This window comes from Malus sylvestris, chromosome 13, assembly GCF_916048215.2.
Source record: "Malus sylvestris chromosome 13, drMalSylv7.2, whole genome shotgun sequence".
NCBI lineage: Eukaryota > Viridiplantae > Streptophyta > Magnoliopsida > Rosales > Rosaceae > Malus > Malus sylvestris.
In genome coordinates, this window is record NC_062272.1 from 8523964 (window position 1) to 8593539 (window position 69576).

A 69576-nucleotide genomic window follows, 5' to 3' on the forward strand; every position below is an offset into this window, starting at 1 on the left:
TGTTTGCTGGGTAAGGTTGCCGGAACGCCACCACTGCTGGTGGCCGTGTTCTGGGTAGATTTTGGTCGGGAGAAGCACGGGTTCGATCTGGAACCCTATATTGAACAAAAAAAATTCGATTTCTCAATGTTTGGGTATGAAAAACCATGGGGATTTCGAATCGAAATCCTTGAAAACCTAATGAAATTCAACGGGAATTTCAATGAACATTGTCGGAGACGATGAATTTGTCCAAAAAGGCATAACTTTAGGTTGTGGTTTGCCACAGAGGTCGGCGTTGTTGCCATGACTCGGCTACAGGTGAGTGAAGGTTTTCTGAGAACGACGCCATGAATGACGTTGTGTTGGTTTTCATGGAGAGGGAGAGCTACTGGCTCTCGGCTGATGGCTTGGCTTGGCTCGACTCAGCCACACAGGCTGCGAGCTTGGGCGAATATAGGTCGTGGGTTCGAAGAACCCTGGCTACACCGATTGGTTTTATTTCCCTTTTTTTTTTCACAATGCAATTCAATTTGATGTATATGCAATTTAATTCAATATTTTAATGTATGTACATATATTTGATGCAATTGGCAATATCAATTTCACATAATTCAACAATTATGAATATAATGCATACACAATTTATGTAAAATCTAAAATTCGAAAAACGTAGAGTTAGGTCATGCATTATGGTGAATGTTCATGCTATCACAGCTGCAAAAAATATCGAAATAAAAACCATTGTTTTGGAAGAACCTGTTTGCGTGACGATATGGATGAACTATAAAAGCTTTAACATTAGATTCCTAAGCTCAGCAGTATGAGCATGTTGATAACGTGTTGTAACCTATTTTATCTAACAAGAAGGAGAGGGTCGACGGCAAAGGGAGAGAGAGAGAGAGAGAGAGAGAGAGAGAGAGAGAGAGAGAGAGAGAGAGAGAGAGAGGAGAGATGTGTTTGTAGAATCGTAGGGGAATTGAGTATTGAGGATGCGTTATCCCTCTACGTAGTGCCTTTATTTATAGTAGTAAAATGAGAGAATAAATCCTTCATCCCCATGGAATACAAGTCTATATAGGAAAAAATAACTAGAATCAAATATAACCTATGATTTACACAATCACACTTAAACTAGGAAAGTTCACAACAATCTTGTGATTTTCCACCGGATTTTATTTTAGTCACTCTGGTTCCTAATTTTAATTCCTCATTCTTTGCTTTTTATGAGTTTTCTTCAATGCACATCAAAGTCGCACATCTAAGTTATATAATAAAACAAAAGCCGATAAATCATGTTGTATAATTTAGCAAAAATCTTGTTATGATTTACAACTTAAATGTGCACTTTTAACGTGAAACGAAGAAAACCTCTTACTTTCTGAAACCACCGGGTTGAAATTTCTCTTGAAAAGGAATTTGTCCATAGGAAAAAGACAGAAGCTCGGCCCACTACTATTTTTGGGCCACAAAAGAGTTTGCCGTTTGAGACTCGGGCCTACATCGTTTACATCGTTTAAGTCATCAACTTTGTATTTTGCACTTCCATGCAAAACTAATTAATTAATCATTTAATTACAAAGTTAAACTTAAAACCTAATTAGAACACGGAATCAGAGGGCAAGCAAAACTTGTCTATAGTTTGTCTTGCTAAGCTGTACGGTATTCCGCTCCTTTCCATCGTTGGATTGCTGGCACACCAAAGGACAAAACGGCCTTTCGGAGATCTCAAGGGTCCTCCATTGCCCCGACCCTTTCGATACTTCCCATGTTTCTTCCTTGTTAACTCCTCCTCTTCCATATCCGACCTCCTCACCCCAAAACGCAGCACCCCATTTCTCCACTGAATTCCGATCCCGACCAACAAACTAAAAAGCAGAGAGAAAGAGATGGCGACTCTTCCTTCCTCCCATTGCTGCCACACCTACTCGCCGCCGCTGCCGCCGTCTTCGTCGTCGTCATCAGTTTCGTATTTACCTGTTTATTCATCTGTACACGGACGCCTGCGACGCGTTTCAATTTCTTCGATTCCGAGACGTTTTGTTTCAGCTAAGCTTTTTCTGCAGAATGCTGTCGGCTTGCAAGACGGTAAGCTCCTTCAGCCTTCTAATCTTAATTTGTTTAATTTAGTTGTAAATTTACAGTCTTTTGAATTTGGGTTTTTCCGTCAATGTAGGCCCGGCGGCGCCGGCGGTCAACCCAATTGACAACGAAGCTCCTTTCGAGAAGCTGAAAGATGGGTTGCTTTCAGCTCCGTCTTCGAAGGAATCTAAAGACACGGCCGTGTTTAATGTTAATGAAAGTGAATCTACTGTCAGTATCACGGTGGTTGGAGCCTCCGGGGACCTAGCCAAGAAGAAGATTTTCCCCGCACTTTTCGCACTTTTCTACGAGGATTGCCTCCCGAAGGTGTGGACTATTTGTTCTTTATCTTTCGTTTGATTACTTGATTCTTAGTTTTCGATTGATCGGCGGAAAATGAGTATGTAACTATTTTGTTGCAGCACTTCACTATTTATGGCTATGCTCGGAGTAAGATGACCGATGCCGAGTTGAGAGACATGGTTAGCAAGACGCTTACTTGCCGAATCGACAAGAGGTGCGTCAAAAGCTTGGGCCTTTGTTGTGCAATGTGGTTGATTTGCATATTATGTATTGTTTGCTGAGAAAATTAGAATACACAACTCTAATATCTAAGTGTTGGAGAGACAGAACAAGTAAACAAATTACTATATTACACTCACAAAATATTACAACATATAAACTCTTAAAGAAAGGAGATACACTATACGTAATACATTCTTTCTCCTATTTATAGGCTTGCTAAACCATATTAATCATTGCTAGAATTTTCTAGCTAGTGCATTGATCATGCACTACCACCAACCTAAGAAACCGCCATAATCTTGCGAGAGAATTGTCTAGCATAGTTAATGTGCATGCACTTATCACTTAAATCTCATGCATGTTTGAACTAGAAAAATCTGGTTCCTTTGCACCTGACCAAAATGCATTCTCCAGAAGGCACTGCCTTCTAAGCTTGCTGCTATACTTTCCTACAGTTTTCCATCAGAATTCATGCACCGACTTTGGGCTGGTGTTGATCTTTCAACATTGTTTGAAAAGATGGAAAAGTTATCGCTGGGTGTATAAAGTTTGAAGTTGATTGATGCGTGACGAATTGTTTTGTTGGAACTTCAGGGAGAATTGCGGTGAGAAAATGGACCAATTTCTTCAAAGATGTTTCTATCATTCTGGTCAGTATGATTCACAGGACCATTTCGCAGAGCTGGACAAGAAGCTAAAGGAACATGAGGTAATAATTTGAGCGTGTACTCTGACCTTAGTGATAGAGTGTTGAATACGATTTTATACTCTGCCTTCTTTTCAAGTTTTCTTGGTGCTGTTGTTTGGGGGAACCTTAAGCTCTCTCTGTGTACTTTTAGTCATTGCCCTTTTGAATGATGTTCAAGTAAGCTATCTTCTGGGTCTTGATTCTGCTTCCATTTAGATTGACAAGCAACTGCATGTGTAGGCGGGAAGAGTTCCTAATCGCCTGTTCTATCTGTCTATCCCTCCAAACATATTCATCGATGCTGTTCGCTGTGCTAGCTCATCGGCCTCATCTGGTAATGGCTGGACTAGGGTTATTGTTGAGAAACCCTTCGGCCGAGATTCAGAATCATCTGCTACTTTGACCAGTGCCCTCAAACAGTACCTAGAAGAGGATCAAATCTTCAGGATAGACCACTATCTTGGCAAGGAGCTTGTGGAAAACCTATCAGTTCTCCGCTTCTCCAACCTTATTTTTGAGCCCTTGTGGTCAAGGCAGTACATAAGAAATGTCCAGTTCATATTCTCTGAAGATTTTGGCACTGAAGGACGTGGAGGGTACTTTGACAACTATGGGATAATAAGAGATATAATGCAGAATCACTTGCTTCAGATACTGGCTCTCTTTGCAATGGAAACCCCTGTCAGTTTGGATGCAGAAGACATCAGAAACGAGAAGGTTTTACGAATACCTGAAATGAGGCTGCTTTAGTACTTTGTATTGCTTTCCTCTTTATTCAGGTACTTATAGTGCTTGCTTGGTGCCAGGTTAAAGTTTTACGTTCTATGAGGCCACTACAACTTGAAAATGTGGTCACAGGGCAATACAAGAGTCATGTTAGAGGTGGTATTACGTACCCGGCATACACTGATGACAAGACAGTACCCAAAGACAGCTTGACTCCAACATTTGCTGCAGCTGCTCTCTTCATAGACAACGCAAGATGGGATGGGGTGCCTTTCTTAATGAAGGCTGGGAAAGCATTACATAATAAGAGGTTTGTTCAATTAGAGACAAGGTTCTCATTCTTGTTTGCCAGTCATGGTTTCGCATATACTAAATTCATATTTGCTTCTTTTCTTTTCCAGGGCTGAGATAAGGGTACAGTTTCGGCATGTGCCTGGAAACTTGTATCGAAGTATTGGAACAGATCTTGATCGTGCAACAAATGAGCTTGTTATCCGAGTACAGCCCGACGAAGCTATTGTACTGAAGATAAACAACAAAGTCCCTGGTCTTGGAATGAGGTTGGACAGGAGCAATCTAAATCTTCACTATGCAGCCAGGTTAGGTTTATAAAGTTGAAAGTTTATGTATTAACTGCACGAAGGAATTTAGTCTTGTGTTTGCAATGAATAATCGTAATTGTAAATAGTAATATAATATGCACCAAAGTGTTATCTTTTTTTTTACCCTTCAAACAAATGATGAAATACATTAACCAAATTCGTTTGTTTTGTTGTTTGTAGATATTCAAAGGAGATTCCGGATGCTTATGAGAGGCTTCTGCTGGATGCTATTGAAGGGGAAAGGAGGCTGTTTATCCGGAGTGATGAACTTGATGCAGCTTGGGCACTCTTCACACCCTTATTGAAAGAGATAGAAGAGAAGAAGGTTATTCCCGAATACTATCCTTATGGAAGCAGAGGTCCTGTCGGGGCACACTATCTTGCAGCAAGATACAAAGTCCGGTGGGGTGATGTTGACGTGGAGGTGTGAATTTGAGGAGGCCGGCCTCATTGCCATTGCTACCATAGTCAAACAGGGTAAAGTTTTTGTTTTGTAATTTGTTCACCGTAGATTAGGGTTGTCAACGTAAAGAAAATTGAAGCAATTTCACACCAGATTTCTTCATTTGAGACAATAGATGGAGTATTTTTTTCCTTGTTATTTTCACAGTGGCACATGTTGATATCAATACAATCATGTTATGTAGCACTTTATTAATAATACATTCCAAGTCATTGGCACGACATTCATTTTGTCCGCCAAAATTAACAACATTGCGTGACAGTGTCGCAAGTTCGGACTATGAAATTGTGAAGAGTTAACTGGAAACTTGACTTCAGTTATTGAAATTGAAGGTATTTTCATTGATGAATCGAGTTCGATTTTGCTCACCCCTTTTAACTCCAGTCGAGTCGCCTAGAATCGTAACACAAAGTTTACATGTTCATTTAATTATTGCACTACACAAATGGGATGTCTGAATCAAAAACTCGACGTCCAAATTTGTCGATCGAGAATACACCACCGTTTACAAAGTGTAACCAAGTTGACAGACAATTGCTAACGTTGTCGGGGACCGTCATACATACCTGAATACAAATTCACAAGGAGGATTGGCAGAGTAACAACATTTGGCAACCAAACATAAGAGGACAGACAGATTATTCGATCTAGCAGCCGTATACCTTTGGTGTCATTCGGTCTTTCGATTCTCTCAGTTGTAGCTGTGACAGTAGTTGATCCTGCCTCACCCAAAGATGTCATCCAAAGCATTATGGTCTGTTTAAACTCTTCCTCGTCGCGCAGATACACGAGATGAAGTCCACACTTTTGTACCCTCAAGCTTGGGGGAACACTTCCAATTGAAGCCTCCAGAACGCTACACTCGTTAAACAACTGATCGGATTCCAGTTGAAACCACCCTCGCGGTGTGTTGGATAGCCATATGAATCCTCCCAGCTCATACAACCACTCCAGTTCCTTATTACGCATGGGCAGGACGTTCCAGAAATGACATATAAGGAGGTGGCGGACGGTGGTGGGAAATTCCAGCTGGAACCGCCATTAAACAAGCAGGGCAATCCCAGCCAATGAGAACCGCCATTAAACAGATGTAGTGGCAGCGGCATTGTTGCTGAGTGACCAGTGCCGTGCTGCCCGAACCATTCCAAAATCTCGTCACTTGGAGGGAAGCAAGAATTGTATATCAACGGCAACGTCCTGCAAAAAATATGTGTTAGAGACAGAGAGAGTAACACTTCACGTTGTATAATTGACATGGAATGCAACGTAGTGGTGTACGCGTCCCATTTAAATTGCTCTCCTAGAGAGAGATGAAATGCATCAGGAACCAACCCAAGCATGTTCGGTGTTGGCTCTTAAATGGCACATGAGTTTGTAAGAAAGTCCTGAATCCAAAGTGTTGAGAACAGCAGTAGGATGCTCGATGGCTGAAAAAGGCAACACATAGTTATTATGCCACACAGAGAAAAAAAAATAGTATAGTTGAATTTGTTAAGATTCTCAATCGCATGTTCACTTCATTTGATTGTACCTTTTTAGTCAAACTGGTCCAAATTGACATAACTCCGTATTTTGGTATTTGTTAATAAAAACCAATAAAAGTGATCTCTGAATTTGTCTACTTAAATCATTTCAGTCACTCTGTGATTTTGTTAATATTCTCGTTAAGTAGAGATGTTGGTTTAACAAAAATACCTTTAAAAATATTGTCACGTGATCGTTCATGTGATAATTTAACAAGGATATTGACAGATTTATCTTGAAATGACCAAAATGATTTACGATGAACAAACTCAGAGACTACTTATATCGATTTTCAATTTCAAGGGTCAAAATTTTGACTTTTTGAGCTACTAAAAACAAACCATGTGAATAGAATTTTACACATTGTTTTGTCGTAGTAGTTAAAGACACCGTAAACCCGTAGTAACAATGTACTTATCTCATATAAAACGTTTTCTCGTTTTAAATCACGGATTAGCTCTCGTCATCCAAAAATACAAAAAGATCCATGTGTCTGGATGTTTGTCCGCGAGTCATGCACTATATTTTATTTAAAAAGAGATGCAAACATGATCCACGGGCATGAACATTGGTGTGAAAAAGGAGAGAGGATTATTGTCAGATCCTCCAATCACATCCATTCATTATACATCGTACGATCAATTTTTGTTAGGTATTGTTTATATTCAATTTTAAATAAAAAAAATTTACAATAATTTCTGACCGCACGATATAATGAACGGATATGATTGAAGAATCTCTAGGATCCTTCAGTGTGAAAAAGCTCTCTTAACTTCAAATGGAAGAAATTGATAGGATAATTGATGCTTTTAAAAAGAAAATTAGTGGGACAAAGACAATGGTTTTATCTTTAAACCTACTCATATCTAAAGCGTAAGAAGATTACCATCAACTTTAGAATTTGTGTGACTTTTTTGGGTGATTTGTCAATGCCCATATTTTCAAAGATCGCTTTTGTCTCCTCCATGGCCAACACACGAGAAAACAACACAAGAATGGGACACATTTCTTGTACAACCTACCCATTCATTTCCTTGAACTAAAATCATCTTACGTAACTCATGTGCTTTACTTACCCTAGAAATTATTAATTTTCGTCGAACACAGAATGGGGCTTTATTGTTACGTAGTACTTAGTGTTATAGAGTGGTACGGATGTTTTAGCAGTTAGGTTTGATTTGCACATTTGTTAATCTTTTATTTTCAGTCTTAACAGTTTATTCTCCGTACCACTTACTGTTATATACTGCTAAACAAAAATTGCAAAAGCATACTACATTTATATATAAATATATATACGTTGTGATTTAAATGCATCGAAATATAAATTACGTAGATGGAGGGGATGAGGTATAAGATCTGTTTTCAAATGCACCGGAATGCAACGATATATTGTAAAATTTCCTAAATTATATTTTAGCACAATTTAAACTTTTTGGCAGCAATGATAAAGTAATGAAATTTACTATAGTACTATAACAATAAATTTTTGGGGTTTCAATTATTTGCAATTGAACACCAAGCAAGTTTTCACACTATCTGCTATCATTATAAAGTCACGTCATCTACTCATTATCGGAAATATTTTTCTTCACTATTATCAAGTGACTATCATGTTTATCATCTTATTTATCATTATTAGATGAGTTTAAATTTTAAGATTTGTGTAGTGGATAAACATAAATCTCAATATTTAAACTCATTTAACAATGATAAATAGAATGATGAGCATTACCACCAGTAGCGGATACATAATTCTAACATCGGATGGTCCTAATTATAGTATGATAAGCGCTAGTTGAGCGGCGAGTTAGGACCTAGGACCTAGCCCCTATGCGTCTAGTATATTAGTGAATTTTATGGTATGGGATGAATACTCAATTGATTACGAGTTCGAGTACTTTAGAAATATTTTCTAGAAATTGTATGAATTTATAGTCGTACCCAGTGCACAAGGCTCCCGCTTTAAGCAGGGTCTAGGAGAGGTGAATGTCGGCTAGCCTTACCCCCATTTATGGAGAAGCTGCTCCCAAGTCTCGAACCCGAGACCTATAAAAAGTGTTGGTTAAATAATACACCATTTTTTTATTAATTAAAATGCTAGGTGGCATAACCTAATTGGACAACCATTAAACAAATAGGGAATTGGTCACGTGGAAAATGGAGAGAGAGTCTTTCTTCTTAGTTGGAATCAAGGTTTCAAGAACATCAAAGTCACAGTGGTCGTGTATGTGTTCCTCTTATTTTGAAAGTAGATATTTCTTCTTGATTCAAAACTTCTATTGCACAGCATATGCATAACCATGATGATCTTCTCTCTTCCACCATCTGCTCAAACCATTAAATGGTCTTAGAAGGTCCTCACATATGCTTCTTCGAACTTTTGGGTGGGCCCGAGATGACTCGGGTCCATATATGCATCCACCCCTCATTAGAGTTCTGAGCAAAAATGCACCCATTTAGATCAATTTAGCCTTGGTCTTGGCTGTATCTGCCATTTTTTGAAGATTGAGTTGCCAATTAGTAAAAGGAAATAAGGACAATAATGCCTCATTGAAGAAGGCATGGCCTACTTAATTAGTATTTGCACCAAACACTTTGACCATTTTGGAACCATTGTGTTGAGTTAGGTATTGTCAGTCTGGACTAGTCGGAACTCTGATGTTTCATTCATGCAGACTGAGCGACTGACCGTACATTTGCATTTACTAGCATGCCAAGCCAATCAGTTACTAGTTTTCAGGCACAATAGACGGAGTGATTTTTTGGTCTGAACGCCACCACTCCACACTGCTATGTGTTTTTATTAATTTATTCATTTTATAATACGTAAAATTTCATTACAAAGTTAAGAGGTGCTTACATAAGAAGCATGATCAAAATAGATTGGATCAAGATTACCTGATAAACTCAAGTTGGCCAACTCATTAACAACAAATTTGATCTCGTGATAAATATTTCTGAATTCACATACCCATTTAATGTGTAAACGATCACGGCAAGTGCACTTGCCATAAATTAGGTCTGATATATCCCACTATGTCACGTATTCCAATCGTAACATGTAAATTGGTAGTATAACTGTCACACTCAAAAACTTTTCCGAACAACCTATTATCGTTGCCAAAAATTCAACTAGAAGACGGTGTGACAATGGACTATAAGACTTACAAATCAACAGAATCTACTTGTTGATCTACAGCTGCAAATTACGACATTGTGAGATGTGGCATTACAAGTAGCATGAACTTTACTTGGAAACTTTATAGCTTCAATAATTGAAGTTGAAGATATTTCCATTGACAAATCTGGGCGTGCCAATAAAAATACAACCCCACCTTCAAAACCCTAAACTCAATCAACCCCCAAAGTTTGCACTAAACCCTGAGAGCTTAGGCCTTATCATTACATCACCATCCACAAAGAGGTGCCCACCATTTTTGGGTCCTCAGCACTGATCCCACAAAAGCAGACATGGCAGAGAACAACAAGCATCCGGCACAAATCAAAGACCTACAGATTATGATTGCAAACAAAGAGAAGGATGAAAGCAAGAAGCAGTTAGCACCAAAGAGGAGCTCCACTAAGGACAGGCACAAGAAAGTGGATGGCAGGGGGAGAAGAATAAGGATGCCGGCGCTCTGCGCGGCTAGGGTTTTTCAGCTCACAAGAGAATTGGGTCACAAGTCCGACGGTGAGACAATCCAGTGGCTTTTACAGCAAGCAGAACCGTCAATTGTAGCTGCTACTGGCTCCGGGACCATGCCGGCGTCAGCTCTGGCAGCGGCTGCAGAGTCCTCTGTTTCTGAACAGGGGAACTCTGTTTCCTCTGGATTAATGGGCTTTGGCCATATGGGGAGATCTAATGCAGCAACTGGGATTTGGCCTTTCGTCAGTGGGATTAGGTCAAGTTTTGATCACAATTCTGGTCAGCAAACGTTGAATTTTGCGGGTGAGAACTTGAATTTCATGCATAAGTTTGGTTTCCAAGGATTTGATGCTCCTAGTAATTTGGGATCAGTGAGTTTTCCCACAACTCTGAGTGGAAGCAATCAGCAAGTTCCAGGTCTGGAGCTTGGACTTTCTCAGGATGGTCACATTGGGTTGGTGAATTCTCAAGCTTTGAGTTTGACCCAATTTCTTCAGAACAAGGTGCAGAGGCCTAGGGGTGTTGGTTCCTTCAGTCAGCAGCAGCAGCAGCAGCAACAACAATCGAATACAAACGAATGATTTTCGAGGAACGGAGACAGTAGACAAGTTCAAAATAGCTAAGATACTGGCTTTGCAGGGTTACCCTTCTTTCAACCTTCTTCATTTTATCAGGTACTCTACTTATCTCGTTCTTCCAGGCTACATTTAGCATGTAGGATCTGATACGATTGCCTAATTCGCTAGTTTCAAGGTACGTTGAAGCAAGAAATGAAAGTCTACTTCCGAATTTTGTCCAAGTTGAACGAATTAGACGGATTAGTTATAACTTATAAGGTTCTGCTATCTTACCATTTTATGCATACTGATAGGATAAGTTTCGTTCACGACTAATCCTTTTTATCTCTTCAACTTGAATAAAATTCGGAAATCGAGTATTCACTCAGCGTACTTCGACTTAAAATCTAATCTTAGATACCAAACGTGGCCTCGAGTCTTCCTCGAGTTCTTTATTCGAATTTAGGTTTGAATGTTTAATTTTGTGACATGCAGGATAACTATGGAGAAGAAAATGGCTTGGAGATTGGGTTTGCTTTCTATTTCTTGTTGATTTGTTTAGGTGTGCTATCATTTTTCCAATTTAGAATTATGTGTGCTGCTGGCTTGCATCCAACAACAAAAAGTTGTACAATGCTGAGCAATTATATACTAAATGGATTTCGTGACTTAGATATCATGATCTGGATTTTGTTTTTATAAGGAGCTTTTTCTACATGTATCCCATATAATATCTCATGATGAGCATTATGTACTAAATAGAGAGCTTTTTTACTCTAGACGTTTTCCTTTGATTCTCGCAAAGCGGAGAGCCTCATTGGTTTGGCTCGTCCTTTTTTCTTTCTGCATCTGGATGAGTTTCTAAATACCATGCTGCAGCTTTTTGCAATTTCATTTTGTAAGTTAAAAGAGTTATTTTACTGCAAACTTGGCAATGGTGTTTTTTCTTCTCGACAAATGATAGAATAATTACACTAAATTCATTTAAATTTACGAAGTGAAATTTCGAACTTCAGTGTAGATGGTGGAGCATATTGTTGTAGCCAGCATAGCTAAACCCTAATCTGTAAACTTGGCAATGGTTTGACACTTGCTTGGAAGTTTTGGTGCCTTTTTTAATTGTTACATAATAGGTCTTAGTCTTGGATTTGTTGATAGCCGAAGTGAAGTCAGTAATCAGCATTAGTTTGGAAATTAGTCACAGGATAATAAAACCATTGTTAACAGATCTCCCTAAACATTGTAGTGTTTAGGTTCAATGTTATTTTTCAAACACAATTTTTCGTAACGCAAAGATATCGATCGAGTACATTCGTGTATGATATGTTGGAGTTTTAAAAAACGTGTAATTCAAAAATCAATAAGACGTCTACGAACAATATAAATATTTTCAAAAAATTATGTACATATATGTTTAATACGCAAATTTTCTAACTATATTATGAAACAAATGACCTGTTGTCTTAATAAAAAAACTACGGCCAGGCCGTCAACCAAGTTAGGGTCCGGTTTTCCCTTTTCGGCCCAACACTAATTCAGCCCAAAGAATAAGATGCTAAACGGACCCAAACCCATTTCAGACATTGAGCATAACGTTGCCAAAAGAAAAAGAAAAAAGATCCCTTATTGGCAGCATGACGCTGTTTCTCATGCTCAAATGGAGAAATTTTAGTATAGTTGCTTATTTAGGACAGTTTTCACGCCGAGTAAGGACAGATGAAACTAAAATACAGAGAGTCATATTTTTGTGAAATGTATTCGAGGAGCGTGGTCGGACACTCTTAGCTACTAATGGTTTACAGCACACATTGACGCGTAAAAGTTTCACAAGTACTGACGATACGTTGCAATTGTGGCAGTGAGCTTAATTAATTTGATGGACAAAGTTTAGATGGTCCACTCCAAGTGACTTATTGGACCACCCCAGCTTCCAAATCAAATATTGGGTGTGGTTCCAGCCGCAGCCAGTGCTCAAAAAAGCCTCCAACCAAATTTGGGAGCCATGTAAAACTGTACGGACTATAAAACTAATACCATTCACAATCCATAAAAGGAAATCAATATAATAAATGTTAAGGAGACTCTCTTAAAAGTAAAAAATTGTATGCACTCTTTGTCGTCTTATGTTTTTGACACAATCCAACATTATAAAATATTGTGCCAAAAATATGAGGTGTCAGAAAGTCAATGGAGAGTCCCATTTTTGAGAGAGTCTCCTTAGCATTTCTCAATAACTAGATGCTCGTCAGAATTTTTATGGACTCTCCGCCACCTTTTGTTTTTGACACAATTCTTATGCCAACATTATAAAACATTGTGCAAAAAATATGAGATAGCAGAGAGTCAATAGAGAGTCTTATTTTGAGAGTCTCCTTAGCATTTCTCAATAAATAGATGCTCGTCATTCCTTCTATAATTCTTTGGCTGAAATAAAAAATATGTGACTTAAATGTTATGTATCACTCCATGTTACGAGTATTTTAGTCGTTGGATTTTATTTTTACAACTGTTGAGATTTTATATTTTCACCCTTAGTCATTGATTTCTCGTATTATTCAATGCTAGGTACTAAAAAGGTAGGGTTAAAGAAACAAATTTTATACTTTTTGTCACCTTTATCCACCCCAATAGTATTCTAGTGCACTTGGGGCTCGTTTGGCGGGTTAGATGAGATTGAGTTTTAGCGATAAAATTGGATTGACAGGAACATGTGAGACATGACTAGTAACATATAAAGATAAGTTAGATAACACACTCTATTGTGGAATCATAACTCATCATGTCCAATCTTATCCATCTCACATCTTAACATAATAAAGGACTAGGCTCAAGTTCAATTTAATTGTCACACCCTATCCCAACCATCCTGCCAAACAAACCCTTAAAATTATTGAGTAATTAATGTAGTCCCATCATATAATTTTTTGTTTGTTATATATTAAAGAAAAAGGCTGCAACTATAGAATATAATAAAGCATAAGTCAATGTCATGAGTAGCATCATCATTTGCCTTTCTGCTAATTTGTTTCGTTGTTGGTAAGCACCCGCCCGGAGTCTCGGACTTGTGGAAGATGCATGCAGTGCAAGTGGAGCACTAAGATATGAGAGAGGACCGAAAGGAATTAGGATTTAACTAGTCTGCTGAGTGGGCGTGCACAACCCGGCCAGGGCCAATGCGCGCAGTTGGATGGGCTTTTGTCTTTGTGATGCATGTACGTGTTTATGTCGTGTAAATGTATAGATTATGTAGATGCAAATTTCTTCCTCTTTGATCTTAGATAAAATTATACCTATAAAACAAATAACACCTTAGGTCAAGACCAAGAGCCTCATGCGCCCACGACGAATGAGGGAGGGGAGGACTTTGGCCGAAGAACCTCCGATGCTAAAGTTGGAATTTTGAGGGAAAAAAGTTTAAAGAATTTGGAGAATTTTGCAAGAATGCAGAACTTAGATTTTTAAAGAAAATGAGGTAATATATATCGGGCATGGCTGATCCCTTTTGGAGAGACGGTGACCGGCCCTTTGTGGCATTTTTGGGTGTAATTTGTAGTTAATTAGCCAATTAATAGATTAATTAGGTAATAAATCAATTAATTAGCTAATTAATATAATTTGAAAGGAATGTTTTGGGGGTTACCTTGTGAAGAAGATTTGATGAGGATTGATGAAATAGGTTTTGAATAAATACCTATTTTGGGCACTTTTGACTTAATTGAGAGATGATTGTCCACTGCTTGTGCGTAGGAGTTCCGATGTTCCTTGATGGTAATTTTGTCCTTTTTACCCTAGAATTCACATGTCGCCTCCATATTTTTCTTGATTATTTTTTGCTCCACAAATGCCCTCACACCTGCTAGGCAACTCGCAAGAAAGGGCAGCAGGTATATAGATCTCCAGTTTTAATGTAGATTTTCACTTGGACTTGGAATTAGATTTTTCTAGGAAAGGGAAATAAATTGCCTCCAGAGCCTATTTAAGCCTACATTAAGTAGGGGATTAAATCAACTTCATAGGGCAATTATTTATCCCTACAAGAAAGAGAGAAAACTATAGGATATTTGTTCCCCCTCCCCTAGCAATCTTTTTTGCTTGCCTATGTGAAGAACCGTTTTTCGTTGATTTCTTTGTCTTCTCCGAGCCGCACCGATGTAAGAAAAACTTAATTCTCCTTGTCTTATTCTTGGGTGGTGCTGCCACGGGGCAGCCGTCGGGTGGCATGAGCCAGGAGTCGGCTTAGCATGAGCCAAGGAGGTGGTGTGGCAGAGGCCATTGCTTGTGCTTCTCGGCTTGACTGAAGCCAATGACTGGCTCGGCGTGGGCCGAGGAAGTGGCATGGCATGGGCCACGGTTTGGGTTGCTTGCCAAAAATGAGGAAACTAATTGAGTTAGATTTCTCAGCTGCCGTAGATGGAACTGCCAAGATCGGAGCTGCTGAAGATGAAGTATCGGATGAGCGAACTATTGAGTGCAAAGTGGTTGTTGCCCCCTGACCGTTCACTGCCTAGTTGGTTTTCAAGTATTCGATCTTTTGAGTTATATGGCTTTCTTGCATTAGAGAGCTTACCCAGATAGGTGTCGGAGAATTAGTTTACCCTCTCACATTGGAGAGCAATTAGTTTACCCTTTCACACTGTAAAGTTTACCCATATGGGTGTTAAGGAATTGGTTTACCCTCTCGCACTGGAGAGCAGACCCATATGGGTGTCGGGGAATTGGGAATTGGTTTACCCTCTCGCATTGGAGAGCAATTAGTTTATCCTCTTGCACTGGAGAGCAGACCTTTTTGGGTATCGGAGAATTAGTTTACCCTCTCGCACTGGAGAGCAATTAGTTTATCCTATCGCATTAAAGAGCAGACCCTTTTGGGTGTCGGGGAATTAATTTACCTTCTCGCATTGGAGAGCTTACCCAGATGGGTGTTAGGGGATTGGTTTACCTTCTCGCACTTGAGGGCATGGAAGTCGTTGTTGTGAGTGCAACAAAGGAAAGCTGGACTGCTGGACAACTGAAATAATCCTTAGCATGCGAGATCTTGTTTGGCGATTTGCTTGAGACTTCAAACTGCTTGTGGAACCCGCGTAAGGGTGTAAGTGAGAAGCGTATCGAGTTGCTCCCGGACTTTCTTCAAGTATTGTGCCATCGTTAGATGTTTCGTCATGCGCCCTTTTGAGGCTTGGTTGATAATCAACTGAGAATCTGAATGTATTGTAAGCTTCTTCACTGCTAAGTCTTTCGCTAGTAAACAAGGCTTGGGCCTACGTTGCTGAAGCAGCGGCTTAGGCTGCTTATAACGTCTGGGGTTGCTGTTGCAAAGTGGCTTGGGCCTAGGCTTGTGGTTGCCTCGTTGCTTGCTGGTCACCATGGGCTTACTGTTATAGAACTGGCCAACTCCCCACTACCACAGTGGTCCCTGTGGCTGCCATGGTGGTGGTGCTCCGTGGTGGCAAAGTTGATTCTCTTGCCATCGCTTTAAGCCTCGTGGATCATCGTGGTGGGGCTACGTCTCGTCCTCCATCATTTGATCCATATCTTTGAATGTAGGAAATTTTGTTCGTCGCGGTTTCTGAATTTCCCATCATTGTATTTTTTTTCCTCACCTCTATTCAAAGAATTAAAAAATTCTAGGAATAAGAAAGTATGAAAATTTTACAAACGAACGAGAAACGAGAAACTTTGAATGCGAGAGTCTTCTTCGAGCGTGTGAATCAAACTCTCAATGAAAGCATCAATTTGTGGATGCAAATTTCTTCCTCCTTGATCTTTTACAAAATTGCACCTACAAAACAAATAACATCTTAGGTCAAGGCCAAGAGCTTCACGCGCCCACGACGAATTTGGGGGGGGGGGGCTTTGGCCGAAGAACCTCCGATGCCAAAGTTAAAATTTTAAGGGAAAAGTGTTTAGAGAATTTGGAGAATTTTGCAAGAGTGTAGAACTTAGGTGTTTAGAGAAAATGGGGTAATATATATAGGGCATGGCCAGCCCCCTTTGGAGAGATGGTGATCGGCCCTTTGTGGAATTTTTTGGTGTAATTTGTAGTTAATTATCCAATTAATAGATTAATTAGGTAATAAATCAATTAATTAGCTAATTAATATAATTTGGAAGGAACGTTTTCGGGGTTACCTTGTGGAGAAGATTTGATGAGGATGGATGAAATAGGTTTTGAATAAATACCTATTTTGGGCACTTTTGACTTGATTGAAGGATGATTGTCCATTGCTCACGCGTAGGAGTTCCAGTGTTCCTTGAGGGTAATTTTGTCTTTTTTACCCTAGAATCTACGTGTCGCCTTATATTTTTCTTGATGATTTTTTGCTCCACATATGATACCAACACTAATAATTCACTTGAATATGGTATCATCAACCATTTGCTAAATCCACATGAAAAGCCATATGATTACAACCCAATCAGTCCATGGGACATTATCTATTTGACGTGAAGCACATGTGGCCGTTGGACTTTACACATGGCTCAACTTGCTCTAATACCATGAAGAAGTTGAGGTTTCACCATAAACCAATTGGCAATATGGGGAGTAACACAACCTCCTATAAGTCATTTGATGGTTTGGTCTCTTACCAATGTGATGGGATTTTGTCTTCACATTCTCACATTTATGTTTTGATTTTAATAAAGTAGGTCATTTTGTAGGGTTTAGGGAATATTAAGTCCTAAATTTACTAACACTCAATGAATGAAAAAGTAGTTGAGTCCCATGTTAAAATTAAGCATGCTAGACTGTCTCCAACCCTGGGTGGGAAAAAAAAATTCTCAGAATTTGGGTCTATTTCTTCTCCGATGGGTGTATTTTAAGGTTGGGGAAAACAATTTTTGGAATTGGGGTGGGTATTTGGGTCTTGTATCCACTTGAGTGAATAAGATTTTAGATGGAACTGAGACCCATTGTGGCAGCGAACCCATGTGAAATAGAGGGACAACAGAACTCGTGCATCAGTTTTACTGACACGGATGGTGGATGAAAATGTGCAGATGTGGTTTTATGACCGCATCCATCGGCTGTTGATTCTCTTGAGTTACCTTTTAAAGTCTGACAGCTCAAATCCAATTTAATTAATTTTAACGGTAATAAAAAATTCCTACAACTTTAAATCTAACGGTCAAAATAATATTATTAATTAATCCAAATTAGAGCCTGTTGATGCACAAAATCAGCGAGGACTTTGGTACAACAGAAAGTGTCAGGTTTTGTGACCTTCGCTTGGTTTCTTCGGTCACTAGTGAGGATAAGTACGTAAATGAATAGAGACAGAGAAGCAAACACAGGATGTACGTGGTTCACCCAGATTGGCTACGTCTACGGAGTAGAGGAGTTCTCATTAATTGTGAAGGGTTTACACAAATACATAGGTTCAAGCTCTGGTTTAGTGAGTTCTAGTGAATAGTTTAGTACAAAATGACATTAGAGATTATTGTGGGAGAATGATCCCTATTTATAGAGGAGAGTTTCTAGTTTTGTTCTAACATCGACACGTGTCGTGTTGTGATTGGCTTCTGATGTTGACACGTGTCGAGCTGTGATTGGCTTCTGATGTCGACACGTGTCGCATTGTGATTGGCCTCCTGGTTGAAGGGAAGCTCTTCTAGGTCCTTGACGGTATAACGTTGACCGGTGCTCAGTAGTTTCGGGATTGGTCAAGTATGGTACAAACAGTGCTCCCCTAAGTTCCCGAGTGAGGGAAGCTCCTCGGTTGGGGACTTGCAAGATCCAAGCCATTGAGTAATCACGAAACTTCTAAGTACTGAAGTGTGGTATCATTTTCACGTGCCTTATCTGTCTCATATGTAGATGTGGCATCTTCTCTGGAAGTACTTTTCCTCCATCCATGGGTGGTATCTTTAACCGATGAAAATGCACAAGGTAATGTATCAATTTCACTTGAAGCTTACTTGTAGTTTCGGGCTTGGTCAAGTGCGATACAAACCCTATAGTAAGAGTCCCCCAAGTCGCTGAGCTAGGAGATCTGCCGAAAGAGGTGACAGATAAGGTAAGCAGTCAAACTTCCAAGTAAGCAACCCAGGATCGGAGGTTCGACTTCGGCTTCCGGTTGATTGTTCTCCTTCTCCTTGTCTCTCATTCAGCTGCCAGGATAAGGAGAAGCAAATGGAGAAGAGATGATATGAGATACTTTTGCTTTTGAAGAAGTAACTTTCCACAGGCTTATTCTTGAACTGTGCTTGAGGGTTTTCTGGTTCCCTTCAGAGTATAAGGCCGACTCAAGAATTTGAGGGTCAAAACAAGTCCATCAAATCTAGAGTACGTTCGACCTTGATGATATGGGATACTTTTGCTGTTGACGGAATAATGAATGTGGTATGGAAATGTGTCGTGCTGTAGTGATCTGTTTCAGCTCACCGTTGAACCTTCTGCTTCAATCTTTTGCATGGCATAAGTGGTGTGCAACCTTTGCATTTAAATGGTCATTCAGAACATTCCTTCATAGTGACTCATCCACGCTTGGCAGCTTCAGTGTAAAGAGCCAATATCTGATCAACTGTCATGAGGTATTTGCCGGTGGAATTCGTGACCTTGACAGCAGTTGAGGATGAGTACTCGAGAGCAATGCTAAGTAAGCAACCAGGCAAAGGTTCCAGGCAGTCAGTTCCAGATTGGAGGTTTGATTTCAGGTTCCGACTGACTGCTCTCTTTCTCCTTGTCCTGTAGGTGTGGACAAGGACAAAGACAAAGACAGGGAGAAAGCATGATATGGGATACTCTTGCTTTCGACCCTGATGATATGAGATACTCTTGTTCTTGGTGTGGCTTATTTGCTGAGGTATTATCGGGGGGAAATAAAGCTGAGTATTTCGAGAGGGTATGTTGATGGTGCCTTCTCGAATGCAAGAAAGGGTTGAGCATTTTTGCAGGTTTGCCTGTCCGTTGAGGAGGGAGGTCGATGTATATAGGAATTTCCCAATAACAAGTAGTAATGTTATTCCTTTACCCTTCTTGGTCACAGCAATGTAGTGGGAGCTGCCAGCTTCACGTGTTTTAACTTTGTCAGAGCACTTTGAAAAAGTGGTATGTGGTATCTGGAAAGCTGATGTTACGTGTGAAGATTACAGACAAGCTTTATCTAAGGAAATCTGGCTCTCGAAGTTCTGAGAGTTATGCCTCTTCGGTTTTCAAACAAGCAATCCCGTCGAGGATCTGACTCTCGAGATTCGGAAAGCGGTGCTACTTCGGTTTTTGAGAAAGTAATTATGTTGGGAGTCTTTTCTCGAATGTGAGTAAAGGTTGGACGTTCTTGCCAACCTGTCTTGCCGCAAAACACGGAGGTCGACACACATAGGGACTTTCCAGTTGTCAAGTAGTGGTGCTGTTCCTTTACCCTTGTGGGTAATAGTAGGGTAGCTGGAACTTCGAAATTCTCGTGCCTAAACTTTGTCAGAGATCTTTGACAAAGTTATATGTGGTACCCGAGGAGTTGATGGTGCATGTGGAGAGCGGTGATTGAACAGTAAGATTCACGTGCTTTCTATTTCACCAGAAATTTTCGACAGATTGCCCGTAATTTCCGCAAAGCTGAGTGTACATGTGACAGGTGCTGACGAGGCTGAAAAAGCAGGTGCTTCTTCGATTTCTGAGATCAGCCCTCGTGGTCTCTGAGCAGCCCAGCTTTTGAGAAAGCAAACGCCTCTTCGATTTCTGAAGCTCCGTCGAGTGCAGATTTTTATAGAGGCTGGCATTAAGTTCCACAGCACACTTGAATCTCTACCAGTAGAAGCTCCCTTCTTGCACTTCTAAGATCTTGATTTGTCTGACCTCTTCCCTCTTCAACACATTTGAAAATGTCTGGACCCTCCGACCGTCGTTTTGACTTGAACCTTGGAGAAGAGACATCCATGCCTTCTCTAGACAACATATGGCGCCCATCCTTCATATCCTCTACTGGTCCTCTTACCGTTGGGGATTCTGTGATGAAGAATGATATGACCGCTGCAGTGGTGGCCAGGAACCTTCTCACTCCCAAAGATAACAGACTACTTTCCAAACGGTCTGATGAGTTGGCTGTTAAGGACTTTCTGGCTCTTAGTGTTCAGTGTGCAGGTTCTGTGTCTAATATGGCCCAACGCCTATTTGCTAGAACCCGCCAAGTTGAATCATTGGCTGCTGAAGTGATGAGTCTCAAACAGGAGATTAGAGGGCTCAAGCATGAGAATAAACAGTTGCACCGGCTCGCCCATGACTATGCTACAAACATGAAGAGGAAGCTTGACCAGATGAAGGAATCTGATAGTAAGGTTTTACTTGATCATCAGCGGTTTGTGGGTTTGGTCCAAAGGCATTTATTGCCTTCGTCCTCTGGGGCTGTACCTGGTAATGAAGCTTCAAATGATGAACCTCCAATGCCTCCTCCTTCTGGGGTTTTGTCAAGTACTGAGGCTCCGGATAACCACCCTCCGGTGCTTTCTCTTTCTGGGGCTCTACCGACTGCTGAGACTTCCCCTAAGCAACCTTTGTGAAGGCTCCCTTTTGTTTGTTTATTTTGACTCATGTATATGTACATATTTGTGGCTTATCGAAAATATTAATAAATAAGCTTTGCTTCATTTCAACATATTGTGTTAAATACACCAAAGCCTTCTTCAGAAAGTTCTTTGAATTTTTTCTTTTGTTGAAACCTGTATTGTTGAAGCTTTGTGAGTGAAGCGTGTAGTTTGAGGTAGTGTTCCCTTAATTTCCCGAGTGAGGAAAACTTCTCGGTTGGAGACTTGAAAAAATCCAAGTCACTGAGTGGTTGTGAGACTGCCGAGTATCAAGGTGCAGTAGCATATGGTGGGAGTCCCCCAAGTCTTCAGGCGAGGAGAGTTGCCGAATGAGGTGTCTTGCTTGCTACTAATTTGTCAAAGTAACGAAGCCGTGTTTTGATGTCACACCTTCATATATGCCTTATCTAAAAATATTTCCAACTTTTGTGTGTTTGATGCTGCATGCTATTGACTAGACAAGATCAAGTGCAATTAGTAGCTTTTCTCTCTTTTTCATCTTTTCTTTGGTGGAATTGCTTTTCGTTTCCACTAATCAGCCTGAGTGGAAGCAAGATAACACCATTCTCTATAGCTCAGATCGCAAAGTCGTCTTCATGAAAGTTGTTCCTTATCTTGTGAACTACAACATATCCAAATTTGAGATCCATCGGAGTAGTACAACTTCAGAAATTCAGGTATGATGAGTAACTGTTCATCATTTTTCTGTCAACCTGTCAGACTTGTTGTGAGCTTCGAAACTCTATTGTCTCTTGTTCAGATCAACATACTTTCTTCATCAAAGTTGTTCCTAACCTTGTCAGCTACAACATATCCAAATTGGAGATCCATCGGAGCAGTACAAATCCAGAAATTCAGGTATGATGAGTGACTGTTCATCATTTTTCTGTCAACCTGTCAGATTTGTTGTGAGCTTCGAAACTCCATTTTCTCTTGTTCAGATCAACATACTTTCTTCATCAAAGTTGTTCCTTATCATCTCTTTCATGACATATCAAAAATTCAGAATGAACTAACGGTTAAATAGTTCCAGATCTTCGAAACATCACAGCAGTCTTTAAATTTGCGGGAATCCGACTGTCGTGTTTGGAGCCTCAACACTTTAATTTCCGTCGCTCAAACAGAAACGATTCCTTCTTTAAAGTTGTTCATCTGCTCAAGAACTATAGGGTGTCCAAAATTCAGCTCCACTGGAGAAGAGAAAAGGTTGCAGAAATTTGATAGATGAAAGGAGGCGGAAGAGGAAAAGAGGGAAAGAGGTTGCTTGGGTTGGTTTTGTAGTTAAACTTGAGATTTTGGCTTGTTGTTTGATTTATTATAATATGTTTGGAAACATATACATAATTGCTTGTTTGGTTATGACAAGTATGTTGTGGGTGTAGAACAAAACAAATGTTTGTGTTGACCCATGTTTTTGTACAGGTTCAAGGGAATCTTGGTTTTGTGAACAAAATTTGTTTATTTGTCACAAGGTTTTGTGTTTGGGAAATAGTTTAATAGGTAAGGTTTATTGACTATAGATTTTTGCTTGGGTATATAGCGTGACTAGTTGAAGCTATTTTTAGGATACAAAACTTGAATTAGTTTCGCACTATCTTGATGAAGAGTGTGCGAAGCTTTTATATGTTTTGGTGTTGAAATTTTGTATTGTAGGTGAATCATTGAGGTTGAAGCTTGATAGGTGAAGCTTTATAGGTGAAGCTTTGGTGTTGAAGCTTTATAGGTGAAGCTTTGTGTTTGAAGCTTTATAGGTGAAGCTTTGGTGTTGAAGCTTTATAGGTGAAGCTTTGTGTTGAAGCTTTATAGGTGAAGCTTTGGGGTTGAAGCTTTATAGGTGAAGCTTTAGTGTTGAAGCTTTATAGGTGAAGCTTTTGTTGGCACCATAAATTGATTGTGCTTCGCACTATCTTGATGAACATAGTGCGAAGCTTTTGAGATTGATACTTGTCCTCCATTGATGAAGCTTTTGTTGGCACCATAAATTGATTGTGCTTCGCACTATCTTGATGAACATAGTGCGAAGCTTTTGAGATTGATATTGGTCCTCCATTGATGAAGCTTTTGTGGGCACCATAAATTGATTGTGCTTCGCACTATCTTGATGAACATAGTGCGAAGCTTTTGAGATTGATACTTGTCCTCCTTCACCTTTTTTTTTTTTTTTTTTTTTTTTTTTTTTTTTTTTTTGTTTGTTTTTTTTTTGTTTTTTGTTTTTTGTTTTTTGTTTTTTGTTTTTTGTTTTTTGTTTTTTGTTTTTTTTTTTTTTTTTTTTGTTTTTGTTTTGTTTTTTTTTGTTTTTTTTGTTTTTTTTGTTTTTTTTTTTTTTGGTTGGAGGGGGGAACTGAAACATTTGAAATTTGAAACTCCCTAATGTTAGAAGTTTGAAGATTTTCCATGTGGGGCTTTCTCATGGTTTGAATTTGAATTTTGAATATTAATAGCCATGTTGAACTATATATAAGAATGATAAGTTTCCATTCTTTACCTTACCTTCATTTGCTCATCTTGTAGTGATTTTTGAAGACAGAGTGCTTTTTCCTTGAGAGGGATTCTAGCATTGCTTTGCTGCACCATCTTCAGGTTGGTAGTCTTCTCCACTACATTGGATGTTTTCCTTTTTGTTGAATTGTTGGAATGTTCATGTATTTTGTGAAGAACATAATGAACTGGTTGAGCTGTTCTTCATGCCCTGTGAGCTTCCTTATGTTTTGATCCTTCATGTAGTGATAGAGTTTGTTTCTATTTGTTGTAGATGTCGGAGTCTGGAAGTCTAAGTGATGAGGGCTCCCCTAGCTCGGGCTCTAGGTTTGAGCCTGCAATGTCGGGGTCTTCATGGCCTTTGTTAGAGTCTTGTACAAAAGAAACGTTGGATGATCCTCACAATTGTCAAACCTTAGCCAATATTGGTTCTTCCTCCATGTTAGTGGGTGAGGGGGTTGTTTGTGACGCCATACCCATATGTCGTTCTGATCCTCACAATTGTCAAACCTTAGCCGAGATTGGTTCTTCCTCCATACGAGTGGGTGAGGGGGTTGTTTGTGATGCCATACCCATATTTCGCTCTGAGTTCACAGCGGACCATTTAGAAAATAACTTGTTAGATAGCGAAAAGCAGCTTGAGGCCCTAAGGCAATCATGTAGTATCCCCCGTAGTGTAGGAATACGTTTGGTGTGTTGTGAAAAATTGCCTTCTGAGCCGCCCACGGGTCATGTTATGTTCTATACCCAGACATTAGTGACCTTGGGGGTAAATTTACCTTTGCATCCGTGGTTGCAACAGATGCTGTCTTTTATTGGTTATACACCGGGGCAACTCAACCCTGGTTTCTGGGATACCTTGATCGGGTTTTATATTATATGGATGGAGTGTGGATTAGGTGAACCTTCCTTCCATCAGTGGCGCTACTGTTATAAGATGCGCCCGGTGAAAGCATGTACGGGTTATGCTGAATGTGCATGTCGGAGTGAGATAGAGCGTGTTGTCTTTGATAAGAGAAAGTCGTACTGCACATGGAAGAAACGTTGGTGCTTTCTTTATAATGATTGGGAGCATGCTAAGGGTGTCACGCCTGAGCGACGTGTTCCTACTCATTTCCAAACTGTAGGTTGTAATGTATCCATTTTCTTATTATTTGCTATTGTTGTGACTTTCTCTTGCTTCTAAGATTTTTCTTCATGCAGTGACACGAGGCACCATCAAACTCTCCGGACAGGAGCTAGCTGATGTAGAGAAAGTGCTGAGGGTGCCTAAAGAAGATAGACACTTGGGTAAGCTACGACCCTTGTTTCGAAAGTACGGTTTCCAGCCCTTAGTTTCTGAGTGCCAGAGACGAGCGAGTAAGTTGTATCCTCACTTGATCCTTGTTCTTCATTTTTTTTTTTTTTTTTTTTTATAGATATATAATGTGGTATTTCTTACTTTGATTTTCCTTGTTCAGTGGAGAAGGTGGGCAAGAAAGTGGAGACTAGCACCAAGAAAAGGAGAGTGCCCATGTTAGTTCCTTCAGAAGACATCCTGTTTCACAAGGAAGCTCGCAAGCACCGGGTGAGACCAATCATTAAAACTAAGTCTCGAGAAGAAGTCCTCAAGGTTGCTGCCTCGAAGAAAGCTGAAGCTGAGGCCATTGGATGTGCTGCTGCCATAGTTGCCGGGGAAGATAGGCGATTGCTGCCTCCTCTTCCTACTATTAATCCCATCTTTCCTCCAGTTAGGGAACACATTGGGCAGGAAGGTGATCCTAGTTCTAGCAGCAAGGGTAAAGATAAGGAAGAGGTTGGCAGTGTCCCTTGGAAGGATTTGAAGGTTGCCATGCGGCCAAAGGACTTTGGGTATATCAACAATTGCCTGGCAGGGCGTCGATTCACTTTCGATGAGCTCGGAGAGCCTTTAGCTAAAGATGAATCGGATTGTGACCGGATGTTGAAGCTGTCTTCATATGTGAGTGTTACTTTGTCATTTCCTTGTTTTCTCCTCTTTATTAGCATTATTTTGGTAGCGATGATCGTCTTGTCATGCAGGTCATGACTGAGTATCACGATAGACTGCGAGAGGCTGAGCGGTGCAAAGTGAAACTGAAAGAGAATAAGCAGCTTGTGAATGATGCCAGGAAGACGAGCAAAGCTTTGGCTGAGGCCATTGAAGTCAGGGATCAACATTTTGAGAGTTTGAAGAGGCGGAATGGTGAGAACTTGAGACTCAAAGTACAGTTGGAGGCGACTAAGAAACAGTTGGAGACAACTATGCTTGAGGTTTCCAAGGTTAAAGGGGAGTTGGATAGTGCATTGGTTGAGATTTCTGAGCTGAAGAGTAGTATCCCGACTGAGAAGGAAGCTGCTATGAAGGAGTTCTTGGGTTCCCCGGCCTTTCTCCATGTCCTTAGACCTCGCTGTACCCGAAAAGTTCACTTTGAAAAAAGGAAATGGATGGATGTCCTTGATCGTTATGATGATGGAAGCGTTCTTCGAAAATACCGTGAAGAAATAGATGAGCATCATCGAAAAGGTGAAACCTTCAACCTTGCCGTTTATTCTAGCAGTGCAGATGAGTCTGGTGATGAGGCTAGTGCTGATGAGCAGAGTCATCAGGGTGATGATGAGTTTGGAAATGCAGAAAATGGCGGTATGACTCATAGTGATATGATCAGGGGATGACTAGAAGTGCTTTCACTTTCTGCATGTACTCTACCTGCACTAGTTTGTTGTTTGTATGGCATGTGCCATGTTAGAAGCCTGAGAGTTTTTTTTTTTTTTTTTTTTTTTTGTATGTTTATGAGTGTTTGCATTATCAAGCAAGTGTTTGTATTGTCAAGCTTCAAGTGTTTGCATTATCAAGCTTCAAGTGTTTGCCTTATCATTGATGAATGTTTGACTATGTTTGCATAGATCCTTTGTATAGTCTTGTTGACACATACTTAGATTTGATTTTGTATTGGAAACATTTGCGTTGAAGCTTCAACACTTGAGTGTTTCATTGCTCAGAATGTAAAAGAGTTTAGGGCCGAGTTGGCTAAATCACATCTTTATTGAATTCATACCAAATGGTCTTTGTTACATAGGATGCCGAACGGCTGTAGCTTAACACTTGTACAATGTGAGTCTATTTGTAATAATACTTCAAGTGGTCAGCATTCCATGGATGGCCAAGGGTCTTGCCGTCGGAGTTTCTGAGCTTGTAGGAGCCAGGGCGGCTGATGCTGACGATCTCGAATGGTCCGTCCCAGTTAGGACTGAGTGTTCCTTCACTCGGGACTCTATCACAGAGTAATCTTTTCTTTAGTACCCAGTCTCCCACTTTGAAAGAGCGAGGTTTGACCCTTGAGTCGTAGTAGTTGGAGATGCGCTGCTTGTAGGCGACATTCCTCAGGTGAGCCTGATTTCTGTGTTCCTCGACTAGATCCAGGTTGAGGGTGAGTTACTTGTCGTTCTCACTCTGGATGTAATTCTGGATTCGGTATGTTGCTTGCTCAAGCTCAACTGGGACAACTGCTTCTGTACCAAAAGCAAGTGAGAACGGAGTTTCTCCTGTGGAAGTCCGATATGAAGTGCGGTATGACCAAAGAACTTGGGGTACGAATTCTGGCCAACAACCTTTAGCTTTGTCCAAGCTAGTTTTCAGAGTGCGCTTGATTATTTTGTTAACGGCCTCGACTTGTCCGTTAGACTGGGGATGGGCTGGAGAGGCAAAACATAAGTTGATGTTGAACTTAGAGTAGAACATCTTGAACTTCTTGTTGTCGAACTGCCACCCATTGTCCGTGACTATCGCATTGGGAATGCCAAATCTGCAGAGGATGTTCTTCCATACGAAGTCTTCTATTTTTCCCTCAGTAATGGTTGCCAAGGGTTCCACTTCAGCCCACTTTGTGAAGTAGTCAACTGCAACGATTGCATAGCGGACTTTGCCCTTCCCTGCAGGCATTGGGCCGATCAAATCAAGTCCCCATTGGGCGAAGGGCCAATGGCTGATCATAGGAGTGAGCGGCTCGGGAGGGGAGTGAGGGATAGTTGCGTAGCGTTGACACTTATCACATGAGCGAGATATTCTGATGGCATCTTGGTGGAGTGTTGGCCAATAGTATCCTTGGCGAAAAGTCTTGTGTGCTAGGGATCGAGACCCAGCATGATCTCCGCAGACTCCTTCATGTATTTCCCGCAGGACAATTTCCGCCTCCGCAGGTGTAAGGCATCTTAGGTATGGCAGGGTGAAACCGCGCTTGTAGAGTTGGTCATTAATGATCAGGTAGCGGGCAGACTTGTATCGAATCTGCTTAGCTTGGACTTTGTCAATTGGGAGGGTGCCATGAGCAAGGAATTTATAAATTGGGGTGATCCAACTATCTTCTTGTTGTAAATTGCACACCTTCGCGACCATGGTGCTTGGTTCTGCCAACAATTCGACATGAATTTTTCTCCCAATCTTGTCTTCCACTGCCGAGGCGAGGCGAGCCAAAGCGTCTGCATGACTGTTTGCCGCTCGAGGAACTTGGGTGATCTGGTAGTGGAAGTGCTTGAGCAAAAGTCGCGTTTGCGCAAGATATGCTGCCATGGAGCTATCCTTAGCATCAAAGTTGTTTGTGACTTGGTTGACCACTAATTGGGAGTCACTGAAGATATCAATTCGTTTAACCCCAAGGTGTTTGGCCAAACGTAAGCCTGCTAGAAGGGCTTCGTATTCGGCCTCGTTGTTCGATGCCTTGAATTTGAAACGAAGAGCGTATTCTATCGCCACTTTGTCGGGGGTAGTGATGACTAATCCTGCTCCGCAGCCCTGTTGGTTGGATGAGCCATCAACATACAGACTCCATGATGGGGTCATTGATTCTACTTTCTGAGCTTCCGATGGTAATGAAGCTACTGCTTCAGGTGTAGAAGCAATGTCAACAGGATATGTGAAGTCGGCGATGAAATCTGCTACTGCTTGACCTTTTTCGGCTGGTTTTGGTTGGTAGGAGATGTCAAACTCACCCAATGCTATCGCCCATTTGATCATTCGTCCAGACGTGTCAGGACTCTGGAGTATCTGTCGAAGATGGTGATTGGTAAGCACGATGATGGCGTGTGCTTGGAAATAAGGGCGAAGTTTCCGAGCAGACATGACCAATGCTAGAGCTAATTTCTCAATGTTGGAGTATCGTGTCTCCGTATCTTGTAGGGCCTTGCTAGCGTAGTAGACGGGCCGTTCGACACCACTGTCCATTCGAATAAGAACAGAACTGACTGCTGAAGCCGAAACCGATAGATAGATGATGAGAGTGTCACCAACTTCTGGTTTGGAGAGCAGAGGGGCTTTACTCATGTACTCTTTGAGGTTCCTGAATGCCTTGGCACATTCCTCCGTCCATGTAATGTACTTCTTATTCCCTTTGAGTGCTTTGAAGAAAGAAGCATATTTGTCTGTGGCCTTAGAGATGAATCTGGTTAAGGCTGCCACCTTGCCAGTAAGGCTTTGGATGTCTTTTGAAGTTATTGGCTCTTTCATGTCGAGGATTGCTTTGATCTTTTCAGGGTTAGCTTCAATGCCTCGTTGGCTAATCATGAAGCCTAAGAATTTGCCAGAGCCCATGCCGAAGGCACATTTGTTGGGGTTCAACCTCATTCGATACCTCTTTAGAATGGTGAAAGTTTCAGATAGGTTGGTGATGTGTTGGTCAGCATGTTTGCTTTTGACTAGCATATCATCAACGTAAACTTCCATGCTCTTCCCAATTTGTTCGGCGAACATTGAATTGACTAGTCTCTGATAAGTTGCTCCTGCATTCTTTAGGCCGAAAGGCATGACTTTATAGCAATATAGTCCCCTGTCAGTAATGAAGGTCGTGTGTTCTTGGTCTGAGGGGTTCATGAGGATTTGGTTATATCCTGAATAAGCGTCCATGAAGCTCAAGAGCTCACACCCTGCCGTAGAGTCTATAAGTCTATCAATGAGAGGAAGGGGGAAACTATCCTTCGGGCATCCTTTGTTTAGGTCGGTGTAGTCGACACACATTCTCCACAAGACCTTTTGAAGCAGGAGACTTTCCTTGGTCGGATTTTTCTTAACAAGGACAACATTTGCTACCCATGTTGGGTAATTGACTTCACGGACGAAGCCTATGTCCTTGAGTTTTTCAACTTCTGCTTTCATCGCCTCGTATCGTTCAACATCATAAGATATTCACTTCTGTTTTACTGGTTTGGTCTTGGGATCAATACTCAAGTGGTGACAGATGATATGGGGAGAGATGCCCGGCATATCTTTATATGACCAAGCGAAGACCTCGGCGTTCTCTTGCAAAAAGGAGATCAGCGACAACCGAATGGATGGTGACAAAGTGGTGCCAATCTTCACCATGCAGTCTGGATGGTCTTTGGAGATAGAAACCTTCTCTAACTCTTCAGCGGGTTGTGCTTGCTGGGTGAAGGAGTCATCTCGAGGGTCGTCGGGTTGACTGTTGCCATCCTGAAGACCCGAGTTGGATTCATCTGGACTGGTCTTTACGACTTGGTTATGTATAAAGAGAGTCTCCTTGGGGACAGGCAGGTGTTGTTGTTTGACTGAAGTGTTGTAACATGATCGAGCACTAAGTTGATCTCCCCTGATGTACCCATTGCCGAAAGGGGTTGGAAACTTCATCAACAACATATGTGTGGATACCATGGCCTTGAGATCATTGATGCCTGTGCGCCCAAAGATGACATTGTATGCCGTCGGGCAGTTGACCACTAGGAAGTTAGTGGTAATAGTAGCTGTGTAGGGGCCTGTACCAATGGTGAAGGGTAAGTGTATACTCCCTAAAGGTTGCACGATATCGCCAGAGAAGCTTATCAGAGGAGAAATCGAGCGATCGAGCAAGTGTTCAGCTACATTAAGTGCCTTGAAAGCTTCAGCAAACATGATATTGACTGAAGCACCTGTGTCTATCAGGATTCGTTTCACATCAAAATTTACTATGTAAGCTTCCACGATCAGCGGGTCATTGTGAGGGTAGATGATACCTCTTTCTTCCTCAGGGTAGAAACATATTGGATCCCAGTTAGGCTTTTGATACTTGCCTCCTCTGATGTCTTCCACGTGAAACACTTGATGGCCAGGTCTCAAAGTTCGTTCACTGCTTTTCATGGCCCTATTGGAAGATTCAGACATGGGTGTGCCACTGCTTATGGAATATATCACATTCACCTGGCGTTGGTTACGGTTATCCCTTGGAGGGTGAAGGAGGAACTGATCAATTTTTCCTTCACGTGCCAAAGCTTCAATATGGTCACGGAGGATAATGCACTTCTCACTATCATGGCCATTATATTCGTGGTAGCAGCAAAACATGCCCGTGTTCTTCGTGGACTTGTAATCTGGCTGTCTTAGCTTTGGCTTTGGTATCAGGTGAGCTATACTGGGGTAGATGGCAGCACATGTAGCATTCAAAGAGGTGGATGTCTCATACCTCGGGGTAGGGCATGTCTTGACACGTGATTGGCCCACTGCGTTGACTGCCTGGGGGTGGGCATTATTGTGACGATATCCTGAGTTATCGCTATAGTGCCCCTTATTCTTTTTATTAAAATGAGATTGGTGAGGATGGAAGTCTTTCCTTTTGCCCTGAGATTGATATGTCTGCTGACTTGGCGAAGCATTAAATGAGGCAGGGGGGTGTGCTGCTACCATTTGGAAGGTTGAGGTCTTTTCATTTGGTTGGATCTGGCCTCCACTCCCTACTTGCTGATAAGGGGTGACTGTAGGGGGTTTCCCTTGATATGTCCTTGCCTCGGCGGAGGCATGGTTGTAAGCTTGTGTCATCACCTCAGAGTAAGTCTTCCAAGTGTTGGCATTGATCATGTACTTGAAGAAACAGTCACGTAAGCCTGCCGTGAAAGCCTTGAGGGCGGTCTTGTCATCTGCCTCAGCGCAGCGAGAATACTCATGGCTGAAGCGGCCAGCGTACTTTCGTAATGACTCGTCCGGCTTCTGGCAAATAGTGTACAAGTCATCTGCGGAATGCAAACGATCGGTCTAGAAGATGTGTTGAGAGACAAACAGCTTCCTCAACTCTTCAAATGAGTCTACTGTCTCAGGTGGAAGACGGCAATACCAGTTTAAAGCTCCGCCAGAGAGGGTGGAGGGGAAGAGAAGGCACCGTTCTTCGTCGGTGTGTCCCCGGTATACCATGGTAGACTCAAAGAGGTTAAGGTGTTCAATCGGGTCTTCCCTTCCAGTATAGAGCTGTAAGTCAAGCTTCTGCTTTGTCTTCGCTTGGAGGGGAGTGTTGAGGATCCTTCTTGTAAGAGGGCCAGGCCTGGGTTGGTCCAGTCAGGTATCTCGGCTTGACGTTCAGCCTTCAGCTTGCTTACTTCCTCAAGGAGCTGCAGGACAAGGGGGTCCTGAACGGAGTCGTGCACCACCGAAGTTTTCTTCTTTAAGTCCCCATCGCCTCTTGGAAGTAGGAAAGTTTGATCAAGATAGCGTGATCTTTCTCTGGACTCGCCACACTGACTTCTAGAATGAGTATGTCGGAATGTTTCCGAGTCCCCAGTACCTTCATATTCTTCTGGGACTTGTTGCCTATTCTCTAGATTGGCGGCTAGCCTGGGTCGTGGAAGAGGACCGAGTCTTTCAGAAACCCTTGGGTCATTGATCTTCGAGCTTATGTGGATGGGATTCTCTCGACGTTGCTTTAGGAAGTCTCGACAATCGCGATAGACAGCTTTTGATCCTTCCACTCCCTCTGTGAGAAGGTGTTTTCCTCTACTTCTCCTGCTTCGGGTTGAAGCAGCTGGGTTGAGAGAAGTCTCATGTTGATTATCACATTGATGTGTAGCTCGATCCCTATCAGGGATGTCCGTGTCGGATATCGGCGACCCTCCGTGTTGGGGGGCATTCAGTTGATTGTTGACCTCAACAGGGGCGACGAGCTTATGTGTTTGAGCTTGCCTAGCCTCGTGAAGCATCTCGAAAAGTTTTTCATATTGTTCCTGGAGGACTTCATTCTTCATCGCTATCTTGTTGTTCTGAACTTCTAGCTCATCAACTTTAGCTTGAAGAGTAACTCTATTTCCTTCCTGCTTTCGTTGCTTCATACTAGGTCCAGCGGGGGTGTCATTCTGTGTGATGCGGCTTCTTTCGCTTCCCATATCGGAGAGAGATGCTTGGCCAAAAGAGAGTGTACGAGCGGTGGAAACCAGCTTGACAAAGCTGAAGAGAATGGGAATAAGTGTCGTTTCCCACAGACGGTGCCAAATGTTGATGCACAAAATCAGCGAGGACTTTGGTACAACAGAAAGTGTCAGGTTTTGTGACCTTCGCTTGGTTGCTTCGGTCACTAGTGAGGATAAGTACGTAAATGAATAGAGACAGAGAAGCAAACACAGGATGTACGTGGTTCACCCAGATTGGCTACGTCTACGGAGTAGAGGAGTTCTCATTAATTGTGAAGGGTTTACACAAATACATAGGTTCAAGCTCTGGTTTAGTGAGTTCTAGTGAATAGTTTAGTACAAAATGACATTAGAGATTATTGTGGGAGAATGATCCCTATTTATAGAGGAGAGTTTCTAGTTTTGTTCTAACATCGACACGTGTCGTGTTGTGATTGGCTTCTGATGTTGACACGTGTCGAGCTGTGATTGGCTTCTGATGTCGACACGTGTCGCATTGTGATTGGCCTCCTGGTTGAAGGGAAGCTCTTCTAGATCCTTGACGGTATAACGTTGACCGGTGCTCAGTAGTTTCGGGATTGGTCAAGTATGGTACAAACAGAGCCGACACCAAAACTCTATAAATACCCCTCCATTGGTGCGTAATCCATAAAGATTAAAAAAATAAATAAAAAAAAAACCTACCATTTGAATTTTTTTACATCAAAATATTCGTAAAATAAAACAAGATAGATTATACAAAACCTAATTCCAAAATAATTAGCCGACAAAAAAAATTAAAGAAATACAAAAGTTTAACAAATTATAACATTGGGGTGCGTAATATAGGCCATTACCCTTGGAGGAAAAGAATAGTAAAAAATACGAAGCTGTATTTTAGAATTTTTCACTCTAGGTTAGAGATAGTCTTACCAAAACAACTAGATACGGGATCACCAAAAAAGTTTCTTATCTCATATACGAATAGTCAAGTGTCATTCTCGTTCTGACTTCTATTAAGTGAAATAAGTAAACATGCTTTATAAATAGACAAGAATTTCATTCTAACAAAACTTAATTCGAAAATCAAATTACGATTTGGTGATATTCCTCTTCGCTCAAAAGTGAGAGGTATTGAGTTCGAATCTCGTGGATAACGAATTCTACCAAATTAGGCTACTTCTTAGGTGGTTTAGCTGAACTCACCATCTCTTTAGTGTAAAAATATCGATTTCCTCAAAGAAAAAATAAAAAATAAAAAATCGAAAACCAAACGCCACTTAATGCTCTAAACTCTAAAAACATAAGAAAGAAAAAGTTGCACTCAATTCATTAGATGATGATTATTTTTTATTAAGTATGATTAGCATTTTAAAGAATGTTTTGCATTTAAAATGGAGTTTGCTTGATTGTTGTATTTTATTGGGAGGTAATTATCTAATAATATTTGGTGCGGCGGGTGCCCCATGTCGCATTCGAAGATCCCCCATATGGTCTGTTGACGAGTGTCAATGTGTCACAAACCACGGTGAAGCCAACGCCACGAATGGTATGATTAACTTATTAGCAGCTAATCTATTTGTTTAATTTTAATTGCATAAAAATTTGGCAATGCCATGCTTCTTTGAATCTTGCTCATGTCTTGGAAAAATGGCCAATCCCATGCCGATACCGCCACCGCAGCTGCCTCTCTATCAACTCTTTTACAAGCAGGGTGTGAATATACAAAATCTAAAACCGTGAATCACAAGTAATAAGCAATAGCAGCTACACCGATGGAAGCTAAAACATTAACAACTTGATTACCTTTCTAATAAGAAAACCACACCACAAACTTTAGCGATAATTTTGGTGACAGTCGTATTCAACACAGTGTGATCGTAACACTCAAAAGATTCTTGTGTGGAAAATTGCACGAGTAAAGAGGGTTTAGGCCCACTTGGTTTATTTAAGTGCCTCCTTAGGTTGTGCTTGTTCCATGTGTGTATCATGTGCAGATCCTGCAGAATAGTGGTTTTGGCAAGTGCTATGTTTCTGTATGGCCCTGCCATGCCCTTTAATGCGCCCATGTGATTTTCATTTGTTTGACTAGTTTAAGGTCTTTGCTAACCCAAAATAATACGCGGTGATATCCACACACTTATTTAGTTTTTTGTTCTTCGATCGAATGAAATGAAGATAATTAATGGTTAAAAAATAATAAGAGTGTGAAAAGTAAAAATAGATGACAAAAAAGATAATGGATTTGTTTTGAAGTGCTTTTAAAATGGCTGAAAGCGCTTTGGTGAATTTTTTTTTTTTGAAACCGATTCTTAGTAAAAATTCAAGTAGATTCTGAAAAAAAAAACACTTTAAGTGCTTCTTGCAAGAAGCATAAAAAAAAGCACATATCTGGTGCTTCTTGCAAAAAAACTTAAGTGCTTTTAAAACCCAATATCAATATCACAAAAAATATTATTTGTCATTTTAAAATCACTTATAAACGAGCCTAATATCTTGCACTTGCAATGCAAATATATGGAATCATAGATATGGTGGGTTGGTTCAAATAATCCATATTTTTATTCCATCGCCATTAAATTAAGGATGGGGCCCTCCACTCCTCGTAGGCAGCTGAAGTGCGTAGCCGTCAAGGGGTCCGGGGTGGAATTTGATCCGACGGTGCATACTGCACAGAATATGAACAAGTTTGGCAAGTATTTTCCATTAAACATGTTGTCGAATTATAAACTTGATGTACAATATGCCAAAGTTGTGGGGGTGGGGGAGGATGCCCATAAGTTCGGGTAATATTAAATGAAATACATTTCTTATACCCAAAATTTTCTAAAAGCGATTTTGTTACACCTACAATAAAATCATCTTGAATATTTAAGCACTTATATTGTTTTTTCTTCAAATGTTGTCGGAAGCGTTTCAGGTCATTTTAACAAAAAGTGTCAAATAAGTTATTAGTTAAGGTTGCTAAGTGTCAAATAAGTTATTAGTTAAGAAGGAAATTAAATAAAAGAAGCACTTTAGGATATTTCAGAAATTCATAGAGGAACATAGTGGTGAGAAACTAAGAAAGTCATGATGTGTTGTAATTTTTGTTTATATTAAGAACTGTAAAACACACGAGACATTTTAACTCGACAATACCTATCACTCAATCTATTACGTAACAAACGTTTTCCAATACAATGACATATTAAACCTATGTTCTTTCTCGTACTAAAGGTCAAATTGGACAAAAGGGGATTCATCCAGCTTGGGACAGCCCTACTAGAAGCAGAAAGCTCTTTATATATTTATTTTTAAAATTCCCCTCAGGATTTTGGGACAATAATACAATGAATGAGATAGATGAGACGTGCTGAGGTTTCCTTAAAATAAATCTTCTAGATTGGAAAAATGAAAAAAATGAAAAATAAATCCAAAAAATCCCAACAAAAAATCCTCCTAGATTTCGAATAATTAAGAAATAAGGGTAGGGTTCCCTAACTCGGAGGGACGACGGATCCCCTAAAGCTGAAAAGCACAGCATAATCCTACTAGATTTCCATCTTATTAGAGAGAGAGTGTGTGTGCATAGACAAAACACAAATGGATAAGGTTTGACCCCAAAAAATAAAGACAAAAGCATAAAGTAGTAGATTAATCTAATCCATACACTAAAACCAAACGAGCCTAACCCTAGGCCCCTAATCATTTAAAACACGTCATTAGTACTAGTCTAATTTGTACGACCAGTTTATAGGCGGCTAAAAGGATCGATTTAAAAAAATAAATAAAAAAAGAAGAGAGATTATGCGAATTAGATGGATTGACATTAGTCACATTACACTATTTTTCTCACTTTACGCTCAATTTCGATTCTCCTTCTCCTTCTCGTTGACAATCCGAGTTTGAATTCGTCTTCCCATATATTACAGAATCATAGTACGTCAAGAAATAGTATAATCAAAATAAGAAAGAGAAAAATTAGCCGCCTTCTTTTCTTGAGAATGAACGAGAGAGAATAACAGGGAAAGACCAAGTTTATGAGGGTGAGATCGGCCCCACTTGGCACTGACTCACTTAATACTCGCGTGCGCCTCTAATTTTTTATTTTTTAATATTTTGTTTCCATTTCGATATTTTCAATTTTATAATAATTTCAACGGATCATATCTAAATCATCCGAGATACGGCCATACTTATTATTTATTTGTACATTTTCTCCAACAGCAGTAAGTCACTAATACATATGAGTTTTATCTTTATTAGAGAAAAGTGGTACAAATACATGGTAAAAATAGTATTTTAGATCGCTGATTAACAAAAAAATATTTGTCAACTAAAAGAAGATGAGAATAACAAATTAACCCTGTCAACAAAGCTAAAAAAAATATAACAAAAAGAGATATATATCAGTTACCCGCATCTTCTCTTTCACGTTTTTTCCCGAATAACATACACTTTTAAGATCGAAATAGTTATTCAGAAACTTTTTTACCACCGCTTTGGTGACAAAAAGTCGTTTGAATGTTGTGAAAATCTTAACGACCATTTTATATTCTCTCTTGATGTGAATTTTGGTTTTACAATATTGATAATCAGACATAGTATCTATGCTATGGCTAATATAAATTATGAAACTTTAACGAAAAGCTCTCGGTACTGTTCACTTTAACGAAAAACCACATTTTTACACTAAAAAGTCAATTATGGTACTATTCACTTTACCCTTTATTTTGTTCTTATCATTAAAACTCAAAGTTTTCAAACCCTTTTTATTAGTTTTCTTTATAAATTATTATAATATTTTTGTTAATTATATTTTGTTGTTTTGTCCCTCCAAAACTCTTGGTCCAGCTCAAGAGCCACCACCACCCAACCAACACTAAACACACAGCCACACACAAAACCACCCCCTCCCCCCCTCCCCTCATTACATTTTTATGAAGCTACCCAGAAACTCCCAGAGACTGAAAGAAGAAAGAACAAAAGCTCCAACCTTTTCTCCTTTTTTCCCATCAGTTTTTACCGTTCTGGAATCCCAATAACTGAATTACCTCTCCCATTTCCTTCTCCCCTATGGATTGTTGGTCCCCTTCTCTCGCCGTCGACGACGAGTTCGAGAAGCTCGCCATGAGAATCAACCCCCCGATGTAAATTCACTCTCCTATTCGTTTCTGGGATTTTTCGGGGTCGAATTGTTTGCTCTAAAAAAATGGGTTTTGCTTGTTTTCTTGAAATATCAATGTTTCTTGAGCTGAAATTCTCCATTTTTTTTACTGTTTTCTGATATGTTTTCTTGCTGATATGGGAATTGTAGGGTTACAGTTGATAATGCATCGGGCAGGAAAGCCACTCTGATTAAGGTATCTGACTGAATTTCTTGAATTGTATTCTGCAAGGAATCCAAAAGGGTCACTATTTTCTTAATTTTTTTTTATATAATTTTAACAATGGTTTTTTGTTTTTTTTCGATAAATTTGTAGGTAGACAGTGCGAATAAGCGTGGGAGTTTGCTGGAGGTGGTTCAGGTTCTGAATGATTTGAATCTCATTATAAGAAGAGCTTATATTTCTTCTGATGGCGAATGGTTCATGGATGGTGAGCTTTTTTTTTTTTTTTTTTTAATTTTTTATAATTTGAGTTTTTCAGGTACTGTGTTATCCCAAATTCGTAATATATATGATTGAATTTCTTGTTTTTAATGAATGTTTTGCAGTTTTTCATGTCACTGACCAACAGGGGAATAAGCTCTCTGATGACGGAATCGCGGAACGCATTCAACAGGTAGATCCCAGGAACTAATAGCTCTGTTTCTTCTAGTTTACCAAATATGGAATTCCGGTGTAATGGCGAAATTGAGAATGGGGTTTAGACTGATATTTAATAGGTGGAATTTACAGCGGGAACTGTTATTAGCACTTCAAAAATCTTATTCTACACCCTCTTTCTTTCTAATTATATTCTAATTATAGAAAGTCTGGAGTGCCAAATGAGATTTTTGGAGTGCTAATAACAATTCCCTTTATAGCAAACTTGATTAATCGCTGCGTCTTCTAGCTTTATCATGGTATAATTTGCCCAAGTCTTGTTGCATTTATTAACTAAGTATTAGTATCGATTTGCATATGTTCGCATTTTAAAGCAAGGTTCACTTTGTTGGCGGATGACAAAGAAGAAAAGTGCTTGGTTTTTGGTTTGTGCTTGAAATAAGTTGCAAAATTATATGTGAATCCATGTAAATTCTAAGTCATTTTGATTATTGAATTCAAATTTTGCAGTCACTGGGACCAAGAGCACGAAGCTTCCGATCCTTGAGAAGGTCCGTGGGTGTCCAAGCTGCCGCAGAACACACTACTATTGAATTGACTGGAAGGGACAGGCCAGGCTTGCTTTCTGAAGTTTTTGCTGTTCTTTCGAACCTCAAATGCAATGTGGTTGCTGGAGAAGTCTGGACTCACAATTCAAGAATGGCATCAGTTGTGTACATCACCGACGAGGAAACTGGGAGGCCCATTGATGATCCTGAGCATCTTACCAAGATCAAACAGCTTCTCCTTTATGTGCTTAAGGGGGACAGAGATAAGCGCAGTGCCAACACCGCTGTTTCTGTTGGTTCCACACATAAGGAGAGGAGGCTTCACCAGATGATGTACGCTGATCGTGATTATGACATGGATAATGCGGACTCTGTAGCCAGTGATCGTAGCAAACCACTTGTAACCGTTGAAAATTGTGTCGATAAAGGATATACTGTTGTGAACTTGAGGTGTCCAGACCGTCCTAAGTTGCTCTTTGACACGGTGTGCACTTTAACAGATATGGAGTATGTGGTTTATCATGCAACTGTGATTGCTGAAGGACCAGAGGCTTATCAGGTTTTCCTTGTTTCCCTCAAGTTGTGTTTTTATTTGTTTTTTCCTGGTTGCAGTAGTTAGGTTAATTTGATTATTGTAATGAACACAAATATCTAATTCTTTTAACATTGTAAATTTGTGTGATAGGAGTATTATATAAGACATACCGACGGCTGCCCTATTAGTTCTGAAGGAGAAAGGCAGAGGGTTATCCATTGCTTGGAAGCTGCTATTAGAAGACGGACTTCTGAGGTATAGACACACTGGAATTTCTATTTCGAAATATACTTTTCCCAATTTCACATAGCATTTTGAAGTTAATGCATCATTTCTAATGCAGGGTATAAGACTAGAGCTTTGTGGTGATGACAGAGCCGGCCTTCTTTCTGATGTGACACGCATATTTAGAGAAAACGGTCTTTCAGTCACCCGAGCTGAGGTTACAACCAGGGGCTCCCAAGCTGTGAATGTATTCTATGTGACCGATGCATCTGGAAATCAAGTCAAGAGCGAGACAATTGAAGCCGTTCGGCAAGAGATTGGCTTGGCATTACTGAGTCTGCAAGACGACTTCTGTTCAAAATCTCCACCGCAGGAGAGTGGGAGATTCTCTTTGGGCAATCTCTTTCGCACTAGGTCGGAGAAGTTCCTTTACAACCTGGGTTTGATAAAGTCATGTTCTTGAGCGTCTCATTAGGCAAACTAGGTCCGTTGCCTCTGTCTAATGTCTATGTATGTTAGGACGCTTTTCGGTTAGTTGTAAATCGTGCTCTCTGAAGTTGCAATGCAAAGCTTCCGGTCAATCCCTTCGTTGATCTCGAGTCCGGCCTGGAACTTGTCAATCAGAATTCCGACGTGCATGGTTTAGTGTGCAACTGTACATACATTTCCCCTGCTCTTCATCCTTTGCCTTCTAAAGGTTTGGTAAATACATATATTCTACTGCTACAGAATCTCAAACCTGGTATATTGGGTAAACTGGAAAGTAAAAGTAAAACTGTAAAATCAATTTTCTTTTTGAGGGTTTGAGTAAGCCGTCAAGATTGAGCTGCTGTTGCAAATATGATTAAAGAAGTGCTTTTGTGACACCGCAAGAAGTGCTTTTTGTGACACTGCACATTTGGACATGGTTGGCAATTCAGCTTGAACGAACAGGGGATTTTTAGTTGAGTGCTGCCGTGGCAGGTCTGTTTGAAAGTCGTGGGTGCGCCACATAGTGCTTTTGACTAGGTAAGGTCACTATGGGAACATTATCCTTTGCAACAATCAACAAATATCCGGCCTCAAAGGTATCAATCACTACTAATTACTATAACACAAAAAAATTTGGATTTGGGTTTTCGACCGAGTCATTTATTGTAAAAGCTTTTAATATAATATAAATTTATTGACGTTTCTCTTTGAACTTTGACAAATATACATGAATAAGCAACCGTTCACTAGCCGTTAAATGCAATGTCATCTCGCTTTCTAGAGTTGCTTATTCTAGTTGCTAAATCCCACTTTACTTTTGTTTATATCATATTTAGGGTCTCGTATTTAGACCTCGTATAAATACTCAAGGGACTTAAATGTAATTATGTAATAAAGGAATGGGCAAAAATGTAATTAGGGGAGGAGCCCTTATTCTATAAAAGGGTCTCCTCACCCTCACAAACCCTAAGCCTCTCACCCCCTCTCAAAGCTCTCACATTATAGAGCTCCTTCTCTCTCTCTCCCTCAAATAAATGCAATCAGTGTAGACGTAGCCCAAACCTTGGGTGAACCACGATACATCTTGTGTTATTTACATTACTTGCAAATTCACAGTCGGATTTACTTTAGACCAAGACCTTCGATTTTGTGTATCAATAACTTTATATAATTTGTACCATTCTTCAATTATAATATGCTTCACAATAATGTTTAAAGAAGAAAATTGGGGAATAAATGCCGTTGAAAAGGAAATTGTGAATATCTATGAAAAGAGGGACAAGCAAATGATGAGGGAAATCAAACATCATTATGAAGTAATTAACACGCAATTAAGAGTGACTGATTGATGCGGATATGATTAAGATAAGCACAATGATTCTATCATGGGAGTTTAAAACGACATGAGTTTAATTGAATGAATTGAACGAATCAAAAGTCCAATGCCGACAGGATCTCAACGGAGCAGAAGGGGGGGCGTCACGAATCTCCACGCCAACATGATCCGTCGCTTTCCCAATTTTACTGTCGTCTTTTAGGCTCTTTTTATAGCTGTTTTTGCTGGTGATGGTTTCGGACTCTACCTGCGACGTGGCGCGATCCTGGCCGACAGACAGCCGTCAGTACATGTGGGAACCCGTCGCTGCATTTGATGCCAGTGGACCACTGGCCGGGGCTGCCATGCAGGCAGGGAGTGGGCCCTTAATCGAAACGGAGTTTGGGAGGAGCCACCACAGAGGGTCACGTGGTCCGGATCGTATCGAATCCACCTCGACGCATGTGCGACAAGGTGTGATTATTAGATAAATTTTTTAGTATGTTCGAAACACGTTGTATCACCATTTTTGTATACAGAGACACCTTTTATTAATATTATTTGTTTATGAATTATGGTTAATTTCTACGTTACCCCCAGATGTTTTTGGTTTTTCTACTTTAGCCTTCAACGTTTTCTGGTCTTTTAAGTTGGTGTTTTGCAAGTGAGAGAGAGAGCGTGTGCTTAATATTAGGGACTTGGATTCTCTGTCCTCCCATTTCGGTGCCCTCTCCGTGCCCTCCTGTTTTGTGTGGTCACGGTTAATCCATGCTAACATTTTATATTGTTTTTTATAAAAATAATAAGACAAAAAAAATAGTAATATAAAATATTACCGTGGCTTAACCGTGACCACACAAACAGGAGGGCACGGGGAGGGCACCGAATTGGGAGGGCAGAGAATCCAAGTCCTAATATTAGGGTATCTTCATGGTACAATCGTCTCAAACGTAATAGAAAAAAGAGTGTGCTTAATAAAGATCTAAAGCGGCTTTGTTTGTAAAGTTAATCGAATAACACGTGATCATTTTTTAAAGACATTTCGGTAACGCATCTACTTTAACCAAAATACCCTTAATACATGGGTGTACATTTAAATATATCTTACTTAAGCGTTTTAAAAGTTTTCAAAACACTTTATTAACATAGAACATTAGCCCCTTCTTTTTCCTCTCTCTCATCCATTTTCACTGTCTACAGAAGTTGTGACATTTTTGGTGCCAATCTGAAATGTTTTTCTGTTGACGTAGTCAGCACTTCGGTTTGTACTACTAAAAAATTAATCAAACTTAACTACACTCATCACCAACGTTATCAACTTTTGTAACCGACGTTCCTTAGTCCTTATTGCATACATTCTTAAGAAGTTTACGGACCAACAAAAATGAAAGCAAATATTGACCTTGGTCTCCCCTTCCACGTGTATTGACCTTCAATTCCGAAACGAGATAGATTTTTCAACCTGTCAAAATCCGGTACGAAATATCACATGTTATTATATAATTAAAAGAATTTTTTTAAATGTTTCTTAAATTGTATTGTGACATATGGTATTTCGTTCCGTGTTAAGAGAATACTGAAAAATCTCTCCCGAAACAAATGCCAACAACACGTAGGGCTCACTCACTCACCAGCCATCATAGCTAGCTAGCTTGTAGGCATGCCTGCGCATCTAGCCCCATGTTAGCTTTAGGCTTCTTTATATCTAAAATTTATGAAATCTTTAACGATAGTTACTTGCTTTTTTGTCGGGATGCATTCCGCCAAAATCAAATATATTATTCTTTTTTATTTAAGATATTATGTATAATGTAGATCAAAATACTGAAACATGTCAAAAGGCAAGAAACAAATTGGGAAAAAAATTTCAAGGCAGGCTTGGATGACACCTACCCCATGGGGTAGCAGTAAACTTTTGACCTCCAAGTCAAACGGTACGCAAAAATAAAGATGGTGAGCCCAAGAAATACATCCATCGAAGTTCGAACACCAAACTTAATGTTGTTAGAGTAAAAGAGAAGTTCAATCCTTAATAGTTCAGACATTCAATAAGAAAATAGGTTAAATAGCCAAAATAATCTCTGAGATTTGCATAACTCATCATTTTGATCTTTAACATTTCAAATCGATAAAAGTGGTCTCTGATATTGTCCACCATTCATCATTTTGGTCATTTCGTTAAAAACTATGTTAAGTGTCCCGGAGCTCTTGGTCGAAAGTTTGGACAATTTTCAATACTTCGTAACTCAATCGTTTCTTAATCAAATTGGACCCATAATATATCAAAATGAAAATAGGAAAGTGTAGAATAAGATTATACCTATTTGGAAGCCCAATGGTTGCCGGCGATGGCCGGAAAATAGCTTCAAAGTTGACTGGTCCGAGGGAAAACTTGAAAACTCGCCGGAAACTAGGTAAACTTTACACGTTCGTAACTTCTTCAATACTCAACGAAATCAAGTGATTCAAAAACGAAAATCATAGTTCTCGACGAGACGAAGAGAATGGTATCTTTTAAGATGGATAACGCACCGTGTTTTGGCCGGAAAACGGCTCGAAAGTGGCTGTCTTGGTCTCTAGTTAGCCACTTTCGAGCCGTTTTCCGGCCAAACCACGGTGATTTAGCAGTCTAAAAAGGTACCATTCTCTTAATCTCGTTGAGAACTATGATTTTCGTTTTTGAATCACTTGATTTCGTTGAGTATTGAAGAAGTTATGAACGTTTAAAGTTTACCCAGTTTCCGGCGAGTTTTCAAGTTTTCCCTCGGAACAGTCAACTTTGAAGCTATTTTCCGGCCATCTCTGTCAACCATTAGGCTTCCAAATAGGTATAATCTTATTATAAACTTTCCTATCTTCATTTTGATATATTATGGGTCAAATTTGGTTAAGAAACGATTGAGTTACGAAGCTTTGAAAATTGCCCAAACTTTCGACCAAGAGTTCCGGGATACTTAACGGAGTTATTAATGGAATGATCAAAATGATGGATGGTGGACAATCTTAGGAACCACTTTTATCGTTTTGAAATGTTAGGGACCAAAGTGATGAGTTATGTATCAGGGACCATTTTGGAGTTATGCATCAAGGACCATTTTGGCTATTTAGCCTAAGAAAATATTATTGCTCCAATTGGCCATCATTCCCAGTAATCAAACTCTACTGTTAAGGAGTACAGAGATGCATGAAAAAATGATAAACGTTTCGTGCTGCAGGACTAATCCGCCAAACAAACTAAAAGCCTCTGACTGGGGTACATAATACAAAAGCCCACATTTCCAAAACGGAGAAGGGATTCAAGGGAAACACTAGTAACTAAAACCGATAAAAATCCGCATTAGGCCACTGGCAGCTCTCCACAGTCCGCGATGATCACCTTCTTTGTAGGGCGATCACCTCTGTCTGTCTCTTGAGACTCAATTAGTTTAACAACATCCAGGCCTTCCACCACTTGCCCAAAAACGACATGCCTGTTGTCGAGCCATGGTGTCTGAAACAAAAAAAACAAAAAAAACAAAAAAATTACATATAAGCATAATCAAGTGACAAAATGCCCCCTCTTCTAAGCCTTCAACCACCTTCTGAGAAGAAACTAAGAAACCCATTCAACTTTTCAAGCAAGGGAAAATTAAAGTTTAGACGCTTTTGCTTTGGACCGCAATGTTATGAGGCTTCAAACAATCATGCCATAGCTTTCTCAGACAAATTGATTCTATGATATAGAGAATGAATGACTCGTACCTTGACCGTGCATATGAAGAACTGGCTACCATTGGTATTGGGCCCTGCATTGGCCATGCTAACAACTCCGGGGCCAGTATGAGACACTGCAAAATCACGCATTCAAGAATTATGATTGCAATGACATTTAAAAAATATATAATCTATATTGTCAGAAGTGGACGCTACCATATTCAATATCTAATATTACATCAGAAACAAAATCTCATGTCAATAAAAGGCAGTTCTTAGAATGCTGGAGTGTTCCTTGATGCAAAAGTTCGAGAAATACATCAATGATTATTAACAACCTACTATGAGGCATGAGAAGTCAAGAATAACTTACACTTGAAGTTCTCATCCTTGAAAGTACGTCCGTAAATGCTTTTACCTCCGGTGCCCTGCAATATATTCCAGATTGTAATTTCACTGTCATGTCCAACCAAAGGATAACCTCAAAGAAAAACAAACTATGAAAACCTTCCAAATAATTAAAAAGAAAAGCATGAGAAAATGTTACAAGTACACAGTTAATAAGAAATGAAATGGCCAATAAAAAATGCAGGGCAAGCCTTTGCAAATGCAAGTGAGGCTATTAGATACTAATGAAAGGCCAAACTGGGTACTTCTAACAACCCCTGTCTAGCCACTTCCGTAGATTAGTCAACTGCTTCCGATTCTCAGTAATTCAAGTTCTTTTTTACTAGCAGGGAGAAAGTAACCTTCATTACCAGCATTAATCTAACCTATGTACCTTTGAGAACAAGAGTAAATATATACGGGAAGAATTTGCTATAACTAATACTGGATAATTAAAATGGTCAACCAACGACATATGTGGGAGGCGATTTCACAGCTGTTTTTATGATTCAGTAGAAATGTCCACTGCAAACTTTTAGAGTCATAAGTTTTTATGTAAACTGAAAAGTTTGGGGTAGAATAGACCTACTCACACTATCATTACAATTTTAACAAATGCCGATTGTTTTTCTGCTTTCATATATTTGACCTTCCAAACATTGTTTGCTTAAAGTAATCTATCAAACCTTGATGTCAAATGAATCATGAACTAGAATAACTATAGCAAACATCAATGTCAAGTGTATAGTCAACCAAGGCTGCAACTCAATAATTAACTAGAAACTATGAGCCTAAAAGACTGGAAAGAACACTCACATTGCCTTTGTCAAAGTCCCCTCCTTGAATCATGAAATCCTTGATCACACGATGGAACGCGGAACCCTTGAATCCAAAGCCTTTATCACCTAATAAACACACACAATTCATATGAATTCAAAACACATTCAATCAAGATGTCAATTATATTAATGACACTCGATAATGCCATAAACAAAACCCAGAAAAATCGTAAAACCTGTGCAAAGAGCACGGAAATTCTCCACGGTTTGGGGCACATCATCGCCATACAATCCAATCACAATCCTTCCAGCAAGCTTCCCAACTGGGTTCCCAATGCTAATATCAAAATACACCTTATGGGTCACTTTTGATTGTAAAGTTGCTTCCTACAAATCACCGAAAGAAACTCAAAATTAAGTTATAAGCTCACTGAACGCAGTAAATTTGAATTTCTACTAAATTAAAAAGGTAAAGCCGGAGTTTTCCGATGCTAACCTCAGCACTGGCGCGGACTGAGCTAGCAAGACTGGTCCTTTTCCCGGAACTAGGGTTCGAAGAGAATGTCAGAGGGTACAAACGAGACGACCTGGAGAAGAAGCTGGAGGACAACGACGCCGTTTTGTTAGACGACGATGGGACTGTGACGGAAGAACAGGTAGGGGTCAGAACTTTGATCCGAGACACGCTGCGAGAAGCCGGAGGCGAACCAACATTTGACTGCGAAAGAAAAAGCACAAAAGAGAAACTTTTACTTAATTTTGCATTCGGGTTTTCTCGGGAGGCAAACAGAGGAAGAGAGGAGATGGGTTTTTACCAGGGTGGTCAACGGAGCCGCCATTGAATTTGAAGCTAGCTTGCTGCTGCAGCTGCGGAAGCTTTTCTATGCAGTGTGGTGATAAGGCTCAGTGCGGCTGTTCTAATTTTATGGATGTCGCATGTTCCCTTCTTTCTGGCAAAGAAGCGATGAATTCGAGAGCGTACACCAACCCAACCCAACCCAACCCAACCCACCACCACCACCACCACCACCAATGCAATGCCTAGGAAATTACCAATGTAATGTGCCAACTTTTCCAAAATACCAATTGCATCCTTTTGACATTTGTATATTTCAAAATTTTCAATTTTGAGCAATTACTCGACAACTACATTTTTTGTTTTTTAAATAAAAGTTGAGAGATTAGTTACTTTCATCACCAGCGTCATAACATACTCATAGCCTTAAATTAGAATGACTTACACATGACACCTAACTACTGCTTATATAGATTTACGAAGAAATTTATAGAATGCGTATCCACAAAGACAGCTGGCAGCAGAGCTAAAACCTTGATGGAGCGACACACAAGACAGAAACCTTACCAACTAAACCAACCCTTACCGGCACATGACAACTATATTGTTCTACAATATTCACTCAAGCTTTGTGTTGCACAATTTGAAACCTGTTATTGGATCCTATCGGACAATTTCTTGCGGCGAAACATGCGATTATGCGGCCTTTTTTCCCTTAAAAAGCTCCAACTTTTTTCTTTTTTTTTTTTTCTAAACAAATATGTACTCTATTAGAGTGAAATTACAAGATTGGCTTTGAAAAAAGTGTGTATAAAACAGCACGAGGAATACGTTTCTAAAAATATATAGAGATATATATACATCATCGGATCACTATCCTTGTAAACCCTGTTAGTCTGGTACAAAATTTCAATCACATTCGCCGTAGCTGCACACTCAGATCGCTGATCAAGCAATCTTTACCAAGCCACTAAGATCTACAAGGGGAGAAAAGAATAAAAGAATTTTCACCAGCAGATGCTTTACATCGAGCGTTCTAAACCTATGCGAGACTAACCATCATGTAATCGAGATTTACAAGGAACTTACGGAACAATTGGGGCTAATCATCCATGCGTTGGATTTCGCCCCTCATTATCCGATTGCTGGTAACTTTAAAACCGAGGAGAGCGGGATCAATTTGCCTCCCTTTCTTCCCCTTCTTTTTGCCGCTTCGGTTCCCTTGCATTGCATCTTCTCCTGCTGCCGCATGGGCATCCATCGGAGCTGTCTTCTTGGTATTGCTCTTAAGCATATCCATAAACGATGCCTCTGACACATCAGCATCGCTGGTGGATGAAGTATGGCGAAAATGCATTTCTTTCTTTGAAGATGGCGGCAAGGCATCAGAACCGTGGTTTACTGGATCTTGCCTCCCCCCTGAATATTTCATAAAACAAGTATTTGTCAATCTGAATGTAAATTCAGAATCCCCCCGCATTACCACAAAGGGTTGGCATGAAGTAGGTGTAGCTATAAAGTTGTTAAACCTTTGAAACAAGCGAGTGGACCGACAAACCGGTCTTACCAAGATAAGAAACTACTAGAGAGTTAGATGTACATACCATCTGGATCAGCACTTGCACTTTTTCCTCGGAAGACTGGATTAGGGAGCAGTTCTGACAATCCTTCTTGGGATGCTGAAACACTTGAGACAGGAGGTCGTCTCAGCAGAATATTATCTTGACTTTTGGATGGGGCTGGAAACCTGTGGCATTGTACCGGAAAACGAAAGAAAAGCAATTACTTCTATACATGCTCTGAGGAATTTACACAAGAATTTGGATGATAAAAACAAGGGACCAATAAGAGCAAGGTCATATATGTACCGTTCCCTGATCGTTTCTTCCGCAAATGAATTACTTCGGCCAATCTTGTCGCTATGAAAGCCTACATTACCACCTGGGGACAAGCAAATTTAGAAAACCACAACTCTTACATGACAATTTTGAGCACTATGCAGTGAATCAATTTTGAAAAGAAGCAACAAGAAATACCTGAAACACCAGATGACGAACGCATGTTAAGGGCAATTGCTGACCTCTCCTCATAATCTGGAGCACCCAACCCTGCTTGTTCGACCATTCGTTCTCGAATATCAAACGCTTGGCCCCTAATGATCCCCTCACTCTTCGTCCCACGCTTCCACCCGTCCAACTCCAAAACCTCTTTATTGATAGAAGACTTGATAATCATGTTAGAATTTGTGTAAATTGGCTGAGTCGTAGCATTAATGCCATCCAAGAATGACTCTCTCTCAACCATTGCTCCAGAATCAGATCTGTGCATCAGCTTTTCATTGCTTTCCACGCTGCTGGCCCGCTCTTCCTGTGGGAGTTCCATATGATCTGAACCATAGGATCCTACTCGAAATGAATTATTTAGACCTGATTCATGGTCTGCATGAAGGCTAAATGGGTGATTAGAAGAGCTTGAACCAGAGTACATGCCAGATGACGGCCTTCTATCAGAGAACATGCCATTATTGACATTCAATGACTCGGCAGGTTGATGGCCTGATTTTTTATGGAGTAACTCCATCAATAGTCTCTTTGAATGCTCTTCATTCAATCCATCTGACATAAATAAAGCTCGATCTTGAGAAGGAATTTTGATTTCTAACTCCCTTTTCTGCCGCTCAGCATTAATATGCAACTGCTGAAACCGAGAGTCCATCCAATCATTTTCTAGGTGTTCATTCTTCTCGGTCCAGTGACCCTCAATTGCATCCAAATGTGAAGCATGAAATTGGTTAGGAAGAGGGTGATGAGGATTATGAGAATGGATGCCGGATGAAAATGTTCCCAATTGACCACCCGATGGCATCCATCCAAGGGAATCATGCATATCCAAACCCTGAGCACGAGCCATAGCATTTACAGCATCCAAGTTCATCCCTTGTGCCCCAGCAGGCAGTGACATAGACTGCTCAAACGGATGAGAGCCAGGCTCATAAAACCCTTGCTGAAGTCGATCCTGCAATGAAAGATTACGGTCAAGTTGACTAAGCTGCTCCTCATGGGATGGCCTCTGTTGCCTCTGATAAAAATCTAAAGGACTAAATCCGGAAGAGTGAGCTCGCTGAGCACCACCATGGGTCCTCAAAAACTGATTTGATTCATCTGCTGGCCAGACGGTACCACCGTGTCTCTCTTCTTCCACCCTCTGCCTCATTCCCACTGGTAACTGCCTGGCTTGCATCTGATCTTCCAATGATTGAATTTGTTCATGCTGTGCACGAGACAGTAGATCAAGAAAATCTGCTTGATGTCCTTGTGGTGGCGATTGACCAAACTTCGCTTGGATAAGCTGCTCCAAAGATGGATCAACATGCCTTGGAAAATGGTGAGACCGTTGTTGGAGTTCATGCAGACGGCGCTGCTCTAATAGAACCTGTTCAAGAACATTGTTTGCTCTGACAGGATCAACGTGTGGCTGCCTAAGCGCAGGATCATGCATTTGACCACGCAGTAGTTGTTCCAGAAGCACCTGTTGTACTTGGGACTGTTTCTCCTGTAAAAGCTTCTGCTGTTGATGAAACTGCTGCTGTTGCAGTTGATGATGTTGCTGGAGCTGAGCCTCCCGGTGCTGTTGCATCTGAAGTGCCAAAAGGTGATCCAGATCTGCTGAAGAATGGTTGGCTAACTGTTGGTGGACAATATTCTGACTTGGCAAATGCTCTAATGCTGCATCATTCAAGTGTCCAAAACTAGACAAAATATTCCGCTGTTGGTGCTGCTGCTGTCGAATTTGCTGTGGCGCAAGCAGCTCAGCTAAATCAAAATGATTGGGTTCCTGTTTCATGTGTGCCAATTGGCGAGGAGCTACCATGTCCTGATAGAGGTTTGTATCAGAGACTGAATTTTTTCTATGAACATCGGACCATGCATCAGCAAGAACTGCTGGATCAGAAATTGCACCAAATTGAACAGCCCTCCCCATGCTAGAAGGCGTATTGGCTGGCTTGACATGTTTCGTTTGACTGCCTTCTAGCTCAGACCAAAGCAAGCCAAAGGGGTGCAACTTGTTATCATTCTGAATAGGCACACCGGATTCCGTCAACTCAGTTGGAGGAAGGTGGCTAATAGAATTTGCAATAGAATCATGAATGGTTCCAGAAAATCTTGCAGTAGAATAGCTGGTGGTTCCAGGTATTCCTGGAAACACGATATCTGAAAAATTAAAAATGAAATAGGATGAGATAAGAGAAAAACCATCTGTCAGCACAATAGACAGACCAAAGAGAATTTATCGTTAAAGAAAAACCTTCATCTTCGGCATCAAAATCATTAAAGCTTTGACCCCTGGAATGTGGCAGTTGTATTGGAGCTTCATGCTCAGAATTTCTAAGTTGAATATGCTGAGCTGAAAGGCTGTTTAGTTCAGGCAACGGCCGCCTTAAGTCATTCCCTCCAAATGAAGTAGTCATTTCTGAAACTGGAGCCGAAGAAGGTAAGTTAGACTCTATGTTCCCTAAGGAGCTACTTGATTCTTCTATATTAGAAGTCGGATTTACAATACTCCTATGCCCATCCCAAACTTTCAGATGTGGCATGACCTCTCCCAATTCTTTGAAAGGTGTTGCTTCAGGAGTATCTGCCAAGCGAACAAGCAAGTTTGTCCCAAAAAACCCTTGTTCAAACCATGAAATAATGTCTACCCCCAAATATGGTCCCTGAACCACCCCTTGAGGATCAAGGTAATACAAACATAAATCCTCAGGAGGGACGTCCCTTTCTAACTCTTTCCCCCGACAGTTGTTATTCTGATTCTGCTCAGATGAGCCAAGAGCATATAGAGTATTTGAATCATCAGGAAGTTTTGATTTTATGTCAGAAGTGCCAAACTCAATGTCATTAGACAAAGAATGGCCGGAAAAAGAAGAATCTGCAATTTGCCTACTGCCATCTTCAGTCTCAACATCACTGCAGATACCATTAGTTTTCTGAAATGTTAAAGACAATCCATCAAGGTCCTTTCCTGGACTAGATTTTGTTTCCCATTCTTTATGATTGGCATCTTTGTCTGCAATAAAATAAGTAGATTGTTCAGATGTTGGAGCCAACAATACCTGCACATAGTTCAATATAACAGACAACATGCAGAATTAGAAACGAACTGCAACTCACCATCTAGCACATTCATTTGTGCACCAGAGTTCTGTGAAGTCCCATAATCATCAGCATTTGCAGCCTCCCGCAAGATATTGGGTAAAATACCCAGAACTCCATCAACAGCTTCCAAGTCTCCCCCACCTAAAGAATGAGTGTTTTAGAAATTAGACATCCCAGTTCCAAAAAAGGACACAAATTGGGAACTATTGAGTTGAAAGTACCTGTACTGTTTTCAGTTGATCTTCCCTTTCTAAATGAATTGTATACTACCCCACTACTTGTAATCTTTCCCTTCCATATGTCACTAAGGATGGCCTATTAGCAATACACGAACCAGTTAGAAAGCATAAAAGAATCAGTACATAAAAGAAATATAATCCACATTCCTATTTCTTACCTCCTCTTCGCCATCAGGGGCAAGAAAAGCTAATGGTTCCATAAAGCCTACTTCAGTTGTAGGGGGCGATTCTTCCATGTCATCTGGCATGGTAGCAAATGACAGATCAAGCTTTCGCTGACGATAAATGTCAAGAAGCTTTCCCCTTGGGTAACAAAAACTATCAGCTGAGTGCCTAGGTTTACCAGGGACACTTCCAATTTTTCCAGAAGAAGCAGAGCCAATAACGCCTGCAGATGATCTCCCAACACCAGATGCCCTCCCTCTTCCAAGGGTAAATCCCAAATTTGAACCCTCTACCCTTCCTTTTTCAGTTCCAAATCCAGGTGCAGCACGGTAGGAATTTGACCCACCGGAGTGAACATCCCTATGGCGTGGCCTCCATTTATCCCGAGAATCTGACTCACGCTCAGAAGCTGAACGGTTATTACCACCAAGGGATTGGTTGTCATTGTTAATGTGATTATCTTCCTTCTCCATATCTGTTTTCTTTTCAGTTCGAGACTCCTTTTCTTTGTCTTCAGGACCCCACCTCAATGACCATTTGCTATCACGCCGTGCTTCATGTGCAGAGGTACGGCCATCATGCCACCTTTCAGATGCAGGCAGTGGCCTATTGTCAGTTGTGTCTCTCACTGGAACACTGTCGACACGGCGTTCTGGTTTCCTTCGGTCTCGTCTACCACCAAGCAAGCTAGTTTCTCTTTCCTCTTCACGCCAACGACGGCTATTTTCACTTTCAGTGGCAGGCCGCCTCCAATCTTTTTTGTCATCAGATCCTTCCAAACGCCAACCTTCCTTCTGGTTGCTATCAGCAGAGTTTCCGAGGGAACTTGGGCCACGCATTTCCTGTAATATACAGCCAATTTATGACTAGTCAGCTTAGTTGTGAATTTCCAAGTAATCCAGGGTTAAGCAGCTGTAGATTAATTATATAGTGAGTTGAGTTTTCACTATAAGCAGATAAAATCCATTATAAAAAAAGCAGCTGATCAATTCCAAGTACAAAGTCTTTTAATAGGTCTAGAGGATTGAATTAACTACAACTAATCCTGATTCAGGGAGATAACAGAAGAATATAAACCAAATAAAAAGTCGATTAATACTAAAAGAAATCCAATCCATAGAGCACATACCAACTTAGACTCACTGGGTTTGGCATAAAGCCACTGGGGGGACAAAGGTATGCTGCTCTCTGAGGCAGCTGGATCTGCAAAATTTGTACATTAGCAATAAAAAATCAGATGAGTGTGAAACGAACAGAATATAAATTACCTAATGACTCTACAGTTCATGAAATTAATGCTAAAAACTTGAACAAGAAAGCTCACCTTTTGAGTCATCAGATGACCCGATAAGCACCTTTTTTTCATCATTTCCTCCAGAGGCTTCAACTGCCAAAACATGAACACAAATTAAAACACAAATCAATGTTTATGCTCTCATTACAAAGTCCACTCAATGCCCCACAGTAACCCCGGTAATAAAGTCGCTGACCCTGTAAACACTAGACGAAGGAACTGTACATATTTGTTAACCACAAATAAAGATTTAACACTGGAACTGCAACTCAAATAGCGTTTCAGACGAGGAAAAAACTAATAGCAGCTGTTAGCGAATTCCAACAAAACAATCAAAACCGTGATAGCTCAATAACAGTAACCACTTGAAATACTTCGAAAACTGACTCCCTAGATTTGCTTTCATTACAGACCAGAATAAATCTCAAGAATTTTTGACACCCAGTATTACACTACAGTTGATCATAAAATATTTCCCTCTTGCATTGATTCAACGAAAGAGTTTAAGGGTAAACCAACTTCGTAACTGAAAGAGGCCATAACAATCAACAATAGAACACATAATAAATAAATTTAAAAAACAAATTGGAGCCTAATCTAATAACTGTAGCACATGCAAATTTCTTTACTTGATCTTAAAACATAAACATTAATAAAACGCAGAACACAGAATCGATAGTATCATCCAACATGGCGATAGTAAAACAACGGAAGGATTACAATTACAATACATTAGTGTTAAAGACCGAGTTCGAATGCAAAAATTACAAATAAAAATTGAGAGAAAAGAAAAACTGATCCGAGCAAAATCCGAAAGACGGAAACATTCAATCAAAACATAAAAATCCCGACTAGCACAAGATGCAGGAAGCCGAAATTAAGAAAGCTGAAGCCGAAAAAAATCGAAAATGAACTGGTCCAATGCATACTTAAACGCTACAGATCAGTAACCATCCACCTTACATTAGCTTCACATCGACCAAACCCAATGAATACACAAATCTGAAGAAAATTAATTGCTATAGAAATAAAATAGCAAAGATGAAAAGGCGGAGTACCTTTGGAGGTCCAGGACTGATCGGACGGCTTAGAGGAGAGGAGATCGTCGGGAAGATCGAGCTTGCCTTCCGCCATCGAAAAGTGAGGGAGTCGGAGGGAGGGACGGGGAGGGAGAACGAGAGAGGGAGAAGAAGCGCGTAGTGGATTGGAGCTCGAATAGAGAGAGGGAGATGGCGAGGTCAGGACTGAATTTTGAATTTCAGAGAATCTAGGGTTTCGCAGAAGAGTTTTGTACAACAACACTGAGAGAGTAGAGAGAGAGAGAGAGGAGAGAGAGGCTGGAGAAGAAAAGGGTGAGGATTTGGGTTGCGGTCTGAGGTCAAGATTTCAGGTTGCTTGATTAGTTGAACAAATAAAAGTTAATTTGAAATTAACCAAAGTTTTGAATTTAATAATATTGAACATTTTTTTTTTTTTTTTTTTTGTTTTTCAGCTTCTGGGAAAAAGGTTTCATGACAAAAAACCTCACGATATTTTTTGTTTATTATTTATTTATTTATTGTTTTTGTTTATGAGCAATGGCCGCCAAACTGGATTGAACGCAATGTCGTTAAGTGCATCGGGGGTGATTCGAGTCTTGCATACTTATCCAAACCTAAAAGTAAAACCATGAGAGATTTTTTAGTATAACCGGTACACGTAGTGGTATATTACGTGTTTTATATAAATTGTGTGATATGTGTGCTAAAAAGTTAATAACTTAAAAAATAAAATTTATCACCACTTTTATTAAAACACGTGGTGTACCACTTGTGTTTCCGTCACAATTAAAATTTTCTCCAAAACCAGTCCCATGGGGCCCGTGAACTCTAATTCATTGTTCATGTTGTGCCACATGTGACCCACTTACAAATAATTTTTTTAGAAAAGATACGATAGTCATTAATAAAGCATAAGGTGCATATAAACGAGTTTGATAAATTTTTTGTTGGAGGTTTCAACTTTAGATGAAGAAAAAAAAAACATCTAACACCAAAAACATTCTCTTGATTGGGTGGCAACCAAGAAAAAAGCGGCTCTAAATCAATTATATTGAAACATAAAATCTCACTTTTGAAATTGTGTTTCATTATAAATTGTAGTACGGTAAATTTGGAAAGAGAAATATTAATGTTTTAAGTGCGAGTGTATTACGTACTGCGTACATGTGAATTGGAAAATGTAACTTATATTTTCCTTTTAACTTTGGCCGATTTGAATAAAAAAATATCGTTTCTATCACATAATGTTTTTCACAATTCTAAAGAAAAATAAATCTAATTATTTAAACAACAAATCTCTCCCAATTTTAATTATTTTTTTCTTGTTTTTTTTGTCGAAGCCTGAGGTATCTCGCATCTTAAAAAATCGGGAGACTCGAAATAATTAAAATCATTTTAATCCACTTTTGATCACAATTAAAATTTGGTTTTCAATACATAAAAATTAAAAGCGTTTTTTAAAGCTTGTGACAACTTTTCAGTTTTTAATGTTGGAAGAAAAAAGAAAGGACAAAACTCAAAGCCAATAATCTTCATCAGCTAATTTATCAAAAGCTCAAAAGTGTGCAACAATAAAAGTAGACAACTACCCTGTAATTGTTGGGTCTGGACTTGTCCGTTTCAACATTTTGAGCTTCTCAAATCCCAGGCAGGGATTTAAGATTCACAAGAGTGGGTGACCCACCAATAAAGCAGTCTCTACAACGCGTTTGTTCTTTCATTCTTTTCTTTTTTATTTTATTTTAACGAGATCAGATAGTAGTTTCGTCACGATAGCCCATCTTTTCGAGAGTCAGGAAGACTTTTCAGCCTCTTCCTACCCAGCATTGTACGAATTAGCAATGTCAAGAATCAAAATTAGGACGTGCCGCGTGGAGTACAACTTGAAATTCATCTCGACTATTAAACCACCCGTAGTGATTCTATAGAAAGAGATCCTCTACTAATATCTTCCACCTAGGCCACCTAATTAAGTGATCTGAACCCTTAAAATTTGACTCAACGGCTAAAGTTATTATACATTAAAATGGACCCCTGTTTTTAGCCGTTGAATCAAATTTTAAGGGCCCCGAATCACTTGATTAGGTGGCCTAAGTAAAAGAGATTAGAAGATGATTTCTTTCCTGATTCCACAACATGTCTTGTTAGTTTAAGATAACCAATCTCAACTACACACAGTGGTGAAGCCACATGAGGACGAGGAATGGAGGCCACCCATCCCCTCGTCGGAAAACACAATTGGAGCAAAGGTTCTACCCCTCCCCTCATTGGAAAACCCAGCCCCTCCATGTTTAATCTAGCTCTGGTGAACTGGTTTTGCTGCGTGCAACAACAGATTGGGTTTTTTTTTCTTTTTTTTTTAATCCAGGCCAAAACGAATCCTAGTAAAAAAAAAAAATTTAAAGTCAAACGGCGCCATTTCGATGTTTGAAAAAAAAATGTATTGGGGGGACCGTGTGTCTCCCGTTCCTTCACTCAGGCACGCGTGTTGTGCCTTTACCATTCCAATCTCTCCCTTCGCCAATCAGAGATAAAGAGAGAGCAAAACTGCTCCCAAAATCCTAGCAACCTGTAGCCAACGCCCAACCCCAACGAAACTTCGGTTGGCTTTTTGCTGCCAACACCAGCCACTCCAGGCTCTAGGCTCCACTCCAGCCGTTGAGCCGACTTCTAGCCTTCAAAGGTAAATTTTTTAATTCCTAAATTTATAATCCCTAACCCTAATTAATTATTTAATACAAATTTCGTTTAATTAGTACAAAATCATATGATAATGCACTAATATGGTTATTGGTTATTGATTATTGATATGAAATTATTTTTTAGGGTGAAAATTAAAATTTGAATTTTTGATTAGTTGTATTTAATTTTATTGATAGTATGCTTGTTTATATTGAGAGATATGTATTTACTTTTATTAATAATAAGCCTATTATGCGACGTTTTCATGATATAAAACCTCGTCAGCAACAATTATAATTTGTTTGTATTGATAAATTATGAAAGACATTACTATATAAAATAATTTAGTTGTTATTCTTTTAAACTTTGCACTCTTTTAATTTCGCTCCTCCCCCATCAATTCCTGGCTCTGACTACACACAGTGACACAAGAAGTCAATATCATTGATGACAACAACTTTCCAAGTGCAAATAGGAACATCTGCAGATTTTATATGCACCACGCACCCTAATTGACCAAATTAAATTTTATATGCACCCTCCACATGTCATCTCATCAATCAGGCCAAATGTGCCACAATTACAAAAGAACGTTGATTTCTTAGGTATTCACATCGAGTCCGAACTGATCCCCAATCAACTTACAAAACCAAAGTAGCTAATACACCAAAAGCATCAAATTTCATCAATCAAACAATTCACTTTTCAAATCCTTTACAACAAACAACAATAAAACATTTTTTTCACTAATCGGATCGGCCATATGAATCTTAAAACGCCAAATCTTTTACAACAAGGAGCCAAAATGTAATTAGCAAAAAGAAATAAAAAGCCAATGTGTAGAATAGAACACAACCAAGTTTCATTGTCTCCTTGCAATATTAAATTGTTACTTGGACACGAAATCTGCAGTTCCAGCAGCATGCCTCCTCTTCCTTCTCCTCAACCTCTCACACACAAGCGCCCTCTCCAGCTGCTCCACCCTCTGCGACAGCGAGCTCAGCATCCGCGTCTGCATCTGGTTCTTCTCAAACAGCTCCTCCATCATTCCCATCATCTTCGCGTTGTCCTCCGCCACCCTCTCCAGCAGCTCTCTGCTACTGCTCCTTTTGTTCTCATCATCCTTCACAATCTCCCCAGCTCCCTCCTCCTCCGCCACCTCCTCTCGTTCCACCACCTTAACATCCTCCACCCCATCCTCCAACGGGTTCGGCGAATCATCACAAGACGATCCAGAGGACTCGCTATCACTCACAGAGCCTTCTACCTCTCTGCACCCCCACGCATTGCCGTGTCGGACAGTTTCGATTTGGGGCCCGGCTGCCGATTCCAATTCCACAGACTGCGAATTCTGAGTCTCATCCGAATTTACAGGGGATTCGGATTGCAATTCTAGGGTTTGGTCGATTTGGGGATTTTCAGCAACAGCGCTGTCCACTCTCTCCTGCAAAGCAATCGCCTTTTTTATCACGGCCCTCCTGAAATCCCTAACTCCCGAATCGACGCCCTTCACCGAATCCAACTTCAACAGCAAGTTCATCAGCGTCTCGTTCACCTTCAGCCGCTCCTTGGCGTCCCTCCTCATCAATTCCACCGCCTCTCGCTTCGAAATGCGCTTCTCGATCTCGCTGACCTCGACTCTGATCGCCGCGATCTTCCTCACGCTTTTCCTCACCAGGAACCCTCTGAACGCCTTCTGGATTTTCAGGGCGGACTCGGACCGCCTGCGCTCCAACCCGACGTACTGAACCGGGATCGAGACCACCTTCGGCGACGGGTCCGCTCGGCGCTGGACCGGGACTTGCCTCGCCTCCAGCGGGTACTGATGTTGTGGGGCGAAATTGTGCCAATGCCTTCTGAAGAATGGATCCATTGGTGACGAGAATCTGGAAAACCTTGAATCAAAACGACGACGATTTGAAAGCTTAGACGAAGACGAAGATATTTTTTCTCAGGAAATTTTTCTAATTTGTTGATTGAGAAACGAAGGGTTTGGGATATTTATACTGAAAAGGGGAAATTTGATCCGCGCCAGGAAGAGCGCGAAAGTTCCAGAAGTTTCAAGTATATAAACTTGTAGATGCTGACGTATCTCTGTAAAAAGAGACCGAAACGCTGCCGTTTAGCATATAAAGCATGAGATTAGGCTATCAGCGCCACTTTGATTAGTAGCCTAGCCGATCCTAATCCCACGTGGATTCCCCAATCCTAATCAAATTTCAATTAGGGCATGTTTACATGGTAGGAGTTGGAGAAGTTAGGAATAAGAAAAATGTAAATTCATTCCAGACAGGTAAACGTGTTATTTTAGTTATAAATTCCTAATTGAACTTATGAAAGTTTTAATGTAATTCTAATTGAACTTGTCACTTAGCATCATGATATAGTAATATTCATCTTTAGTCGACTCCCGTTAATGGCGAGTTTGTAACCAAATGCCAATGTTCAACCTATTGTGTAACAGTTTAATCTGTCATTCCTTAAGTGTAAATATATCGCTTATATTAAAAAGAAAAAACTCTAATTAATCTTAGGTGTAAAAAGATGGGCACACAATCCTGACCAGATAGCAGTCAATTACAAACGTAAAATCTGGTACTTGAAGCGTAGTAGCATACGGTCACGAAGGGATCCCTTCATCCATTGCCTCACGTGTGGCGTTTCTTCGGCCTAAAGAAAATTCATTCTGCTTGGTAATTGGTATTTTGATCCCTGCCCGCTTCGAAAGTTCTGCGGAAGCTTGCTTTGCCTTTGCAAGAACTTCTTCCTGTCCGGTTATAATTGGAACCCGTAAGCCATTAGTCTTTATTTGTATGTCTAATAAGCGAAAAGTACTGACAGAATACCTCATCCACGTTCACAATCTTCTTATCCTTCATAATCCACAGGCCATTGCATATTACAGAAACTATATTTTCGGTTCGCATACGATACATAAGGCTGGAAATGCTGCATATGTAGCAAAAGAAAAATATTAATCTACCGGGAATAAAGGTTTGAGTTGCAGACAAACAGAAGGTAGATTTTTTTATAAAGATAAGATTGGAAATTTGGAACCAGATCCGCTGAAATGCCAAAAACTGACTTAGAAAATCATGGTTCCGACAGATGGCCATACATGTAAAAATCACTCATGGAAACTGTCACAAAGTCTGTAGAAGAACATCAGCATGCCTTTTTCATAGCAAAATGTGGCATGGATACAAATCTAGTTGACCCTTCTCCATGTGTAAGTTTAAGGGCGTTAGATAGAAATAAAGTTAATGCAGATGATTCCTTTGGGGATGGTCCTTCCCTGTCATGGTGGGGAACCATGGTCCAAGGGGAAGGGTTGATAATAACAACCAAGTCAGCCTGCCAAATCATGGAAGAAGGAAGCTAATCAGCCTCGTGTTTTAAATCTGCTGAGATATGCACAAATGTGTATGGTATGACTTTAATTAAAGAGAACGTTATATTAGAGATGAAGAAGGACAAGAGAAACTAATCTGAGCTCGCCAAAAGTTCAACCTATCTCCCGACCTCAATGGATCCTGTTTCATCATCCCAAAGTAGTGATTTTGCACCATTTATGGTCGCCAACTCGAGAACTGTTTCAGCAGGAAAAGCAGTAGGATCAGCAGTTCCATTTGTATGAACTTCCCGTCCTTTGTTAATCAGAGAAGCCAGGTACATCTCTTCCAACTGCAAGGAAGTAAACTATCCATGAATTTGCAGGTCCAACCATCGTTGTTCCAATGTGCAGACCCACAAATAAGGGAAAAATGCAATAGTGGGCAATCAGAATTTCCACCTATGCTCATTCTATTATTCGAGGGTGCCAAATCTGTTCCCAAAGAGACACAGATGCCAGCATCCAGCATCTCTTTAATAGGTGCGAATCCAAGCATTCGAATCGCAGCAGCAGGGCAGTGAGATACTTTTTACTCCACCCTTCGAAAGACAATCATGTAAATTTTATGTGGTTATATAATTAAAACACACACGAAGGAGTTAGTTGACCTGATCATGAAGTGATAGCCATTGGAGATCAAACGGAGAAGATGAGGGATGCGGCAACACCAAAGTCTTCTACAAAGCATCTAGCCGGATACAACTACTTTATGGGAAGCGTTAGTTTGTGTATCTAGAGTTTGCAGGTACCTTAGTATTTATATTGGCTAAGGTATTAAGGTTCCGTCCATAAGAGCAAGTCCACCCCTAAGGACTTTGTGCCAGCACCCAGCGCATTTATCCACTCAAGTGAACAGTAATAGACCCTAGTGAACAGTAACAGACCAAAGCATCTCCACCCCTAAAAAATGCGCTGGCACCCAGCGCATTTATTTGGTATGTTTTTTTTTTTTAAGTTTATTTCGGATATGATTTTTAACCAATTTTGGATAAAATTTCAAATAAACTTAAAAAAAAAAACACACTGAAATAAAATTACATACTCATCAAATAAACTTAAAAAAAAACACACTAAAATAAAATTACATAAACTCATCAAATAAACTATAGAAAGAAAAAATAATTTTTTTTTAAATTTTCTGTATTTTTTAATAATTTTTCTGTATTTTTTAATAAATTTTCTGTATTTTTTAATAAATTTTAATTAAGTTAATTAATCTGGACCGTTGATCTTTGATCGAACGGTCCAGTTTAAAAGTAAAATTTAAATTTTTTTTATTGTTGGAAATCCAACGGTCTAGAAAAACTAGCCGTTGGAAATCCAACGGCTATCATGAAGCCACGTCGCTGAGCCCAAGTGGGCTGACACCTTTTCAGGTTTCACTGAAACCCACTCGCGCCTTGCGCGCTTGTGTTGCACGCTCCTGAGAAACGGGCCGGCTTCTGGGTCAGTCCAAAATGTGCTGGGCTGTTGCCTGGCATGGGCTGGGTGCCAGGCAATGTAACGGGCTGGAGCAAAAAAACAGGGGGCTGGCCTATTTTTTTGGCTGGGTGCTGGGGAGTTGGTTTTGGGGTGGAATTGCTCTAAAGGAATCTCAAATCCCACTTTTTTAGCCTATCAATTAGGTAACATAATCACATAAAATCAAGGACTCCATCAATCTTACTTGTATTACAAGACACCTAATATAAGATTGATATCTTTAGGAAATCAAATCACAATATCTACATTAATCTCCAATATTACATTCCTATTATATGTTGTAGACCATTTAAGGTTGATTTACATCGGAATAAATCCAACATTCTGCCACTGGTCTACACATATAATATTTATGTTTATACTTGAAATTGGAAATTAATGTCACTTTAATGGCCATGTAGTTGTGATAACATCCTATCCTTGATACAAGTTTCTATCAAATAAGTCTTTCAACATGGAACTAACAAGGTTGTAAGGTTGACACAACCCAAAACATTCATAATCACACATGCTAAAATCCTCATTCACATGAAACACCGTCAAATTATGATTGCAAAGATGAACTTTAATTACTTTAATGTGTCTCAACTTTTATCATCTCAGGTCCTCTTTAATGCAAACTTCTATTGCAGTTGCAAACAAAACTTCATAAAACATAATTAATTCAACACCTAGGAGCAAGATGAATTAACATGTTTTTTTACACTGGTTCATATACCATATCAGTCACTTTCGTGAGAAAATTTTCAACACTTATGAGCAAGATGAAAAAGCCCTCACAACTAATACAACATATAAATCATGTCATGCCATTTTAAGTCGAACCAAAAGAATTAATCCACACTTACAAGCAAGAAGATTAACCATTCCTTTATGATTTAACATGCAATTTGCTTAATTGGACATCAGATATATAGTCATCTGATAATTGACCAGCACATAAACATGTGACTCAATGAATCCCACCAGAGATTAAACTGAATACATGTATTCAAAAAACCATACATACCTTATAGGTCATTTGCAAATGTAAGGCATTACTAACATGAAACACAAGCTCCCACTGATATGCATCATCGTCACTTAATTTGCAAATCCATACTTAAATCATACCTTTTGAAATATGCTTGTGGGAACACCCTTACTTATTCAATGGATGCATATCACTTCAAAATTGTCTTTCTTTAACCTTTCCTTAACACCTTAGATAGCATAATCTCAATGAAAGGTAAAAGACTCTCCAAAGAAATGAAGAATAATGATTGAAACCTTATGTCCAAAAACCCAATCAGTGCTAGCATGATGACTGGTGTAACTGTATCAGAATACCTTAGTTTTCTACCCTGAAAACAATATTTGAAAACATTCTTCATATCATCTTGTAAATGCTTGTGACTTTAAAACATTAACTTTACTTTTTACTTGATAACTGCATTCAAACAGCCACACAGATATATAAAAAAATCGACAAGATCATAATAAAGATAACTGAAAATGCTTCAAACTTTATGATCCAAAACTCACGGACCTACCAAAAACTAATAGTCTTAACGTAACTCCAGAATGAATGCACATGGAACTAACTAAATTATAAAACATGAATCTCCCACTAATTCAATGCATCAAAATCAAAAAACTAAGCCCATGCTTTTATTATTATTATTATTATTTTACATGCACATGGAACGCTATATTAGGAAGAGATTTATTGAGTGGATCCGCCAACATTGACTTAGTATCAATGTAATCTATTAAGTCCCCATGAGCCTCAAAATTATTTCCAAAGATTAACAAATAATCAATCAAGGTATCCAAATGATTGCAAGTAAAAATATACACATGCACCAAGTACTCATTCTGCAACGTAAACATATTATTGTTATTTGAGTCATGCCATAATTCTAATTTCATCAACCAAAACACATATTCATGGAAGATAGAATAACACTTTAATAGATTTATGCAAGTCCACTTAATGCTCAAAACTTTAGAACAACTCCCACTAAACTTTTAGAGTTTATACACTTATTACAAATAAGTTAATGAGTGTGAAGCCCAATTTTCTTTCACTAATTCTCCCACTTGGGCAAACACTCATTCGTATATTCTTTCAAGGGGGTACCTAAACAAAATTGCTTCATATTTTAGACATAATTAAATAGACATCACAACCAACATAAAGTTATCAAACAAAATTTCAGCAATGAGTTACACTTACTTTAGAATTTATCGTAATTAATTTATAAGCTTAATTGCTACCAAAAATTTACAGATAAAAATAGACATACTAATCTTCATAAAATAAAAATATATAGCCGTTTTAGGTCAAAATAGTTGTCTAAAGTGACGTCTCAAAAGACAAAAACAATCTGCCAGCAAAACTGTTTGTACAAGCATGGGTTACTAGTAAATTCACCATAATTACAATACATGGCAAAATTTTACGAAAAATTGCAGACACATAGTAGACATATATATGTTGACCATATAAAAACTTCAGGTCATTTGGTGACCATTAGACATGTCATTCGCCTGATTTAAATCAAGACATGCAATCTGCCAGAAACAATTATGTGCATCTATCATGAATTTATACATCCATAACAAATTCAATTTCATATCATTTCAATTTCGATGTCCAAAGGAAACTCCAATAATCAAATTTCATCCTCTAAACGACATCATAGTTCAAATTGAAAAGATTTACAAGCATAAGACTTAAATAATGCGTACCTTAGCAATCCTTGATTAACCTTCATGGGTCCAATCATCATCAAGTCTCATGAAGAGACACAAAATATGTCATGATGCAACCGATTTCCATGCCTTAAAACCACAACCTATTATGGGGTTCATAGTGGGATTTTGTAACTGATGTTATGGAACTTTATCCCCAATAAACTTCTTGAAACTAGATTAATTTACACCTACGGGCAAGCAAATTGATTAGTTTCTAGTACTGGATTATATGTCACAAGAGTTACCTTCATAAAAAACTTCAACACCTATGGGCAAGATGAAGTTTTCACAAACTCTTGTGAAATAAAACCCATACTATGCCATCTTAATTAAAACAAAGGAAACAATCCACACCTACGGGTAAGAAGATTATCCATTTTATTCTAATTAAGATGCAATGTTGATTGAAGTAACTTAAAACCATAGTCCCAACATCAACTAAGCCGTTACGGCTTGCTTAGTTGACAAGACATTGATCATCTCCAACCTGAAACAATACAAACGTCACATGGATTAATTAGTTGTAAGCGACAAAATTATGATAACCTGATTCAAGCTTCGAGTCTTGCCAACAAATGACCTTAATTTAATAATCTCCTTCATGACTCCCTTTAATATCCAATTAATCTCAAGAAACCTGACAACATACTTGAAAGAGATTAATCACATATATAACAAGTTGTATAAAAACTGCAATATCAATCTTCCACCACAAGTCAATACGTATGAGAGAACATGACGGAGCCAATCTAAAAGTGAACAATTCTGTCACCTACATTCAGAAAGATGTCAAGCAAGCAATATTTGAATTGTTACACCTCTTTCTAATTCTAAGAATTAGGTTGCATTCAAAATTGGGTTCTGAATAATCAGTTGGTTATGCTAGTACGAAAACTTTTCAATGCCACCAAATCATATTATTCCAAATAATAAGGAGATGTCACGGCATAGGTAAGTTACGCAGGAAACAAATAATCACCTTTTAAATCCACCACAAAATCTTGTCAGCAATTAAGACCAAAGGAAAATATTATACCGAAAAACCCAAAATCTGAATTGAGTTGATGCTTTGGCAGAGGTCAGCTTGCTAAATGGAGAGGCCGCATCACTGTATATTTACATATGTTAATGCACAAAATCAGTGAGGATTTTGGTACAATAGAAAGTGTAAAGTTTGTGACCTTCGCTATATTGCTCCGGTCACTAGTGTAGATAAGTATATAAATGGATAGGGACAGGGAAGCAAACACAAGATGTATGTGGTTCACCCAGATTGGCTACGTCCACGGAGTAGAGGATGTTGAATATATCATTCTAACTCAACAATAGTTAGTTAGACAGTTGAGAATGTGGCTATATAAACTATAGTCTCATAGTTGTAAAGAAATTAATTCAGTATCAATACCATCAATTGTTTCTCTCTCTAAACTCTCTCTCTGTCAAACTCTCTATGTTCATCTATTTCTCTTCATCTTTCTTCTTGATTTTCTCTTCAATTCCCAAACACTACAATGTAGTTAACATGGTATCAGAGCCACCAGGCTCACGCCATGGATTCTGGTGGTTCCACTTTTCATTAGTTTTTCATCTTTTTCTAGTTTAGTTTCTCTTCGATCTTCATTAGGTATTCCGATAATTTCTTCAATGCCTCCGGAATCGTTTAGTTCGCTCTGTAATTTCTGGGTAAATTTTCGTTCTGGGTTGTTACCAAAGATCATCGGTGATATGATATCTTGGTCGTTGGAATTGTGGAAAAATTTTCATCTGTAAGCTTGAATCTTGATCCTTTGGGCCAAATTAGAAGTGGGAACTTCTCGGTTCTTGAATTGGGGATATTTTTTTTTTTTTTCAGATTTTCATCTAAGTTCTTCAATGGGTCTTGAATCGGGTCCATTATGGCTCAGTTTTATGTACCTACGTGGTGAATCTTGATCGACTTCACATCCGGCACCGTAGTCTTACTGTGTGGGTACTTCATCTTTGCGTGTCCTCCCTTATCTTGGCTGGTCCGGTTAGTTATCTGGCTTTCCCGCCGTCGCAGTAGCATCTATCTTGGTGGCGATCTCCTTGTCTATGTGCTTCTTGACAGCTATCTCTTCGTCTCTGAACGTTGTTTGGCAAGTGCATTCTTGCACATTATCTGTTTGCTGAAATGTTATAGAGTGATTTTGTTGGTTTCTTCGTGTCAGATTGTGCAAGATTATTGGTTTATTTCTGTTGTGTCTGCCTTGTGATATGGGATCTTCTCAGGTGATATCTGCAGAGAAAAAAAAGCCATGGTTGCTGCTAGTCGGTAGATTGATTCGCCAAGTAAGAAAATGTTTGATTTCTGATCGAAACGGAGGTGAAGATCTTCGTTCATATCTTTTGTTACTAATTTCTGCCCACTATCTGTTTGCTTAAATGCCGCAGTGAAAATTTGTTTCTTCGATAGGGTTTCTTGTATGCAAGTTTATCTGTTAAGGCCGATAGCCATTTTCTGCGCCATTTTCTGCAAGATTATTGAAGGAATACAAAGGCCGATAGCCATTCCTTTCTATTGTGTGATTAGTTCTTGGTTGTTTGAAATTTGTGCACTCGAAAAAGGCTGATTGCCAAGAGTGTGTTGAATGCAATTTGTTTCCTCCATAAGGCCGATAGAGGAGTTCTCATTAATTGTGAAGGGTTTACACAAGTACATAGGTTCAAGCTCCTCTTTTTGTGAGTACTAGTGAATGATTTAGTACAAATGACATTCGGAAATATTGTGAGAGAATGATCTCTATTTATAGAAGAGAGTTTCTAGTTTCATTCTAACATTGACATGTGTCGTGTTGTGATTGGCTTTTGATGTTGACATGTGTTGCGCTATGATTGGCTTCTGATGTCAACACGTGTTGCCTTGTGATTGGCCTCCTGGTTGGAGGGAAACTCTTCTGGGTCCTTAACGGTATAACGTTGACCGGTGCTCAGTAGTTTCGGAATTGGTCAAGTATGGTATAAACAATGCACCCATAAGTTCCCGAGTGAGGGAAGCTCCTCGGTTGGGGACTTGCAAGATCCAAGCCATTGAGTAATCACGAAACTTCTAAGTACCGAAGTGTGATATCATTTTCACTTGCCTTATCTGTCTCATATGTAGATGTGGCATCTTCTCTGGAAGTACTTTTCCTCCATCCATGGGTGGTATTTTTAAACGATGAAGATGCACAAGGTAATGTATCAATTTCACTTGAAGCTTACTTGTAGTTTCGGGCTTGGTCAAGTGCGATACAAACCCTATAGTAGGAGTCCCCCAAGTCGCGAGTTAGGGGATTTGCCGAATGAGGTAACAGACAAGGTAAACAATCAGACTTCCAAGCAAGCAACCTGGATTAGAGGTTCGACTTCAGCTTCCGGTTGAATGTTCTTCTTCTCCTTATGTCGTAAACAACAACAAGGATAAGGATAAGCAAATGGAGAATGGATGATATGAGATACTTTTGCTTTTGAAGAAGTAACTTTCCACAAGCTTATTCTTAAACTGGGCTGGAGGGTTTTCTGGTTTCCTCCAGAGTATAAAGCCGACTCAAGAATTTGAGGGTCAAAACAAGTCCATCAAATTTATAGTACGTTCGACCCTGATGATATGGGATACTTTTGCTGTTGACAAAGTAGTGGATGTATCAGCACGTGTTCTGTTACGCTTCTCTCCACATGCTTCATTGTATCCTTCTCACTTGCCCTATATGTCATCAGGGAGACGTGGTATCTTCTCTGGAAGCATAAGATGTTGAAGATGAGTACTCGAGAGCAATGACAGCTAAGTAGTCAGGCAAAGGGTTCCAGGCAGTCAGTTCTTGATTGGAAGCTTGATTCCAAGTGCTGACTGATTGCTCTTTTTCTCCTTGTTTTGCAGGTAAGAACAAGGTCAAAGGAAAAGACAGGGAAAAAACATGATATGGGATACTCTTGCTTTTAACCCTGATGATATGAGATACTCTTACTCTA

At 39.8% G+C, this 69576-nt stretch overlaps 8 protein-coding genes and 1 pseudogene across 8 annotated transcripts; 4 read left to right on the top strand and 5 right to left on the bottom strand.

Moving 5' to 3' along the window:
• The first annotated feature begins 1662 nt into the window (after positions 1-1662).
• Positions 1663-5314, top strand: LOC126597283 (glucose-6-phosphate 1-dehydrogenase, chloroplastic-like). Its single transcript, XM_050264063.1, has 8 exons — positions 1663-2067; positions 2156-2388; positions 2484-2578; positions 3181-3295; positions 3515-3991; positions 4081-4310; positions 4402-4599; positions 4783-5314. Exons 1-8 carry the CDS (start codon positions 1869-1871, stop codon positions 5030-5032), a joined length of 1797 nt encoding a protein of 598 aa, XP_050120020.1. The 5' UTR covers positions 1663-1868; the 3' UTR covers positions 5033-5314.
• Positions 5315-5467: 153 nt separating this feature from the next.
• Positions 5468-6626, bottom strand: LOC126597284 (uncharacterized). The gene is made up of 2 exons (XM_050264064.1): positions 6398-6626; positions 5468-6262 (listed from the first exon to the last, which is right to left on the bottom strand). Exons 1-2 carry the CDS (start codon positions 6403-6405, stop codon positions 5881-5883), a joined length of 390 nt encoding a protein of 129 aa, XP_050120021.1. The 5' UTR covers positions 6406-6626; the 3' UTR covers positions 5468-5880.
• A 3280-nt stretch (positions 6627-9906) lies between these two features.
• On the top strand, positions 9907-11574 carry LOC126594766 (transcription factor TCP20-like). Its single transcript, XM_050261024.1, has 2 exons — positions 9907-10912; positions 11291-11574. Exon 1 carries the CDS (start codon positions 10064-10066, stop codon positions 10817-10819), a length of 756 nt encoding a protein of 251 aa, XP_050116981.1. The 5' UTR covers positions 9907-10063; the 3' UTR covers positions 10820-10912; positions 11291-11574.
• Positions 11575-23899: 12325 nt separating this feature from the next.
• LOC126595213 (uncharacterized) lies at positions 23900-26464 on the top strand. Its single transcript, XM_050261588.1, has 4 exons — positions 23900-24918; positions 24995-25150; positions 25252-25751; positions 25832-26464. Exons 1-4 carry the CDS (start codon positions 24066-24068, stop codon positions 26462-26464), a joined length of 2142 nt encoding a protein of 713 aa, XP_050117545.1. The 5' UTR covers positions 23900-24065.
• Positions 26465-37802: 11338 nt separating this feature from the next.
• On the top strand, positions 37803-40571 carry LOC126595661 (ACT domain-containing protein ACR4-like). Its single transcript, XM_050261959.1, has 7 exons — positions 37803-38052; positions 38220-38265; positions 38386-38500; positions 38619-38686; positions 39181-39777; positions 39904-40008; positions 40097-40571. The coding sequence occupies exons 1-7, from the start codon at positions 37979-37981 to the stop codon at positions 40439-40441; spliced, it is 1350 nt and encodes a 449-aa protein (XP_050117916.1). The 5' UTR covers positions 37803-37978; the 3' UTR covers positions 40442-40571.
• Positions 40572-44858: 4287 nt separating this feature from the next.
• LOC126595663 (photosynthetic NDH subunit of lumenal location 5, chloroplastic-like) lies at positions 44859-47618 on the bottom strand. Its single transcript, XM_050261961.1, has 7 exons — positions 47439-47618; positions 47120-47341; positions 46860-47010; positions 46661-46749; positions 45831-45885; positions 45506-45591; positions 44859-45254 (listed from the first exon to the last, which is right to left on the bottom strand). The coding sequence occupies exons 1-7, from the start codon at positions 47460-47462 to the stop codon at positions 45102-45104; spliced, it is 780 nt and encodes a 259-aa protein (XP_050117918.1). The 5' UTR covers positions 47463-47618; the 3' UTR covers positions 44859-45101.
• A 629-nt stretch (positions 47619-48247) lies between these two features.
• Positions 48248-55686, bottom strand: LOC126595660 (uncharacterized). Its single transcript, XM_050261958.1, has 11 exons — positions 55329-55686; positions 54301-54363; positions 54106-54179; positions 52970-53818; positions 52794-52887; positions 52588-52713; positions 51725-52483; positions 49456-51630; positions 49288-49360; positions 49024-49166; positions 48248-48838 (listed from the first exon to the last, which is right to left on the bottom strand). Exons 1-11 carry the CDS (start codon positions 55402-55404, stop codon positions 48522-48524), a joined length of 4749 nt encoding a protein of 1582 aa, XP_050117915.1. The 5' UTR covers positions 55405-55686; the 3' UTR covers positions 48248-48521.
• Positions 55687-58651: 2965 nt separating this feature from the next.
• Positions 58652-59982, bottom strand: LOC126595662 (BAG family molecular chaperone regulator 6-like). The gene has a single exon (XM_050261960.1). It carries the CDS (start codon positions 59863-59865, stop codon positions 58882-58884), a length of 984 nt encoding a protein of 327 aa, XP_050117917.1. The 5' UTR covers positions 59866-59982; the 3' UTR covers positions 58652-58881.
• Positions 59983-60662: 680 nt separating this feature from the next.
• The window catches only part of LOC126595215 (uncharacterized), a 15260-nt pseudogene continuing 6346 nt past the window's right edge, over positions 60663-69576 (bottom strand).

Excerpts from the sequence above, each read along its gene's own strand:
- LOC126597283 (XM_050264063.1), top strand. The coding sequence starts at position 1,869 with ATGGCGACTCTTCCTTCCTCCCATTGCTGCCACACCTACTCGCCGCCG. Across the intron at positions 4,311-4,401 it reads AAAGCATTACATAATAAGAG|GGCTGAGATAAGGGTACAGT; the intron begins GTTTGTTCAATT and ends TTTCTTTTCCAG. Across the intron at positions 4,600-4,782 it reads AATCTTCACTATGCAGCCAG|ATATTCAAAGGAGATTCCGG; the intron begins GTTAGGTTTATA and ends TGTTGTTTGTAG.
- LOC126594766 (XM_050261024.1), top strand. The coding sequence starts at position 10,064 with ATGGCAGAGAACAACAAGCATCCGGCACAAATCAAAGACCTACAGATT.
- LOC126595213 (XM_050261588.1), top strand. The coding sequence starts at position 24,066 with ATGTCGGAGTCTGGAAGTCTAAGTGATGAGGGCTCCCCTAGCTCGGGC. Across the intron at positions 25,151-25,251 it reads TGAGTGCCAGAGACGAGCGA|TGGAGAAGGTGGGCAAGAAA; the intron begins GTAAGTTGTATC and ends TTCCTTGTTCAG. Across the intron at positions 25,752-25,831 it reads TGTTGAAGCTGTCTTCATAT|GTCATGACTGAGTATCACGA; the intron begins GTGAGTGTTACT and ends CTTGTCATGCAG.
- LOC126595661 (XM_050261959.1), top strand. The coding sequence starts at position 37,979 with ATGGATTGTTGGTCCCCTTCTCTCGCCGTCGACGACGAGTTCGAGAAG. Across the intron at positions 38,053-38,219 it reads ATGAGAATCAACCCCCCGAT|GGTTACAGTTGATAATGCAT; the intron begins GTAAATTCACTC and ends TGGGAATTGTAG. Across the intron at positions 38,687-39,180 it reads TCGCGGAACGCATTCAACAG|TCACTGGGACCAAGAGCACG; the intron begins GTAGATCCCAGG and ends CAAATTTTGCAG.
- LOC126595663 (XM_050261961.1), bottom strand. The coding sequence starts at position 47,462 with ATGGCGGCTCCGTTGACCACCCTG. Across the intron at positions 45,886-46,660 it reads GGGACTTTGACAAAGGCAAT|GGCACCGGAGGTAAAAGCAT; the intron begins GTGAGTGTTCTT and ends AATATATTGCAG. Across the intron at positions 45,592-45,830 it reads CAAGGATGAGAACTTCAAGT|TGTCTCATACTGGCCCCGGA; the intron begins GTAAGTTATTCT and ends GTGATTTTGCAG.
- LOC126595660 (XM_050261958.1), bottom strand. The coding sequence starts at position 55,404 with ATGGCGGAAGGCAAGCTCGATCTTCCCGACGATCTCCTCTCCTCTAAG. Across the intron at positions 53,819-54,105 it reads AACCCAGTGAGTCTAAGTTG|GAAATGCGTGGCCCAAGTTC; the intron begins GTATGTGCTCTA and ends TGTATATTACAG. Across the intron at positions 48,839-49,023 it reads TGCAAGTGCTGATCCAGATG|GGGGGAGGCAAGATCCAGTA; the intron begins GTATGTACATCT and ends TGAAATATTCAG.
- LOC126595662 (XM_050261960.1), bottom strand. The coding sequence starts at position 59,865 with ATGGATCCATTCTTCAGAAGGCATTGGCACAATTTCGCCCCACAACAT.